This window comes from Myxine glutinosa, chromosome 12, assembly GCF_964187855.1.
Source record: "Myxine glutinosa chromosome 12, kmMyxGlut1.1, whole genome shotgun sequence".
Lineage (NCBI taxonomy): Eukaryota > Metazoa > Chordata > Myxini > Myxiniformes > Myxinidae > Myxine > Myxine glutinosa.
The window spans coordinates 44,805,769-44,877,857 of NC_136272.1; the positions used below are offsets into that span (position 1 = coordinate 44,805,769).

General features: G+C 44.6%; 2 protein-coding genes across 8 annotated transcripts in view; one reads left to right on the forward strand and one right to left on the reverse strand.

Moving 5' to 3' along the window:
* The window catches only part of DUSP11 (dual specificity phosphatase 11), a 56,575-nt gene extending 56,270 nt beyond the window's left edge, over nt 1–305 (reverse strand). The window contains exon 1 of one of the 4 annotated variants that reach the window (XM_078766784.1): nt 161–305. The gene's annotated coding sequence lies outside the window, so the exon portion shown is untranslated. The other 3 variants (XM_068132568.2, XM_068132567.2, XM_068132566.2) reach the window with 3 other exon arrangements.
* A 16,842-nt stretch (nt 306–17,147) lies between these two features.
* Nucleotides 17,148–44,841, forward strand: LOC137437875 (retinol dehydrogenase 12). 4 transcript variants are annotated; one of them, XR_013621088.1, is made up of 8 exons: nt 17,166–17,314; nt 26,969–27,087; nt 28,135–28,290; nt 30,540–30,644; nt 31,308–31,517; nt 42,257–42,306; nt 42,507–42,696; nt 42,960–44,841. XR_013621088.1 is itself a non-coding variant. In XM_068132564.2 (8 exons), the coding sequence occupies exons 1-8, from the start codon at nt 17,241–17,243 to the stop codon at nt 43,060–43,062; spliced, it is 897 nt and encodes a 298-aa protein (XP_067988665.2). In that variant the 5' UTR covers nt 17,166–17,240; the 3' UTR covers nt 43,063–44,841. The 4 variants fall into 4 exon arrangements, 3 of the variants coding, with proteins under 3 accessions (XP_067988663.2, XP_067988665.2, XP_067988662.2); XM_068132564.2 differs by having other exon boundaries at nt 42,617–42,696; XM_068132562.2 differs by lacking the exon at nt 42,507–42,696 and having other exon boundaries at nt 17,148–17,314; nt 42,257–42,446.
* The last annotated feature ends 27,248 nt before the right edge of the window (nt 44,842–72,089 follow it).

Here is a 72,089-nt window from a genome sequence, read left to right on the forward strand (position 1 = left end):
GATAAGCTTGGCTGGGCATTCCTCCTCCTTGTCTCCTTTATTTATCTTCCTTTCCCTCTTCCTCGTACTCTGTAGCAGTTACTAACACAATTAATTAGTTTGGGGAAGTTGTCATAAGAGTATCGAGTAAAACTGAAACCGACGGCTCGGATAGCATTGCCTGTTTACACGGAGACCTCCGCCATGTTGCTAGCCCGAGAGCTCCGTTCCGTTGGAGACTTGGAGTGCTTGCTTGAGCGCTTTGAATCAACGGAACGTACCACCCACTGCTCCACCCACGTATCACCTCATGGCTCCTTCATTGCGAAAGGTTAATGGCCGTCCGTTCAGCTGTATTATCTTATCCGTTTATGATCGAGGAACAACTTCATTATTTTTTTGTTATATTTTGAACACGAATCAGAACATGAATAGAAAAACAAATCTCTCTTTTTACACTTTTACTGTACGTTATCGCTGAATTTGCCCCGATTGCGCATGCGCAGAGAGGAGTCAGCTATGACTAATACTAATACTCATACTCATAGTAATACTAATAATAGTGGTGAGACTGATATTAATGATAATAATAATGTAATGACGAATAATTGTGAGATAATAATAATAATATAATAATCTATATTATAATAGCCGTAGATGATTCTGTCTGTCTGTCTGTCTATCTGTTGGGTGTCTGTCCGGGGTGTGGCTTACTCGGTTTGCAGAGTAGCTCCACCCATAGCTCCACCCATTCTGGGAGTGGCTATAAACAAATATCCACCATTTTATTAACTCGCATAGCTTTGAGTCCTGTTTTGTAGGCCCGTGGTGTCTTGCTCTCCCCCAGTTTTATTTCAAATCAAATTCGATAAATCATTTCATTTTTCACAGTCGCTAACATAGTTTTAGACTCGGTTGAAAAAAAACGGGAAGAAAATCCGATGAAAGTTGCCGTTTATAGAACGAAATGAATTCTCAAAGGCCTGTAACTTCAAGGCCATTGAGTCTCTCTCACGCCTTTATCTCCAATCTAACTCACCATATGATTTCATTTTTATCGATGGTTTTACTTTTAGACTCGGTGTCAGCAATAATTGAGAACAATCCACACACGCGGGAAAATGCAGAGATATATTTTTTAAAATCGCGTCATGGTGTATCATACACCACCCAACATGACACCGCCGGCAATGTGTCGATATATATTAAAAATTCGCTTTTGCTTTTCCGTTATGATATATTACTATTTCGTTTGATGATAGTCGTCACAAAAACGTCAACAATGATGCCGACATATATTTCTTCGTTTTTATTTCATTCAACATATTAGCCGGAAGTAAAATATGTTTCAGGAAATTACCGAGAGATATTTCTTCGTTTTTTTTATTAGTTATGTGCGCATACACTTTAAATAGGTTTATTTGAAATCTTTAATTTTCCACAAACATTCCACACACGCGGGAAAATGCAGAGATATATTTTTTAAAATCGCGTCATGGTGTATCATACACCGCCCAACATGACACCGACGGCAATGTGTCGATATCTATTTTAAATTCGATATATCATTTCATTTTTCACAGTCGCTAACATAGTTTTAGACTCGGTTGAAAAAAAACGAGAAGAAAATCCGATGAAAGTTGCCGTTTATAGAACGAAATGAATTCTCAAATGCCTGTAACTTCAAGGCCATTGAGTCTCTCTCACGCCTTTATCTCCAATCTAACTCACCATATGATTTCATTTTTATCGATGGTTTTAGAGTCGGTGTCAGCAATAATTGAGAACATTCCACACACGCGGGAAAATGCAGATATATTTTTTAAAATCGCGTCATGGTGTATCATACACCGCCTAACATGACACCGACGGCAACGTGTCGATACATATTAAAAATTCGATATATCATTTCATTTTTCACAGTCGCTAACATAGTTTTCGACTCGGTTGAAAAAAAACGGGAAGGAAATCCAATGAAAGTTGCCGTTTATAGAACGAAATGAATTCTCAAACGCCTGTAACTTCAACTTCAAGGCCATTGAGTCTCTCTCACGCCTTTATCTCCAATCTAACTCACCATATGATTTCATTTTTATCGATGGTTTTGGACTCGGTGTCAGCAATAATTGAGAACATTCCACACACGCGGGAAAATGCAGAGATATATTTTTAAAAATCGCGTCATGGTGTATCATACACCGCCCAACATGATTGCTTTTCCGTTAAGATATATTACTTTTTCGTTTGATGACAGTCGTCACAAAAACGTCAACAATGATGCCGACATATATTTCTTAGTTTTTATTTAATTCAACATTATTAGCCGGAAGTAAAATATGTTTCAGGAAATTACCGAGAGATATTTCTTCGTTTTTTAAAATTAGTTATGTGCGAATACACTTTAAATAGGTTTATTTGAAATCTTTAATTTTCCACAATATAATTTACTTGCCATTTATCATTTGATGATTACGAGACAAATTCCTCTTGAGGATCGTGACAATTCATGCGCTGCGTGGAAACTTCTATTTCCAAAATGAATGAGACGATCGATGAAGAACGCAGACTTGAACAGGATGCAGCAAGAAAACGAATGAGACGGGCGAACGAGTCCATCGACGAACGTCAATGCAAACTTGCGGGGTCACCCGTGGGAATCCCACGGGCATGGATGTGTGTGACATTTCGACATATTGAGTTAGATGCTGCACATTCATTTTTACAAAATGGTTACTGGCAAGTCATCAGATCCAGAAATGGTGTAAAAACCACCGTTTAGAGGCCATTTTTCCCCGCAAAGCGGGGGTTGGCCTTTTCGGGGACCGTGGTAGTTGTTGTTTTTTTGTCCCCTTTTTGAAGCAATGTTTTACGGCCGGATGCCCTTCCTGACGCCAACCCTTTTTGCCGCCTTCAACGACAAACAGGGAATTACCAGTGAACTGGTACTCAATTAGCCGACCTCGGAAGGATGACAGGCTGAGTCAACCCCCCTGGCATTAATTCGGCGATCGACCGAGATTCGAACCCAGGATCCTAAGCCGGCACCCTAGCCGCTAGCCCAACACCAGAAATGGTGTCATGAACACAATTTATTTACGCACAAGCACAAAAGCAAGACGGGCCGATTTCCGATTCCGACGGGCCGACGGGCGAGACGGGCCGATTTCCGATTCCGACGGGCCGATTTGGAGCAAGAAAAAGAACGAGACGGGAGAAAAAGGAGAGAAACGAGACGGGGAAAGCCGATTGGAGAGGCGAGTGAGGCGCGATTGGAGAGGAGTGTGAGGCGCGATTGGAGAGGAGTGTGAGGCACGATTGGAGAGGAGTGTGAGGCGTGATTGGAGAGGAGTGTGAGGCACGATTGGAGAGGAGTGATTGGAGGGGAGTGTGAGGCACGATTGGAGAGGAGTGTGAGGCACGATTGGAGAGGAGTGTGAGGCGCGATTGGAGAGGAGTGTGAGGCGCGATTGGAGAGGAGTGTGAGGCGCGATTGGAGAGGCGTGTGAAGGATTGCAGAGGAGAGGAGTGTGAGGGATTGGAGAGGTGAGGGATTGGAAAGGAGAGGGATGTGAGGGTTTGGAGAGGAGAGGAGTGCTAGGTGGAGAGAGGAGAGTGTCAGGTGGAGACAGGAGAGTGTCAGGTGGAGACAGGAGAGTGTCAGGTGGAGAGGAGTGAGGGGTCACATATTATGTGAAATAACTAAATTCACACCATTTCTGGATCTGATGACTTGCCAGTAACCATTTTGTAAAAATGAATGTGCAGCATATAACTCAATATGTCGAAATGTCACACACATCCATGCCCGTGGGATTCCCACGGGTGACCCCGCTAGTAATAATATAATAAGACTAATAATAATAATATAATAATATATAAGACTATAATATAATAATTATTATATAATAACATAGCAAGACTAATAATAATATATTATGAATAATATAATAAGACTAATAATATTATAAGAAGGCTAATATAGTAAGGGCATTTTATGAGATATTTCACAAATCTGTTAACTAAATTGTTACCAAAAAATTTCTTCACCAATATGTTTGTAAAGGTGTGTAATAACATGTGTTAAAATGTTGAAGTTCAACTCCCGTGGGAAACCCAGAAAAAAAGCTGTTGAATTCGGGTACCGAAAAATTATTTTCGCCGGTTGACAAAAAATTATTCGGGTACCTCCTCCATCCGCCGGTTGACATCAGACAGGTGACTGAGGGTGAGCACCCAGCATTTGTGGCCAGAAAAACTGTTTCTCATTCTTCCTCTGCTCAGTCCACCTTGTGACTTGGCTGCCTTCATTAATGTCTGCTCAATGCAAATGTCACACCATGTGCCGGACCACTCATGACTTGAGTAACGGACAACGTGGTTCCCGTGGGCAGTGAGACGTTCTAAGGTGTCTTTGTAAGCAGGCAAAGTTTCTAGTTCCTTCATGAGTTGACAGTACAGCCGTGCGCCCTTGGCATACTGATGATGGCCTGCAGCGGCAAAGATGTGAAGCATCTTGGTAACAATGCAGGACAGATGCCCATTGTGGTCTGCAAGTCGCTCGGTTCTGATAAAGACCTTGATCACATCTACCATGTGGTGGTACTCCACCCAGAGTGCAGGTGTTCTTCCTCCTTTTGCGAGTCGTTTGAAGGTTTCTTCAAACCTTTGCTCAAACACTGGCACTACTGGGTCTGAGTGTCTGGCTCCCATCTTCCCATCAGCCACCTTCTCCATGAAGGTCTTCATGTCACCACGCTTCTCCTCAGTGAAGGCAAGTTTCATGATGTGTTGATAGATGGCTGCATCGATGAGGAGGTGAACACGGATTGCCTTGTCAAAACATCCTCCATCCATGATGTGGTTGGCTGTCGTACTTCCAGGATAGATCAACTGGATCACATCTAGTAGTCCAGAATCTTCCATGATGTTACCCATTGATCCAAGATAAGACTTCAGCAGGTGAAAACCACCCAACCTTGGAATGACGGGTAGATTTGACCTGCTTTATTATATTCACAGGCTTCAGCCAAATCGGAAGATCAAAGGTCACTATAGCGACCCCAGCGCGCCGTATGCACTCTTTCAGAGTGGTGAAGATGGTGTTGAGGTCATTAGGGTCTCCTTCAATAACTGGGAGGAACTCGATCTGTGTGCTCTGCTTTGCATCATTAGCATGGATTCTCTTCATCCAGCCATTCCAGTTGGAGTGTGGGAACTCAGGATCGTTGGCTTTGATCACCCACCCCGCTGCCCAGAGTGTGTCACCTGGAGTGAGGAGTGGCTGATCATGAGCCAGGGAGGAGGAAAGCTCAGCGAGGGGGAGAAACATGATCGCGTTCGTTCCTATCTGTTTCCTGTTCGTAAATGGAATAATCTTTACTTCAGTTCCTCTCAGGATCTTAGCTTTGTCGAGTGCCTTCAACTTCACCTGGGGGAAAGCTGCTGTTGTCTGTGGATCTGGCAAAGGTGGTGCCGGAGAGGTGACTTCGATCCAACCCATTGAGTGAAAGGGAGTGTTTCCGTGAATAGAGACAATGTTTAAATCTATATTGTCTCCAACAAACTGAGTGACTGCATTGTTTGTTTCCCCAACCTCCATAAAGACCACCTGATCATTACTTGACAATTCACTTTCACTGGCTGGCACTTTGGCTGTCATCACTGATTGATCCTCAAGCGCAGCATCAACCGCAACCTCATCATTGATCTGTTCATCGGTTTCCTCCACAATGGTGTCAAGAGTGCCAGAAGTATCTGGAACATCATCTCCACTCCTACTATTAAGGAAGCAGTATTTGTAGTTTTGTGTCTCCGTGTAAGACTCAGTGTATCCCAGCTGGTGGAACTTGTTGAGCATCCATTTTGACCCAAATCTATGATCAAGTTGTATGGCAAGCCCCATTTGGTGTGGCAATACTCCAGACCGAGGTCGACAGGCCTTAATAAAATTCTGCCCCCAAACGGCAACTCTTTCGTCTGTCTTGACAATCGGTCTCAAGAACATTTGAAGGCTTGCAGGAACAAGTGTCAGCTGACTATCGATGTCAGTCATACTGTGTGTGGTGGGGTATGACTTTGGACCTAAATCAATCAAGGCAATATCATTGGATATGAACTTGAGTGCCGTCTTTATGATCTGAGTCTTCTCATCTCCATGGTCAAGATTAGCATGATGCCCTCGCAGAATATTGTCGGTGCCATCTTTGAGACAGAGTACATCTGCCCTTCTTTCCTGTGTTGTGAAATACAAGGTGTCTTCGTATTTCTCTAGAAGTTTTATCTTTAGCCAATGCTTTGAATAAGAAAGGCTCTTCTCTGGTGACTGATCAAACTCCTGCAGCTTTTCATGGACTTGGTCCATGTTCATTACCCCATGCTCTAATTCTGAGTCTAACCATTCGCAGAATTCAATAAAAACTGCCTCTCGCTCCTCATCATTTAACTCCTCTGTCCTCTCTTCCTTTTTCCTTCCTCATCAGTCTTGGATAAACTGTCACCTTTCGCAAACATAAGCTTGCATCGCAAATGGTACAGTGTTTCTTCTGCTACCAAGTCGTTGATCCCTTCCAGGCGTCCAGTGACTTCAGTGCCCCAGTCATCCCCGCGACTCCGTGCTGTCTTCAGCAAGCTTGCCTTCAGTGTATCTGCAGTCAAATTATCTGGCACTCTGTATTTCTTTCTAGCTTGTGCTGGATTATTTTTGTAGAGCTGGGCTGGTTGGTTGCAAAGAATGCATACATCCTTATACAGGAGGTCAACTGACTGTGATCTTCTAGAACTGCAGCCAGTTGATGAACTGAACTCACAAGTAGTGCGTCTTCTCTTCAACTTTGATGACTCTTTCTCTGCCTTTGATGCTTGAGCTGACTTCTTGGTGGTTGCAACAAAGTTGTTGTACAGATCATTTTTACACTTCTGGTGGTACCTCAGTTTTCCTTCCTTTTGAGCCTCCTTCATACGTTCCACAACAGTAACATTTTCGACAGTTTCTGCTTGTTTCAATAAAGTTGAGTATCCCTTTGGAGTTGCCTGTATGAGCCTTTCAGCTGGTGTATCCGAGCGTGCACAGATGAAGCAATTGAGCACAGGTGGAGTAACGTCTTCATCCATATTGCTAGACTCCATGTCCTGCAAAGTAGAAAATGAGATATATTTAGAAATTATTTTTCCACAAAGGAGTGTCTGTGGTGAAATATAAATGTTAACAATCAACTCAGAATCATGAAAAACCCTTATTTGACCCCTCATAAGTTACTTAAGGGCCGATTTAAAAAAATAAAAATTCTCGAAAATAATTTTTCGGTACCCGAATTCAACAGCTTTTTTTCTGGGTTTCCCACGGGAGTTGACCTTCAACATTTTAACACATGTTATTACACACCTTTACAAACATATTGGTGAAGAAATTTTTTGGTAACAATTTAGTTAACAGATTTTCATATGTTTCCCTTACTAAATAGTAGACTAATCTCATTATAGAGCAAACGTATGTGGTGATGTTTGTATGTTTGTTTGTTTGTCCAAAACGTCTTCTTCTTCTTTAAATAAAATTACCACCCAAAACACAGTCAGTGAACTCTTACGTATTGTTGGAATATACCTTTTGACCCTTTAGACTGCTGAGACCCCTCAGACCTTTGACGACCCTTTAAGTCCCCCAAGACCCTTAAGACCACCAAGACCCCTGCATACCCAAAATACCCTTAAAGACCCAAAGGACCCAAAAGACCCTTAATGACCCTGAATACCGAAAATACCCTTAACGACCCAAAGGACCCAGAAGACCCCAAATACCCCGAATACCCCAAATACCCAAAACACCCCAAAGACCCAAAATACCCTTAAAAGTCCAGAGGATCCATGATACCCTGCAGACCCAAATGGCCTCAAAAACCCAAAAGACCCTGAAGACCCAAAAGACTCTGAAGACCCAAAACACCGAGAAGACCCAATTTTGGCCGCTCTTCCCCACCATCCCCCCATCACCATCCAGCCCATTCCCCCTCCACCATTCCCCCACTGTCACCCACAATCCCCAAACCACCATCACCACCACTAACCTCCACCCACCATTCCCGCCATCCCTCACTCCCTGAGAAAGCAGACATGATCAAAGATGCCTATCCCCCTGAAACGACGTGTGGTGAGACGCGCAAAGCGTGCCGAGTCACGCCAGTAGTAATAATAATAATGACGAATAATAGTGAGATAATTATTAATAGTGAGACTGCCTGGCAGTCAAATAAAATGGAAAATAATTCCAAACAGGAGACAAAGTTTATAAGGACGTCATAAAGGACACAAATAACAGACACAAACTAGAACGGCACTCAGTAGAGAGTACACCTCTGCCTGGTTGGCCATGTCACTTAATGCGGAAGAATCACTCAAAAAATTCTACTAGCCGGAACCGGATCCGGATCTTCACCAAAATTGCATCGATTCTTCCTTGTCACACACACAACCGGTCCAACAAGTTTCGTCCAAATCCATCCATAACTTTTTGAGATATCCCGCTATGTATCGTTTTTGGCCCTATCTCCCAATGGTGAAGAATCACTTGAAAATTAAATAATTCTCATATCCGAATTCATATACAGATCTTCACCAAAATCGAATCTAATCGTCCTCTGATGTACCTCGATCATTACTTTGTTCCTCCTTAATATCTGATGGCCACAAGCTTAATATCTGATGCCTAACAAAGATGTATTGACCGCATCAAAATTATGCGCTCAATAAGGGGGTCTACGGGGTCGTAGTGGGTTTCATCCCCAGTACCAAAGTTTGTTCACGGCATTAAAAATATCAAGGTCTGAGGGAGTCTGTGAGGGGTTTGAGTGACTGTTGCTCCTGATCCAGGTGAGCTTCAGGACCCGCAGTCCTATTTTTGCTTAGCTCATAGGCACGATTACCAAAAAGTTGGACATCGAAAATTTCGACTTTGGTATTTACCATATGGCAAACAAAAGAAAAGAAGGGACATTCTTGGGAAAAATGCCATATAGGCATAGAAAATGCCCTTTTATATGATATAAATAATGTCCCATGTGGCAAACTACAGAAAAGAAGGGGCATTCCATAGCTTGTGGAAAATGCCAAACAATAGAAAAGAAGGGACATTCAAAAAATCTTGTGTGCATGCTGGATTACCCTTGTGTTCTTCGGAGGAACCAAGTAATGCTCTAGAAAAGTTTATATAAATGGGTGCGCCACATATGCAGGGTGTTTATAAAGTCCCTATCTATTTAGTTACCCGTTATTTCTCTGAAATAGATCGACACTTTTTAAATATCCTGTATAGGTTAAAACCCATTAGTAAGTAAAGTTTTTTGAACAGTATGAATCAAATTGGCGCATTCAGAGCTCAAGATTAAAAACAGTAACTGGTATAAAGTTGTAAAGACAAAGACATAAATGTACCATTCGTTATCGGAATTATTCGTTGTCGGCAAAGCCCACTTAATAGTTTAAAAACCAATTGGTCACAAAGGATGAGTTTTTGCTTGAGGAATGACGAGTACATTCAAACACAGTGTGTGAGTTCTCAGTCTAACCAACTTTAAACAACAGTGGGTCTCTGTGGCTTTATCTCTGGAATTTTTAATGACTTGCATATGCCAAAAAAAATAATCCATACATGTTTGTTGGAGTTTGTGTGTACGTATATATGTGAGGTCATTTTTAGGTTATTTCTGCAAAATAACCTCATTAGAGTGGATCCCAGTGTCTGTCCGTCTGTCCGTCCGTTAACATTTGACTAAAACATCTTCTCAAAAACTACCCGAACAATATGGACCAGATTTGGTTGACGCATCAGTACAGCAAGGTCTCATGGGTTTGTCCTCCCCATCTGGACCCTATTAAGGGGGTTAAAATGGGTGGTTTTGCCACAAACATTGGTATTTAATTCAAAACTCATCTCAGAAATCGCCTGACAGTTGCAGATAAAAGTCGCCACGAGACATCGGGACCATGCCTTAAGTTGCACTCCTCATGGTCGTATCTCCCCCTGGAGTGGGCACCATGGGCCCCCTCCCCGAATCCCTCATTTTCACGAAACCATATTCTCCACAACTACCTGAGCAATACAGACCAAATTTGGTACGAATCATCAGGTCATACAATGTATCTTTGATTACTGTTTTTACCATTTGTTACTCCGAGGTACTTGTTTCATTGTTTCACTCCTATATTGTTGCTTCATTGTCTAGCTCTATGTATTGTTGCTTCATTGTCTAACTCCATGTAGTTTTGCTTCATTGTCTAGCTCTATGTATTGTTGCTTCATTGTCTAACTCCATGTAGTTTTGCTTCATTGTCTAGCTCTATGTATTGTTGCTTCATTGTCTAACTCCATGTAGTTTTGCTTCATTGTCTAGCTCTGTGTATTGTTGCTTCATTGTCTAACTCCGTTTATTGTTGCCTCATTGACTAACTCCATGTGGTGTTACTTCATTCTCTAACTCCATGTATTGTTGCTTCATTGTCTAACTCCGTATATTGTTGCTTCATTGTCGAACTCCATGTATTGTTGCTTCATTGTCCAACTCCATGTATTGTTGCCTCATTGTCGAGCTCCATGTATTGTTGCTCCATTGTCTAGCTCCATGTATTATATTGCAACCACTGGACTACTACACGCTCAACCTCACCACACCCAATGGATATTCTTACATCAATAAACCATGCTCGGAGGGCCGAGGTGGTGGAATTGCCGTTATTCACCGACAAGACATCAAGACCAACCTCATCTCCATCTCATCTGCTCCATCATTTGAACACCTGGCTTTTAAACTCTCTGGTCACACACAGTCAGTCATGGCTGTTGTCTACCGCCCTCCCAAACCACACCCATCATTCCTGTCTGACTTCTCCTACTTTCTGACCCAGCTATGTTCCCTCTCCCCCTCAATCCTCCTCCTTGGTGATTTCAATATCCACATGGACTCCACTGACTCCACGCTAACCACTGACTTCACTGATTTACTCACCTGCTTTAACCTCACTCAACATGTCAACTTTCCTACCCATAACCGTGGTCACATTTTGGACCTTGTCTGCTCTACTGGACTAATTTTGCACCATCTCTCTGGCTCCGACCTCACTCTCTCTGACCACCTAGCCATCACTCTGACCATCAACATCCCCACCCCAGCACCAAGGCATTATCGCACTATCAACTTCCGTAAGCTAAACGCTCTTTCACCTACCTCATTCTCATCGACCCTCTCTGAAAAAATGTCCACTTCTCCCTTCGTTGACCTCCACACCCCTTCTGACCTCACTGACTACTACAACCACACTCTCTCCTCCTGCCTTGACCAACTTGTGCCTATAAAAACCAAAACAGTTTCTTTCACCCATTCTGCTCCCTGGTTTACCCCTGAACTCCGCCTGATGAAAACTCGTGCTCGCCAACTTGAAAGACTCCGCAATAAAACAGGTCTCACAGTTCACTCCCAGGCCTACAAGGACCACATACAACACTATAAAGATGCCCTCTCCCGCGCCCGCTCCGCCTACTACTCTCAAATTATCCACTCTGGCTCCGGAAACCCAAAAGCACTCTTCTCTACAATAAACAAACTCCTCAGCCCCCTGAACACCACCACCCAGTCATTCACAATAGACAACTGCATCTCCTTCCTTTCATTCTTCCAACGCAAAATTGAAAACATCTACAACAGCTTGACCACCGCCGCACCCGCTCCCCCTCAAACCACCTGCCCCCCCTTATCCTGCCATCCCCTGTCTCAATTCTCCCCAGTCTCCCCTACTGACCTCTCTGAACTCCTCATCGGAATGAAAACTGCCACCTGCACTCTTGACCCCATCCCCTCCAGCTTTGTCAAGGCCTCCCTTCCTGCTCTCTCTCCACTTATCATTGCAACAATAAACTCCTCCCTGTCTACAGGCATCGTCCCACCATCCCTCAAAATTGCTGCTGTTACCCCCATTCTGAAAAAACCTGGACTAAACCCTGACACCCTAAATAACTTCAGACCCATCTCCAACCTACCCTTTCTGTCAAAGGTTTTGGAACGCGCTGTAGCCACTCAACTCAAACATCACCTCTCTGCCAATAACCTGTATGAAACATTCCAATCCGGATTCCGCTCCAACCACAGTACTGAAACTGCTCTCCTCAAAATCACCAACGACCTTCTCCTCTCCTCTGACGCTGGCAACCTCAACATTCTCATCCTCCTCGACCTCAGCGCCGCCTTTGACACCATCGATCACACCATCCTCCTCACCCGACTTGAAACCACCTTTAACATTACCGGCACTGCCCTCTCTTGGATTAAATCATACCTCTCTGACAGACGCCAGTTCATCTCCATCAATAACTGCAAATCCCCCACTGCTCCCCTCCCCCAAGGTGTCCCCCAAGGTTCAGTTCTTGGCCCCCTCCTCTTCATCCTTTACCTGTCCCCCCTCGGTCACTTAATCCGCCGTCATGGTCTACAATTCCACTGCTTCGCCGATGACATCCAGCTTTTCATCTCCACCAAGTCCATCTCCACCGCCACCCACTCTATCCTGACAAACTGCATCACTGAAATAAAATCCTGGCTTCAAATCAACTTCCTCAAACTTAACTGTGATAAATCTGAAATAATCATCATTGGCCCAAAAACGCTCACCAAGTCCACCCATAACTTTGCCCTCAACATCGACGGTTTCCCAGTATCCACCTCCCCTCACATCCGGAATCTTGGCATCATCTTTGACCAAACCCTCTCCTTCGACAAATACACTAAACAGATCACAAAGACAGCCTTCTTTCACCTGAAAAACATCGCCCGTCTCCGTCCATCCCTCTCCTCCGTGGCTGCAGAAACCCTCATCCACGCCTTCATCACTTCCCGTCTGGACTACTGCAATAGCCTCCTTTATGGTTCACCCTCAACAATCACCAATAAACTCCAATACATTCAGAACTCCGCTGCCCGTCTACTCACCCATTCCCGGACCCGTGACCACATCACCCCCGTCCTTTACAAGCTTCACTGGCTCCCCATCTCCCAGAGAATCCAGTACAAAATCCTCCTCTTGACCTACAAAGCCCTCCATAACCTGGCCCCATCCTACCTGGCTGACCTCCTCTCCAGACACACTCCCACCCGCAACCTCCGCTCTGCTGGTACCAACCTCCTGACCCCCCCCCCCCCCCCCATCCGGACCAAATTTAGATCCTGGGGGGACAGGGCCTTCTCCATCGCTGCTCCCACCCTCTGGAACTCGCTACCTCACACCATCAGAGACTCCTCCTCACTCACCACATTCAAAACATCACTCAAGACCCACCTGTTCAACACTGCATTCAACATTTAACCCACAGCATCTAACCCCTGACTATCTCCTCTCCTTCTCCCTCCTTTGTGCTTTGAATATTTCCCTGTTGATTCTTCTTTTTTTGCAATTGTTTTTATGTTTTGCTATGCATTATGTTTTGCACTCTGTCAAAGCGTCTTTGGGCTTCCTGAAAAGCGCTATATAAAATAAATGCATTATTATTATTATTATTGTTGCTTCATTGTCTAGTTCCATGTATTGTTGCTTCATTGTCTAACTGTGTATTGTTTCTTTATGGTCTAACTCCATGTATTGTTGCTTCATGGTCTAACTCCATGTATTGTTGCTTCATGGTCTAACTCCATGCATTGTTGCTTCATTGTCTAGCTCTGTGTATTGTTGCTTCATTGTCTAGCTCCATGTTTTGTTGCTTCATTGTCTAACTCCATGTATTGTTGCTTCATTGTCTAACTCCATGTATTGTTGCTTCATTGTCTAACTCCATGTATTGTTGCTTCATTGTCTAACTCCATGTATTGTTGCTTCATTGTGTAACTCCATATTGTTGCTTCATTGTCTAAATCCATGTATTGTTGCTTCATTCTCTAAACTCCATGTATTGTTGCTTCATTGTCTAACTCCATGTATTGTTGCTTCATTGTGTAACTCCATATTGTTGCTTCATTGTCTAACTCCATGTATTGTTGCTTCAGTGTCTAACTCCATGTATTGTTGCTTCATTGTCGAACTCCGTATATTGTTGCTTCATTGTCTAACTTCATGTATCGTTGCTTCATTGTCTAACTCCATGTATTGTTGCTTCATTGTCTAACACCGTTTAATGTTGCATCTGATCTAGGTCTCTTTTCATGTTGTCTATCTTTGTTGGTCCACCTTCTACAAATGTGCACTTGGCACACTTACTTGGGTGAAATTCCATTTGGATGTCGTCGGAGAACTGTTTCACTAATTTCAGTTGTTCTACCAATATTTCGTCACTCAGTGTGTGCGTGTGTGTGTGTGTGTGTGTGTGTGTGTGTGTGTGTGTGTGTGTGTGTTTGTATGTCTATGCATGTGTACAGTCACATGAAAAAGTAAGTACACCCCATGTAAAGTTTTGACTTTTTCAACATATTTCAACATACAGCTATTTGATCTTCATTTCAACAATATTGATAGATAAAGGTGATATAATATAACAAATATCATGAAACATTTACATTTTGTAGTCCATTGTATAATTTAAATAAACATAAATGCAAGTTTCGCATGTGGAAAAAGTAAGTACACCCCTACATTTATCACTACTTCAAATACCTAAAATTAGAATCAGGTGCACCAGCTCAGGTGCAAATGATTAGAACATCGTTAGAGAGGATCTTGGAGGAACCTGTCTTATTTAAACCTCAGACATTTAGTTTGGTTTGCTCTTTGTTGTTGAAGTGTGCGGCGTCACCATGCTTAGATCAAAAGAGCTCTCTGAGGCCTTCAGAAAGAAGGTTATAGATGCCTACGAGTCTGGGAAGGGATTTAACAAGATCTCCAAACAATTTGAAATCAACCATTCGACTGTCCGGAAGATCATCTACAAGTGGAGAAGATTCCAAACAACTGCCAACTTGTTCAGGCCAGGCCGCCCCAGCAAGTTCAGCCCGAGAGCAGACCGCAAGATGCTGAAAAGCAGTCCCTAAGAACCCCAGAATGTCATCACGGGACCTACAGGTAGCTCTTGTCACTGTTGATGTCAAAGTGCACGAGTCTACCATTTGAAAGAGGCTGCACAAATTTGATCTACATGGGAGGTGTGCCAGGAGGAAACCTTTACTGTCCAGAAAGAACAAAAGGGCAAGACTAAAGTTTGCCAATGAACACCTCGGCAAAGACCAGCACTTCTGGAACAATGTCTTCTGGACAGATGAGTCAAAGGTAGAGCTATTTGGCCACAGTACCAGAAGACATGTTTGGCGAAAACCAAAGACAGCATTTGACCACAAGAACCTGATACCAACTGTAAAGCATGGTGGTGGAAATATTATGGTTTGGGGCAGCTTTGCTGCATCAGGGCCTGGGCAGCTCACCATCATCGAATCCACTATGAATTCTTCATTGTACCAGAGGGTGCTTGAGGATAATGTGAGGCCATCTGTCGGAAAGTTGAAGCTCAACCGAAGGTGGACCTTGCAACATGACAATGACCCTAAACATACCAGTAAATCCACCAAGGAATGGCTGAAAAGAAAGAAATGGAGGGTTCTGGAATGGCCAAGTTAAAGCCCGGATCTAAATCCCATCGAGATGTTGTGGGGGGATTTGAAACGAGCTGTGCATGCAAGAAACCCCTCAAACATCGCACAGCTGAAAGAATTCTGCATGGAGAAGTGGGCAAAAATTTCTCCCAGTCGATGTCAGAGACTGGTAGACAGTTGTAAGAAACGCCTACTTGAGGTTGTTTCTGCCAAAGGGGGCAATACCACCTATAGGAGCCAAGGGTGTACTTACTTTTTCCACGTGCGAAATTTGCATTTATGTTTATTTAAATTATACAATGGACAACAAAATGTAAATGTTTCATGATATTTGTTATATCACCTTTATCTGTCAATATTGTTGAAATGAAGATCAAATAGCTGTATGTTGAAATATGTTGAAAAAGTCAAAACTTTACATGGGGTGTACTTACTTTTTCACGTGACTGTATGTTTGTTTGTGTGTGTATTGTTGGTTGTTATCTCCATATGCGGGTTAAAGAAGGTGGAACGGAGTCCTCCCAAGACCCAAAGTATCCACCTCCTCTGTGTGTGTGTGTGTGTGTGTGTGTGTGTGTGTGTGTGTGTGTGTGTGTGTGTGTGTGTGTGTGTGTTCTGTGCCTGGCTATACTGCTATATACGTGTATGTTTAAAGTGTACTGAGTTCACTGTGCAACAAATGATTTACAGCCCATTGATAAGAATGACAATCGTATGAAGCAATGCTCCTTTGTACTCCAAACTGTTGCAGTGCAGCATGATATATATGGATGATCCTTGTCAAATTCAAATAGTGATTCATTCAGACAGTGGATTATCTATAGCTAATCACTGAGGATAATTAATCAATGCAGGAAAAACAAATTAACCCCAAGCTTGCTGAATGCCAAGACTTGCTGCACAACCCGGTCTGTCTTGCTGCACAACCCGGTCTGTCTTGCTGCATAGCTCGGCCTGTCTTGCTGCACACCCCGGTCTGTCTTGCTGCACAACCCGGTCTGTCTTGCTGCACAACCCGGTCTGTCTTGCTGCACAACCCGGTCTGTCTTGCTGCACAACCCGGTCTGTCTTGCTGCATAGCTCGGCCTGTCTTGCTGCACAACCCGGTCTGTCTTGCTGCACACCCCGGTCTGTCTTGCGGCACACCCCGGTCTGTCTTGCTGCACACCCCGGTCTGTCTTGCTGCACAACCCGGTCTGTCTTGCTGCACAACCCGGTCTGTCTTGCTGCACGGCTGGCACATACAGACAAGACCCACGGTAATCATCCCGACAATTGGGAGCCATATGACGTCTTGAATCATTCACAAACACAACTCTCAGATGAATCTCCGAAAACCTGAGCAGTGCAGTATTTAATTGACATTGGACTTGGAGAACAGATAAAAATGAAATTGAACATTAACAGTGTTCAGAAACAGTGATAAAGTCAGAAAGTAGCAAAATAATAGTTCACGAAGACGTGTGAAACGTTTTACAAACCTCGTGACTTTAACAAAATGTGTAAAATAAAAGTGTTTGAACATACATGGGAAATGGAATGAAAAGAAAGAATGAAGTAAAAATAAAAAACATGCGCTGAGAAATCCTGTCAGGTGAAAAGGAATGAGCTAGAGAACGAATAAAGGAGTTCGTCGTGGTCTGGCCAGTTCACACTGCGCATGCGCGAAGTATTGGGACTCGCGTGCTGCTCCCAGTGCTGAAGGTCCATTTCATGGCGTTCCTGCTGGTTCTGCTCGGCTTCTCGGCGCTCGGAGGACTCGCTTGGCTCCTCCTGCCCGCCTTTAGGTAGGGTTGAAGGGGCAGAAACTCGGCCGGTCTGCGGCTACTGCCTTTCCGGACTCGGCGGACCCCTTCGGGGTAAGTCCGCAAATAGTCCGAATGGACATCGCGGGTCCACTTGCCCCTCCGACTCCGTGTCGCTTTCTAAGACATGGAATGGTCTCTCTGGTCCATCCTCGTTGCTTTGCACTTGTTAATTAACTTTCAGGTGCTTTTGCGACTTGGCAGACCATTGTGTGCCGGTACCCTGGGTACATTTGGATATTCCTCCCCTTGGTAACCGATCAACAATCGATAATGTGTTGGGAACCTTAAATATTGAACTATTTGAATGAGTTTGGGGGCTAAAGGAACATGACAGCCATCACGTCGTGGGATGTTTGTTATGGTCAGAGGCAGAATACGATGGACAGATGTTTTACTATTTATCCGTCACCTGAGGCGTTATGTTTTCGGGTTGTGCGTGTGTCCGTCCGTCCGTCCGTCTGTGCGTGCGTCCGTCCGTCTGTGCGTGCGTCCGTCCGTCCGATAGGTTTTCATTACCACGATAACTTGAGGGATTTAAGGCAAACTTGGTACAAGTTTGTATAATGATACAAAGATGAAGCGATTAGATTTCGGCATCAAAGGTCAGGCGTCATGTCGGGTAAAGATGTGATACTTGACGACAGCTGTAGGGATTTTTTTTAAAATTTTTTTTTTTTTTTTGTGTACAAGATCGAGGCTCGTGAAAGAGCTAACATTCATCACACAAAAAGTCAAACCGACACACAAAACACAAAATAAGGGGAGCGGTAGACGATGGGGAGAGAGGGGAAAGGACGGACACAAGCACAACATTTGAGAGCAGGGACATCGAGAGAACTGTGGGAGGGAGAGGGTTTGGGGGGGGGGGGGGGGGGAGGTGGGAGAGGTATAAAACATATGGACACTGCAAGGACTTCCAGGAAAGAAGTTGGAATTTCAAAAAAGTGTATCTGGGGTGAAAATTATCGGGGGTAGAAAAGATCAAGGTTTTGGATGGGGGAAGATAAGAGATGGTGGTGAACAGCTGTTTTAAAGACCTGGAGGGAGGAGTGGGATTGAAGAGGGTGAGGGAGTTTGTTCCAGAGGCGGGAGAAAAGAGGAATGAAGGAGTGAAGGTGAGCAGAGAGTCTTGATTTTGGCAGTTTGACCATCAGAGGGTTGCTGGCAGATCTTGTGCGACCTGTAGGAATATTTGGGGGACAGAGCACAGAGAGAGCTGGGGGAGCAAGGCCGGAGAGGAGTCGGTAGAAGACGGAAAGACCACCAACCTGCCTGCGGTGAGTAAGTGAAAGGCCCTCGGAGATAGCTTCATCGCAGGAGATTCCAATGATTCTGAAAGCTTTGGTTTCAACAGCGTGAAGCCGGGCTAGGTGTGAGGCAGGAGCAGAGGATTGAAATAAAACTTGGCACAGGTATGTAATAATGTGGGAGGCACAGCAACGAAAAGTGCCGTACGAGTTATAACTTGCAAAATCGAAGATTTGCAGCTATCTTGGTTGGTCTGGTCTGTTATTCTGTCCGTTTGTTTGTCTGTTTGTCAATAGCCACAGGTTGCAATTCTAGACCGATCTTCACAAAACCTGACCACCTGGTAGATTGAGTCAAAATATTGAAGCCTATTGTCTTTGAGGTCAACAGGTGAAGTTTACATAGAATCGTCAATTTTCATCTGATTCCCTTGAAATTTGAACAGAATTTGCATGTTGCATCACCGGTTCACGAATCAAAAACTCGAAGCCCTTTGTTTTTGAGGTCCAAAGGGCGAGGTCACAGCTGCTGATTTGTGATTTCGCAAGTACCGGTCTACGACCGCTTCTTTATTTATTGCTTTTCCAAGTTTTGTATCGGGGAAAACGTTGCTTTTTAAGTTGCCTTCTCGAGTGAACGTCTGACAGAAGCTATCCTGGCTTTGGTTAAGTAGCTCATACGCAGCCACACGGTGGTACACGGGACACTTTAACTGTTGGTTGATATAATTATTTTAAAAAAAAATAAAAATTAAATGAAGTAAAGGATTTTCTCCCCCACCCTTTGGTACTTGATGCACTTCCCATGTTTAGCAAGTTGATAGCACAGTGACTCTTTTTGCACCTGCTGTGCTATGGATTGGTCTCAACTCTAATGGATTTTAGTATTTCAGGAAGAGCCTCAAAAATTGCCTTCTGTAAATGCGATTAGCACAATTGCTTTTTCTAAGTGTTGTACCCACCCACAAGCTCCTGCTCTCATTTTGGACTTGTGCAGCACTTTCCTTCCCTTTAAACACACGGCTCTTATTTTTTTTAATACATGGTCTAGGCTCGTGGAAGAGCTCTGACACGGAACGGATTTATTGACAACTTTGACCTATGAAGAGCTTAAGACCCTTGAGAGGTGTACTTGGGCTGACCAAGGTTAAGCCTGATTTTTCGTGAGATAATTATCTTGAAAAGGGGCATTTAAAATTTACCCAAACACCCAGTTTTCATTTACACACTTTCTTGGTCTACGTGCAAAGTTTTGGGCCGCTAGGTTTCATGGTTTTGAAGTTATTGAGACGACGTAGTGACACACACACACACACACACACACACACACACACACACACACACACACACATACACACACACACACATATATATATATATATATAGACACACACACACACACACACACACACACACACACACATAACTTTACAGGGATCTTTAAAACCATCCCTGGGAATATTGCAACAAACGAACTGCATTTGGAAGCTGTCCTGGGTTCGGTGACGATCCTCAAAAGAGCCATTGGAACAAAACTTTGAGAACAAGAAAACTTCACAAACTGGTCCATGAATCATGATCTCTTACTGAAATGGAGGTGGATACCTCGAGACCTGTGAGGACTCCATTCCACCTTCTGAAACCCGCATATGGGATAACAACCCACAGCACACGTTTATTATTTTATATGCACTACTTAAGCCTAATAGTGATATTAAATTGACTTTCACAGAAATTTAAATAATTATCGACCTATATTGCTTCTAACTTCTAATAGCACTTCTAACTTCCCACAAATGTTTAATAGGGAATAGCACCACAAACGTGAAAATAATCCAAACGTTTGCACATTTTATATATACTATATACAATATACATACATATATGTACATTTACTGTGCATATTTTATATATGCTGTGTACATATGTGTACATTTACTGTGCATATTTTATATATGCTGTGTACATATGTGTACATTTACTGTGCATATTTTATATATACTATATACATACATATATGTACATTTACTGTGCATATTTTATATATACTATATACATACATATATGTACATTTACTGTGCATATTTTATATATACTACATACATACATATATGTACATTTACTGTGCACATTTTATATATGCTGTGTACATATGTGTACATTTACTGTGCATATTTTATATATACTATATACATACATATATGTACATTTACTGCGCACATTTTATATATACTGTGTGCATATATGTACATATACTGTGCACATTTTATATATGCTGTGTACATATGTGTACATTTACTGTGCACATTTTATGTATACTGTGTACATATATGTACATTTACTGTGCACATTTTATATATACTGTGTACATATATGTACATTTACTGTGCATATTTCATATATACTGTGTGCATATATGTACATTTATTGTGCACATTTTATATATACTGTGTACATATATGTACATTTACTGTGCATATTTCATATATACTGTGTACATGTACATTTACTGTGCATATTTCATATATACTATGTGCATATATATACATATACTGTGCACATTTTATATATACTGTGTACATATGTGTACATTTACTGTGCACATTTTATGTATACTGTGTGCATATATGTACATATACTGTGCACATTTTATATATACTGTGTACATATATGTACATTTACTGTGCATATTTCATATATACTATGTGCATATATATATACATATACTGTGCACATTTTATATATACTGTGTACATATGTGTACATTTACTGTGCACATTTTATGTATACTGTGTGCATATATGTACATATACTGTGCACATTTTATATATACTGTGTACATATGTGTACATTTACTGTGCACATTTTATGTATACTGTGTACATATATGTACATTTACTGTGCACATTTTATATATACTGTGTACATATATGTACATTTACTGTGCATATTTCATATATACTGTGTACATGTACATTTACTGTGCATATTTCATATATACTATGTGCATATATATATACATATACTGTGCACATTTTATATATACTGTGTACATATGTGTACATTTACTGTGCACATTTTATGTATACTGTGTGCATATATGTACATATACTGTGCACATTTTATATATACTGTGTACATATGTGTACATTTACTGTGCACATTTTATGTATACTGTGTACATATATGTACATTTATTGTGCACATTTTATATATACTGTGTACATATATGTACATTTACTGTGCATATTTCATATATACTGTGTACATGTACATTTACTGTGCATATTTCATATATACTATGTGCATATATATACATATACTGTGCACATTTTATATATACTGTGTACATATGTGTACATTTACTGTGCACATTTTATGTATACTGTGTGCATATATGTACATATACTGTGCACATTTTATATATACTGTGTACATATATGTACATTTACTGTGCATATTTCATATATACTATGTGCATATATATATACATATACTGTGCACATTTTATATATACTGTGTACATATGTGTACATTTACTGTGCACATTTTATGTATACTGTGTGCATATATGTACATATACTGTGCACATTTTATATATACTGTGTACATATGTGTACATTTACTGTGCACATTTTATGTATACTGTGTACATATATGTACATTTACTGTGCACATTTTATATGTACATTTACTGCCCTCATTAACCCTCCCCAAGCCCATCCCTCCTTTTCCAGTTGATTGTGATTTCCTCCATCTCCCTCATTTTCGTTTTTTGTTCCATTTCTGTTTCATTCTCAGTTTTCCCTTCCTCTTCTTCCTGTGTTTGAGCCTGTGAATCCAGCTTGTTTATCACATGTGTCGTCCTCCATCTCTCTTTGATCTCTTTCCTCACCATGCCCATTCTTATTCTTAGTATCCCTCTATGTTGGTGTGTTTCCCTCCACCCCCCCCCCCCCCGCCCCTTTTCATGATGTTTATCTTCTTTTGTTGTGTTCTAGAATAGCTCTTCCATGAGCCTCGACTTTGTATACAGAACAAAAATCGGGGCAGTCATTTCTCACCTGCAGGGATGTACAAGGGAACTATTTCCAAAGAGGACTAAGTAAACAGTTATATTCGTTGAAGCGAAAACAGCCAAAAGTTTTGCAACTCACTTGTTACATTTTGACTCCACCCAGAGGGCGAGTTGTGACACTGTGTGACTGAGAGGATAGCCTCCGATTGGATGAGCGAGGTGGTGCGGTAGCAGCCATTGGCTGTGAAATTCTGACCACTTGTGGGTCATAAGATGTTTTGGATGAAGGGGGTTGAACATCAAAAGTTCAAAAAAGCCCCTGGCATCGAGTCGTGTGAGGAAAATGTTTTTTATATTCCTTTTAAATTGGCTTAACTTAAAATTTTCATTTAAATAAATACATTTGAAATAACTTTTTAAATTAAATTTGTCATTAGCAATTAATTAAAGGTTAAATTAATTAAATTAAATTAAAGTAATTAATAATTTAATTTTTTAATAATAATTTAAATTTAAATAATTAAATGGTTAAATTAAATTGGTTAATGGTAAATTTTAAAAAATTGGTAAATTAAATTTTAAAATAACTTGGATTAGTTTCAAAGGAAATTGTTTATGATAGATACAAGTTTTCAGACCATTGGTATTGCAAATGTGAGAGGAATATACAAAGTGGACGCTCATGGAGTTGAAGGAGAAAAAGGAAAAAGGAAAAAGCAAAACATTCTGAAGTTAAGGGGTTACAAAAGGTAGCAAAGACCCAATTTTAAACAACTTGTTAAAATCTAACTATGATAAAGGGGTCTAAAGTGTCGAAACAAGGATGCAAATGTCTTTCTAATTAAAAGGTTAAAAGCAATCATTAGGATAATTCAACATTAGTTAGACATAATTTTAGCACCAAATATTATTTTATACCAAATATCTACTATTATTACCCTGTGCTCACGAAGCGAAAATCAGGGTTAGGCATTCGGTTGCGTACGTGTGCCGTATGTGCGTGTCTGCATTTTAAAAATGTATTTTTTCGGCAACCATTGGTCCGATTGACATGAAATTTTACCGTAGGAGTGCCAATGCCTGTGGTTTTTTTTTGCTGATAATTATGACGTCATAGGTCACATGGTACGGACGCCATCTTGGAAACACGTTACACCTCTATATCTCCCAAACCGCTTAATGGAAAAAATTGAAACATGGCTCTCTCCTCCTCACCCCCAGGAGTACCTCTGGCTACGGGTTCCTCTCCGCTCCCACCTTTTGTTCATATGTGTTCTGTACCGTCCCCCAAACAGTGATGACTCAATTTACATTTCACTCTCTGACAACATGGACCAACTTCTATCCACTCATCCCAACTCTCTCTTCCTCATATGTGGTGACTTCAACTGTCATCATGCCACCTGGTTGGGTGTGGGTTCCTCTCTCACCAGTCATGGAACCTCAGCAAAGGACTTCTGTGACTCACTGGGATTGACACAATCTGTCAATTTCCCGACCCGGATCTCAGCCAATGGAGTTTCTTCTCTTCTAGATTTGGTTATGACAAACTTCCCTGCTAATGTCTGCTGCTCTTCTTCTGCTCCAATCGGTTCTTCTGATCATGTGCTTGTCAAAGTGGACATCTCTCTGGCCATTCTCAGAGAGCCTCCTCAGCGTCGAAGAGTCTGGCATTTCACTCAGGCCGACTGGGACGGGCTTCAAGCAGCCATCAATCGTCTGGATTGGTCTCCCATCTCCACTGCCTCTGACATCAATTCTTCCTGGGAATTCTTCCAAAGCAAACTGATCTCTCTCATGCACAGATTTATCCCATCTCGTCTTCAGTTGTCTTACCCTTCCTCCCGTCCACGGTCCAACATCTTGTGGTGAGGCAGTTGCCCTGAAACAACTTGCCTTTGCCTCTTGGAAGGCTAATCCAACTGAAGGCAATCTCAGTTCCTTCCACCAAGCTCGGAACAAGTGTGTGTCTACCCTCAGGAGTGCCAGGAAGCACTATCTCTCCTCACTCAAGAACGAACTCTCAAACCTGTCTCCTTCCTCCAAATCCTGGTGGCGTCTGGTCAAATCCGTTTCTGGTGTTTGTTCCCCCTCCATCCCCTCCCTTACCTCAAATGGCCACACAGTTGACATCGCACGTGACAAAGCCGAATGCCTCAACTCTGTGTTTGCCTCAAAATCTTTAGTCCCAAACCCATCTCTCTCTGTTCCCACCTTTCCCAGTCGAACCCAACTGCTCCTGGACTCTGTGTCCTTCTCTCCTGACAAGGTGGAGGAGTTTTTGTCTAACCTCGACTCTGATTCTGCAACTGGACCAGACGGCATCAGCCCACGGGTCCTAAAATCCTGCTCTGCCGCTCTATCTCACCCTCTCTCTGTTCTTTTCACCCTATCTTTTGCTCAAGGTCATCTGCCAGCATCCTGGAAATCAGCAAACATTACCGCTTTACACAAAAAAGGTGCAAAAACAGATCCTTTTAACTACAGACCAATCAGCCTGCTCCCAATTATCAGCAAAGTCATGGAATCCATCATTGCTTCGGATATGAAATCTTTCCTCTTCTCCAATGGCTTGATCTCTGATCATCAATTTGGTTTCAGACCAGGTCACTCTACTCTGGACATGCTGCTTCTGCTGTCTCAACAATGGATGGAGGTCCTCAATGCCAAACAGGAAATCAGAGCTGTCTCCCTCGACATATCACGTGCCTTCAATACGGTCTGGCACCCAGCTCTGCTCACCAAACTCTACTCCTATGGTATCCATGGAAATCTCCATGCATGGCTTGCGGACTTCCTCTCTGGTCGTAGTCAACGTGTGGCCCTGAATGGATTTCTCTCATCTCCCCTTCCTGTTCAGGCTGGAGTTCCCCAAGGCAGTGTGCTGGGCCCTGTGCTTTTTCTGGTCTTTATCAATGATCTCTCCGACTCTCTGGAAAATCCTCTCTATCTCTTTGCTGATGACTCCACTCTCTGCCGCTCCATTCCTCTTCCCTCAGATCGGCAGTCTGCAGCCTCCTCACTCTCTGAAGACCTGGACAAAATCACAGACTGGTCAAACAAGTGGAACATGTCTTTCAATCCTGACAAATCTCACACTCTTACTATGTCTCTCCGAAAAGATCGACTGGACAACCCTCCCATCTACTTTCTCAACAATCCTCTCCAAGAAGTTCTGTCGCTGAAGCTTTTGGGTCTCACTATCTGCCATGATCTTTCTTGGGAAAACCACATTTCTAAGCTGGCCTGCAAAGCCAGTCGCCGACTGGGCATCCTCCGTCGTGCGAAGTCCTTCCTTGGCACACCTGAGCTCCTCACCACGTACAAGGCTTTCATCCGCAGCTCAATGGAATACTGCTCTCCCCTCTGGGCTGGTGCTCCTGCCTCACACCTAGCTCGTCTTCACGCTGTTGAAAGCAAAGCATTCAGAATCATTGGAATCTCCCGTGATGAAGCTAACTCCAAGGGCCTCTCACTCACTCACCGCAGGCAGGTTGGTGGTCTTTCCGTCTTCTACCGACTCCTCTCCGGCCTTGCTCCCCCAGCTCTCTCTGTGCTCTGTCCCCCAAATATTCCTACAGGTCGCACAAGATCTGCCAGCAAGCCTCTGATGGTTAAACTGCCGAAATCTCGGCTCTCTGCTCACCTTCACTCCTTCATTCCTCTTTTCTCCCGCCTCTGGAACAAACTCCCACACTCCCTTCAATCCCACTCCTCCCTCCAGGTCTTTAAAACAGCTGTTCACCACCATCTCTTATCTTCCCCCATCCAAAACCTTGATCTTTTCTACCCCCACTAATTCACCCCAGATCCACCTTGTTTGTAATTCCAACTTCTTTCCTGGTAGTCCTGGCAGTGTCCATATGTTTTATGCCTCTCCCACCCCCTTTCCCATGCCTCCCCCCCAAAGCCCTCTCCCTCCCACAGATCTCTCGATGTCTCCATGTCTCTCGGTTCCTGCTCTAAAATGTTGTGTTTGTGTCCTTCCCCCTCTCTCCCCATCTTGTCTACCGCTCCCGATGTTATTTGTTCTATGTGTCGGTTTGTCGGTTATGTGTCGGTTTGTCGATTTGTCTTTCTGTGTGATAAATGTTCGAGCCTCGATCTTGTATACAACAACAACAACAACAACAACAACAACAACAACAAAACAAAACAAAAAAACAAAAAAAAAAAAAAAATTGTCAAGTGCACCCCATGGGGAATACGATATGTTAATGATGATGTCATAGGTGCCTCCATTAGGTGCCTCCTCCATTATACAGAAGAGTTGTCTCACACCAAGTTGACTGCGCAGGGTAAGTATTCTACGAATACCATCTAGTTGGATGTGGTGCCACAATTAGCAAGCGTCCCCTGCCGTTACAGGCGATACGTTGCGGGTGGTGTTTGCACATCTCCTGCGCGCTTGGATGGCAAGATTGTCCTCATCACGGGTGCAAACACCGGCATTGGCAAAGAGACTGCGTGGGACCTGGCCAGGCGTGGTCGGTGCTGTTTTACTTGTGATATTTTCTCTTCACTTGTGATTTATGTTCGGCCGTTCATTGGTGTGAGCTAACACCGAGTGAGGAATGCATAATTAGTGTTTGAACAAACTCATGCAGGTGGTTCACTGGAGTATATACATTGTTGTTTAATGTCACTAAAATAAAATGAATAGTCCCAAATGTGACAGACGCTCGTCTCCCGATGAATTTGCGGTCGTATTTCGGGTGCATTAGGTGATAAAGTTGATTTTCAGTTTGATTCAATGGAAAAATTAAGGGCCCACGGGGGCTATAAGGCCTCATACATAGTTTTCCCTATGTGAATACAAGCGACTATTTGCCACTCATGACCGTTAGCTGAGAATTTGTCCCTGGAAGTTTCAATTCCAATGCAGGGTGTTGCCGAGGTTACTCTCAACAAGTGTAGAAATTTGGAATTTTGCTTGGGTACCATTACACAGTTATGCACTCCTTAATGAAAAGCATTGTGGGATATTTAATGTCCACCAGCAAATGAGGGCAGATGAGATTGCTATCTTAACGTGCAATCTGAAAGATTGCGTATTCGATGATGGAAAACCCTCCATGCATTAGTGTGACAATTTATAGTCGGGCCGGGAATCGAACCTGATGGCGATACGTTATTGTGATTTATTTTTTCTAGGTAGCTGAAATTTTCAGCTAGGTAGCTGAAAGGGCAAGTAAGCTTCCTCTGGAATATCCCCTCAGCCCAACAGGTCCTTTAAGGCTATAAAACCATTTCTCTTTCTGAGCATTAGTTAATCGGAACATTTATGTTTATTCGCTGATGTTTTGTCCTTGACGTGTAAGGTTGCAAGAAAGATGCTATCAAGTCATGTATTGCAGCAGCAATCATAAATTTGTGTAAATTTTTCAGAAAACACTAATAGCAACGATGCTGCATTTGCAGTATTTGTATTGTTCAGGGCATCCCTTTGCCAGTGCTTGTACAGAGCCAGTGTGAATGAGGATGCACGATCAGGGTTGAGTAGGAGGAACCCGAGCAGCTGTGCTGCCCCGCAGGTGCTCGAGTCATCCTCGCGTGTCGTGACGTGAACAAGGCAGAGAGTGTTGCAGCCGAGATCATAGCCAACACGGGCAACACTGATGTGGTCGTGCGCAAACTGGACCTGGCCAGCACGGCGTCCATTCGCGATTTGGCTGCTGGAGTCAACAAAGGTATTTTGGATGTGACTGTTCCGGCTTGATTTCTTTATGTGGAAGAGCTGGGAAGAAGTGTTGGATTCGTTTATTTCCAAATATAATGGTTAAATTGTATCCATATTTTTGTCATCGTCAAATCGACAATATGTAGCTTTACATGTTTCTGTGGGAGGTTAGGGCGAATTGATTGACATGAAACTACCTTTTGACTTTGCAATGTTCATTCAATCATGTTACTTAAAACTTGATATTCAACAATTTTTTTCTTTTTCTTTTTTAAAAATTATATATTTTTTCTTTCCATCTTGAGCTTAATCATTTATTTATTCCTATGCAGCTTGTGGCTGCTTGGCTGCATCATTTTCTGGGGGCTGTGCCACTGATGCAATTCCCCCTTACCAGCCAGCTGGTACTCATTTTGCCGACCTCGGAAGGATGACAAGCTGAGTCGACCTGCCTGGTGTTAATTCAACGGAATTGCTGGGACCACAGCCGAGTCCACTTGTGACAAGTCTGAATGCCTCAATTCCGTGTTTGCTTCAAAATCTTGTCCCTACTCCCCCTCTCTTTCTGTACCCACCTGTCCCTGTTGTCCAAGGCCACTCCACTCTTGGATTACTGACTTCCTCCACTCTCATCGCCAATGTGTGACTTTCAAAGGAATCCTTTCTCCTCTCCCAGTCAAGGCTGTAGTACCCCAAGGCAGTGCTCTAGGCCCCATGTTCTTCCTAATCCTCATCAATGATCTCTCTTACTCTCTGGAAAATCCTCTATCTCTTTGCTGATGACTCCACTCTCTGCTGTGACATCCCTTATCCTTCAGACAGACACGTTGTAGCCTCTTCCCTCTCCTCAGACCTTGACAGAATCACAAATTAGTCAAACAATTGGAATACGTCTTTTAACCCTGAGAAATCCCACATCTCTCTCTGTCTCTCTCTCTGTCTCTCTCTCTCTCTCTCTCTCTCTGAAAAGACAATACTGCAAAACCTCCCATCTACTTTCTCAACAAACCTCTTGAAGATATTCAGTCACTCAAACTCTTGGGTCTCGATCTCAGCCCTGATCTCCCTTGGGCAAGCCACATTTCAGAGTTTGCCTTCAAAGCCAGACGCCGACCGGGCATCTTCCATCATGCAAAGTCCGTCCTTGGCACACCTGAGCTCATATCCACCTACCTACAAGGCTTTCATCCACAAATTGATGGAGTGCTACTCAAAAGGTCAAATACCTAAGAATGCAATTACGGGCACATTTTAAAACATATTGTAATGAAACTTTGTATGTGCAATTAACATTGGTGGATGCATGAAATATGTAACATTTTCTTTGGATTTGACCTGTTTCTGGCCCCCAGTGCGTGGGGACTTTGGTTCGCAGGAGTCAAAACGAAAAAAAATTTTAACTGAAAAATTGATATTGGGTCAATCCTGGTGGAACCTTTTGCCATCTTTCAAATTTGCTTTAGGCGGGAAGCGTGGGATTTGCGATGGTGCGCCTTCGACTTCACTCTAGTTTTTATTTTGCTCAGCTCATCGTCTTCTCTCAACTGGCTAACAGCTCAGATGAAAATATCTGACAAAAATGAAGTGTGCTATTGGGCACAAGATGCTGGTGAAAGCATGACTGGGTGGAGTTTTCCAAAGAGATGAACAAAAGAAAAGAGTGGAGTGGAATGGAATGGAGATAGATAGCTGAGACATTTCGGCCTCTAAAGCCAAATTTTGTGGAGGCCTCTAAAGCCTCTAAAGCCATTTCGGCCAAAAATGGCCTCTAAAGGTGGTGGGGAGCACAGTGGGGAAGGAGTGGTTTCTGAGAGTCAATTGTCAGATTAACATGGGCTTACCAGGTGCAGCTGGGACAGGACGGAGGGATAAAGGGAGCAGTGGGATAAGCAAAGTTGGCACAAATGTGAAGGGAGCTTGATAATCTACCAACTGGTATACGGCGAGGAAGTAGGAGGCTTTGCCGTTTCACTTCACTGCGACAGATACCCAATGATGCTCAAGGCCTTAGGTTCCACCATCATGCTGGAAGCCCTGCCCACAGTGGAGGCAAATTCCATGTTGCTTCAGCATAAGGCTTTGTACTTTATGGACAGCTGCTCATTACCAAGCTGAAGGAATTATCTGTCTGCTGCTCAAAGACGGTCTGTGCAAAGCCAGAAATTTGGATTGTGCACTGGGAATTAGGCACGTTGTCTTTCTGGACTTATATTTTCTATATTTAACCAACTTGACAAAGTGATGATATTTTATTTCCAGAGGAGTCGGCACTGCACGTCTTGATTAACAATGCCGGGGTGATGGCTTGTCCTTACTGGAAGACCGAGGACGGCTTTGAGATGCAGATCGGTGTGAACCATTTTGGTAGGTTTAAGTTGGTATTGGAGAAACGTATTTAATAGTTAACTCTGATCATAAGATTATTTAGTTATCCCTTGACGTTTTTTTTTTTCATCAATTTCTTCCTTTTGTTTAAGTATGCCCCTGGTTTTAGTTATTTCACTCTGTGATATCCAAAGCTGAGTAAGTCTTCTTCGTTCGTATGCAGCATAAGGCTGCGGGGTAGCATCATTGGCTGAGGGTGAGGCTGGGCCACTGATGCAACGCCCTCTGCTAGTTATGGCAGGAATTTGAAATTTGTTCATGGTGCTGAGGATGGCTCGACTACTCTTCATGAAGGACACCATGGGATCTTTAACATCCACCAACGAATGCTGGCAGATGGGACGCCCGTTTAACGTCCATCTGAGTGACGGCACACACGTTGATGAATCACCCTGCCTGTAAAACATCGGGATGACAGTTTACAGCTGGGTCGGGATGCAAACGCAGGCCAGACACGTTAGAGTCGAGTGCGCATACTTCTAGGCCATTCTGTCAGCCCACTTAATAAGTGAAAAGCATTGTCTGTGTCTCGACTGTTATTTGTTTCTTTCCTGTTCTTTCTAGGCCTTGTATTGTATTCCAGATCAGCTTTTGAAACAAATAGTTTGTATTGGGTAAAGTGAAAAAGAAAATCCATTGCAGGTCATTTTCTGCTGACGTACCTGCTGCTGGACATCTTGAAACGCTCGTCACCAGCGAGAATTGTCAATGTGTCTTCAGTTGTGCACAAATGGGGCCACATAAACTTTGATGACTTGCAGAGCGAGAAAAGCTACAATGGAAAGAGCGCGTACTGTCAAAGCAAGCTCGCCAATGTGCTGTTTACGCGTGAGCTGGCACGGCGTATCCACGGTAAGGGGCACATCTGTCATTTTAACACATCTGTCATGACGATACGTTTTTCTTCTCCATGGTGTCATGTGGAAATCCTGATAGTCCTGTCAGCTCAGACTACTTGTGCATTATTCTCTTCATCCTGGCCTTTGCATATTTCCTGTACTACCCGTGATTTAAATTAGTTCTTTTTTATAAAGAATGCCAGAGTGAACGCACTACTTCAAGCCCAAAAGAGGTGCCAGTTTTTAAGGGTTACTCTGACATTTTACTAAAGGTCACAAATCTAAATGCATGGGTGTATCAGATTTTGAAATTCCTTGAAGGTCACCAAAAATCAGGCATCAGGCTGTTCTTAAATCATCTGCCTGCAGTGTTGTCACCTTATCCCCATGGTCTTCAATTGTCTGCTCATTTACTAACTCGTGTATTTTTCAACACTGTATCAGCGGTGAGTAGTATGTACGACATCATGACGTTTTCTGTGCCTTTGCTGAAATTTAAAAATTACAATTACATTTAACGAAGCAAAAGCTTATTCTTCATAAATGATCTCTCAAAATCTATGGATAATCCTCTACATTTGGTGATTACTCCATCCTCTGCCATGACATCCTTCTCATCGCTTAGACAGGCATGCTGCAGCCTCTTCCCTTTCGTCAGACCTTAACAAAATCAAAAACTGGTCAAACACTTGGAATATTTCTTTCAAAACTGACAAAGGGCACACTCTCTCTCCAAAAGGGTTGTCTGGTAATCCCCCCCCCCCCCTCCTCCAACCTCCAACCCCTCCATCTCCCCCCCCCCCTTCCACTCACCCCCCAACCAATCTTCTTCCTTGACAATTATCTTGATTAAGTTCATTCCCTCAAGTTCCTGGGACTCACAATCATCCATGATCTTTATTGCACAAAACACATTTCAAAGTTGACCTCCAAAGCCAGTCGGCGACTGGGGTATCCTCCATCGCAAACCTGCAAAGCCCTCCTATCCCACCTACAAGGCCTTCATCTGCAGCTTCATGGGGTACTGCTCTCCCCGCTGGGCTGGCACCCCTGCCTCACACCTTGCTCTGCTTGACATTGTGCAAACCAAGGCTTTTAAGATTATTGGAATCACCCACGATGAAGCTGAGTGTATGGGCCTATCACTTTCCCATCACAGACAGGTTGGTGGTCTTCTGTCTTTTACCACCTCCTTTCTGGTCTTGCACCCTCTGCTCTATGCTTTGTTCTCCACCATGTTCTGCAGGGAACCCATGGTCCACCGTTTGGGAGGGTGTGGGGGTTGGGAGGGGGGAGGGGGAGGGTGGGGTGGGATCGAGATTACTTTAAAACAGATAGAACCGTATAGAGTAGTATGGTTTGTGTACAAGTAGTTAGCCAATCTCAATGTAATAAGCAGGGACACGTCGGCTTAAGGATTGTCTTGTTTGAATGTGTACCATACGGAGGGTGGTGCATTGTGGTAGATACTAGATAGCGAGGGATTAAGTTAATGGAATGTGTATGCAGGCTTTCCTGTATATATCCACTGGGTGGCAAGAGAAGAGCCAGGCATGGGAGAGAGCGGGGATGGAGTTATGATCGTCTCCTGAAGGGTGTGGAGCCCAACGCCTGGAGTGGCGGAGGGTTGTCAAGAGAGTAAGGGGTGGGGAGCTGAGAGGCTCGCAGGAGGGGAGGGAAAGGCAGTTCTGAGGGAAATTAGCAATGTGCCAAGGGGGAGGAGCTTGTGAGGCATGACAGAATTGTGCTGATTCGGGGAGTTCTGAAGAGATCTGGAAAGTCTGAGCAGAATTCGGAGTGAGGAGAGTGGTTTTCTGCCTTCTGGAGTGCGTGCTGAGAGAGCTTTTCAGAGAAGATGTGATCTTTGCTTGTCTGCTTACCTGTTTGTGTTCCTACCTTCACCCTGTGCCTGTTCTATCGGCCTGCTGCCTGCTCACCTACCTCATCACCTCCTTGTCCCCTCTCCGTCACCTCTTCATGGCCTGTTTGTCCCGCCCATCTGCTTCAGCGCCACCACCCCCCTCCTTTGAAATTGACGCATAAACCACCAGAGATAAGTCCCCCGGTTTTTGTTCCCTTCCCCGTCTGTGTTTGAGTCTGGAATGAGGCACCCTAGTTTTCATAGGATTTATGTGACCTCGTTCATTTAACCCATTGTGCAGTACATTGTTTGTTGTTCCTTGCATTCCCAATATTTTCTCCTTTCATTCCGCTGTTGAATTCCTCCGTCGGGTCAATCCTCCCTGTTTTTGTTATTGGGGAAATAATCCCGTTTGGTTTTAAAAGAAATAAGGAGCCTTGTGATTCTCCTCTGTTTCGCATGTACATAAGACCATCCATCATAAATTGAACAGAGTCTGAGGGAGATGAAGCCAGTTTGATCCATTCGCCCAGCGTCTATGTTAATAGGCCTGGACACGACATTTATAGCTTCCTTATTACCAACATCACGACACGTGGACACGTGTGGACACGTGGACACGTGAACACGACATCTTCCTTATTAACAAAGGTAATTATATGGGTTTGTGGTTTGTTATCTATCTATAATTCCATTAATCTCTGTGTGTATGTGTGTTTGTATGTGTGTATGTGTGTATGTGTGTATGTGTGTATGTGTGTATGTTTGTCTGTGACCGCTGTTTCTCGACAACTACCGGTCCGATATACTTTAAACTTGCCAGGTATATTGCTGGGGACCCGAGGATGTGCCTTTTCAAGGTTTGAAATTAATCGGACAAGTACTTACCGAGCTATGGCGATTTCTTTACCAAACACCGCAAGCCGTTCGCTTTGGACCAAACCATTTCATGTAAATAGAGGGGGGGGTTCTGTGGTCGTTGCGAATGGACCAAACCATTCATGTAAATAGAGGGGGGGGGGGTTCTGTGGTCGTTACTGCCACGTGGTTTCAAAGTTTTTTTTTGTTGTTGTTGTTTGCACGCATGTTTTTTTGCACCCACGTACGGGCACGCCCTAGGATGTTTACACACACACACCCCTACACAAATTATTTTTTTTTTTTTTTTTTTGGCAAGGAACGGGCACCCACGTACGGGCACGTCCTAGCTTATATATAGTACGGGCATGCCCTAGTCTATCTATAATTCCAGTAATCTCTGTGTGTTTGTTTGTTTGTACGTTTGTCTGTGACCGCTGTTTCTCGACAACCACGGGTCCGATATACTTTAAACTTGCCAGGTATATTGCTGGGGACCCGAGGATGTGCCTTTTCAAGGTTTCATATTAATCGGACAATTACTTACCGAGCTATGTCCAAAAAACGATTCAACCAATCAGAGAGCAGCAAGCTATCGCGTGTGCCGAACGTGGCGGACACACTCTGCCTCGGATGGCACATTTGAGAGCGTATTCATTTATTTCACGTTTGCAAACTATGTTGCCGCTATGTTGGCGTTAAACTATGTTTTAAAACTAATAAAAACCATTTCATCTAAATAGAGGGGGGGGGGGGATTGTCACTGTACTCGCAAGCCGTTCGCCGTTCGCTTTGGCGTTGCGAATGGACCAACACATTTCATGGACCAAACCATTTCATGTAAAGCGTTCGCCGTTCGCTTTGGCGTTGCGAATGGACCAAAACATTTCATGGACCAAACCATTTCATGTAAATAGAGGGGGGGATATAATTTTAGATATAGATATAGTACGGGCATGCCCTAGTATTTTTAAAATTCTGATAGGGGTGCCTCCACAAAACTCACCATAAGCTATTTATACACTGTTACGTGTTCCTCCCCGACCTCCTGGTCTCGGTATACCTCCGAACCCCGGGAGGAGCCACGGCAGAAAAATATATGTTATTCCGTGTCGAAATCAATATGGAAACCACACCAAGAGTTATCCAAAACCAAAGAATATATTAAAGAGCACACAGGAATCACGATACAACAATAATAGCAATGAACCATGCAATGAATATCTTAAGATGGTACCATCTCATCTAGTAACTTAATTCAAACTCACGGCACTCCCAGGGAATGGAACCGAGCACTCCGCAATGTCTCTATAACTCTCCAAGGCGAAGTTGATTCGCTCCAGCGATCGTTGGAACAATGTCCGATCAAGATCAATCGAGGCGTAGGTGGTCGAAGCGACACAGAAGTCACGTGGTCCAACACCCAGCAAACTCACGGTAGAATGGAAAATCCCCAAAGACGCGCGACGACGTACACGTTCGCCGTTCAATCAGCGAACCACCGTGTAATCTTCAAACGCCGCTTGAGTGCACAGCCCTCCCCGGCAGACCACCGGAGGGTAAGACCAGCCGACGCGACAAAAACCTTTTCTGATGAACGCAGCGCGCGGGGAAAAATGGCGGACGGCTCTCACTCGAGCCGGAGCCTATAGGCAAGGATTCTCCGGAACCTCAATGCCGATACCTGACTACGCAGGTTCCTCAATACTCCGGCGATAACACCTATCGCACGAACTTCCTTTCAAGGTCTCAAAGTTCACTCGCGAGGTTCGCTCGACCACGCCCGTTACGGAGCTTCGACACGTGTCTTCCCCGACCTTTGCCTCACGACCTCTTCCTCTTCTTCGCTCGACGTCTTCTGGTGCACGATCCGATTTCCTTTTTCATTTTTACCATGCGCGCTTTCAACCTTTTAATCACAATAACCATTTCCTTTAAACAACAATAATCGCCGTTTCCTTCCAACCCCGATAAGAATAATAATACCTAACCAGAAATGTTTCACGTGGATGAAAACCACCACCACGGAAGGGCCGAATGCGTAACACTTCCCCCCCCCTCAAGAAAGAAAGTTTGAACACCGCGAAAACTTTCTTTGCAGGCAAACTCTTGAAACCAACAAACATAAACTCACAACCCAAAACATCAATTCCCGTGAACAACAATAATCAAGATTTCCCAAAAATAAAGCACCAAACTTCGAACAACCCACAGAGATTTCCAAAGTTAATTGACTCTGGACAAAGCGTCAGCCACGACATTGTCCCTGCCCTTTACATGTTCAATTTCCCAGGTGGACTCCTGCAAAGCCAAACTCAATCTCATCCCCCTTTGATTTTACTTTTCGTTTCTTTTGAATGAAGGTTTAGGGGTAGTAATCAAAATCCAAAGTCAAGCAAAACTACAACACTTTTCCCGGGAGGCCGAGCTGAAAGCCAGGTTCCATGGTGGTTGGGGTGGTGAGGCCTGGAAGTATTCACTACATGAACGCCTTTAGGAACGTAGAGTTCACGGTTAATCCATGTGGGAAAGTTCACTACATATACGCCTTTAGGAACGTGGCGTTCACGGTTAATCTGTGTCGGAATTTTTTTTGCTCGGCTGCCCCGCAGCATTCAGTGCTTCAACTCTTTCTAACTTTTGTAATAATCACGGGTGGACTGCTTGTCACTTTAGTCACGTAAATAGCGGTCTCCCTCTCGGCCACTACCCTGATTATCATTCCTGCGGGAGCTGCCGTAGCCCTGGGAGCCTCCGTAGTAATATCGACTGCGGCCACCACCAAAACTACCACCACGTTTTCCTCTTCTGTAGCCCCCTCGACGCCTACGGCCTGCCTTCTCTACGGCTATGGTCCGACCCTCCAAATCCTTACCATTCCAATCCGTCTCTGCCTCTTTGGCGTCCTTTGTGTTTTCAAACGTGACAAAGCCAAACCCTCTTGACTTTTGCTTTTCCCTGTCTTTTACCAGCCGCACTTCCAGAAGCGGTCCATATTTGCTGAAAACAGAGGTCAGAACTTCTTCCTTTGTTTTGAAGTTCATTCCACCTACAAATAACTTGTCAAATTTGTCACCATCCCTAACTGGTGTGGTGTTATTTTCCCTGTCCTTTTTACCAACCATCGGGTTACCATAAACTTGACCACCGGCCAAATCATTCCTGATAACCAAAGATACTCCCTCTACAGGAAGAGTGGCTTGTAAACCTACGGTGACCGGTCCTGACACCAAATCGGACTCCAAATGGATGACATGAAGTGGAGCTCTAACACAGCCACCAATCCCCTGTAAACGAACACTGTCACCAGTTGCCGTCTCCTCTGACAATGGCAAGATGCCTTCAAGCATTAAAGATTGATGTGCTCCTGTGTGTCTCAATACCCTAACAGGTCTCCGGGTAGTCGGGTCTCCGTCCAGTGACACCAACCCCTCTGAAATAAATGGTTGGTAACCCTTTTGAGGGCGATTACTCACATTTGCCATTGCATTCGGAGTTGTACTAGTCGAACTCCGCTCCTGATTTTCCTTTCCCAGAGCATAACAGTGGGACATCAAGTGTCCAGGTTTATGGCAAAAAGCGCAAGTAGGCCCGGAGGAGAACCTCGTGGTTTGTCTCGAGCCCCCCGGAGGATAAGTCTGCCTTGGAACTGCTGTCTTCGGATTTCTAGAAGTCGTGATATCAGAGTGGTCCTCATATTTATCTCGAGGCCGCCCCCATGAATTTTCGTTCTCCGCCCCTGATGTACCATAGCTCCCCTGGCTAGGTCTAGGCGAGAGGTTAGGTTTGTGGAACCCCATCCTGTGGGTTAAGGCATAGTCATCAGCCATGGCTGCTGCCTCATACAACTTTGGTACTTTCCTTTCCTCCAGATGTATTTGAATGTCCTTGTGGACACACTGTTGGAATTCCTCCACCAGGATCAATTGTCGCAATAGTTCGAAGTCTTCCCCAACCCCTTTTGAATCACACCACTATCAAACATGGTTTCTTTCATTCTGGCAAACTCCACATGGGTCTCACTCTCCCTCTTCCTGGCATTCCGGAATTTTTGCCGGTAAGCTTCAGGGACCAGTTCATAGGCTTTGAGAATGTTTTTCTTCACTATCCCATAATCTACACATTGGTCAATCGGTAAAGCCGAATAAATATCTTGAGCTTTACCCACCAGAACACTTTGCACTAACATGGTCCAGGACTCCTCAGGCTATTTTAGCAGTTGAGCCACTTTTTCAAAGTGTGAAAAAAAATTGGCTACCTCCTTTTCATTGAAGGGTGGAACCAGCCTCACATGTCTGCCAACATCCCAGGTGTTCTGACTAGGTGTCGAACCAGTCAGCATGGATGGTACCTCTCCCCGTTCTTTCATTACATCCAGCTCCTTGAGTCTAATTTCCTGCTGAAGCGCCATTTCACGGTCCTTTAACTCCCTTTCGGCTTTTCTCTCCTCTGCTTTTTTCTCCTCTAACCTTTCCTGGAGTTCTCGTTCAACTCCCCTTTCTTCTGTTTTTCTTTCCTCGAGTTGTCTTTCAGCTCTCCTTTCCTCTGCTTTTAACCTTTCCTGGAGTTCTCGTTCCTGTGCTGCTCTTCTTTCCTCAAATTCTCTTTCAACTCTCCTTTCCTCTGCTTTTTTGTCTTCTAACCTTTCCTGGAGTTCTCTTTCTTCTGCTTTTAACCTTTCCTGGCTCTGCAATTGCATCTCCAATATCCGGAGCTCCACATTTTCTTGTTCCTTCGGTAACCAATCCAAGGCTCCCTCTTCCCATGTTCCTTGTCCCACCAGAGATTCTATCACCAATCTCTGCATCTCTGCTTTCCTCATATTCGTTCGAACCTCCAATCTAAAATGTCTGGCCAATACCAAGAGGTCCGATTTTAATAACGCTCTGAACTGTGCCTCACTAGGGGTCACTGCAAACTTCTCTGCATCAAACTCCATGGTGACTATTGTTAACACCTGTTAACCTTCACACAAGAAATTAAAAAAGAACCTTTTTGGGGGGGGAAATTGGGAATGTTGGAAAAGTTCCAAATTTGGGAATTCTGGGAATGTTAGGGAATTCTTTCCCAGACTAAATTTAGGGAATTTTAGATCCCGGACGCAGACCCAATTTCGAGCCCACGAGTCAACTGGACGAGCCCCCAATTTCTGTTATGTGTTCCTCCCCGACCTCCTGGTCTCGGTATACCTCCGAACCCCGGGAGGAGCCATGGCAGAAAAATATATGTTATTCCGTGTCGAAATCAATATGGAAACCACACCAAGAGTTATCCAAAACCAAAGAATATATTAAAGAGCACACAGGAATCATGATACAACAATAATAGCAATCCAACCATACAATGAATATCTTAAGATGGTACCATCTTATCTAGTAACTTAACTCAAACTCACGGCACTCCCAGGGAATGGAACCGAGCACTCCACAATGTCTCTATAACTCTCCAAGGCGAAGTTGATTCGCTCCAGCGATCGTTGGAACAATGTCCGATCAAGATCAATCGAGGCGTAGGCGGTCGACGCGACACAGAAGTCACGTGGTCCATCACCCAGAAAACTCGCGGTAGAATGGAAAATCCCCAAAGACGCGCGCCGACATACACGTTCGCCGTTCAATCAGCGAACCGCCATGTAATCTTCAAACACCGCTTGAGTGCACAGCCCTCCCCGGCAGACCACCGGAGGGTAAGACCAGCCGATGCGACAAAAACCTTTTCCGATGAACGCAGCGCGCGGGGAAAAATGGCGGTCGGCTCTCACTCAAGCCGGAGCCTATAGGCAAGGATTCTCCGGAACCTCAATGCCGATACCTGACTACGCAGGTTCCTCAATACTCCGGCGATAACACCTATCGCACAAACTTCCTTTCAAGGTCTCAAAGTTCACTCGCGAGGTTCGCTCGACCACGCCCGTTACGGAGCTTCGACACGTGTCTTCCCCGACCTTTGCCTCACGACCTCTTCCTCTTCTTCGATCGACGTCTTCCGGTGCACGATCCGATTTCCTGTTTCATTTTTACCAAGAGCGCTTTTAACCTTTTAATCACAATAACCATTTTCTTTAAACAACAATAGTCGCCGTTTCCTTCCAACCCCGATAAGAATAATAATACCGATCCAGAAATGTTTCACGTGGATGAAAACCACCACTATGGAAGGGCCGAATCCGTAACAACATGTTTACTCGGAGTTTGCCCAATGCAGAAAACCCCCTTGGAGAGGGGGGGGGGGGTGGGGTGGATATTATTAGTATTAATATTGTTTTGTATTTATTATTGTTATTACTTTTGTTATTAGACGTAGTCTTGGAAAATGGCATAAGCTATTTATACACGTTAACACGGACTTTGTCCAAGGAGGAAAACCCCCTTGGTGTGGGGGCAAATGAAGTCGCTACAACCTCTGTCATGTGACATTTGACCCCCCTGGCAAGTTTGGTTGAGATTGTGTTCATAACAACAGAATGTATCACTGTCAGACAAACAGCCAGACAGACACAAAATGGCATATTTTTGTATGATGACAGTTTTTTTTAATGGTATATGACATTTTATAGTTGGATGTTGATGCACACAGCCATGTGCTGTGTGCAGGAAGGGTGTCGGAGTGAACTCCATTCAATGTATAATGTGCGCTGACTGGATTCATCAAAAATGTAGTGGTTTGAGAGGGTCATAAACCAGTGTGGCAGCTACATTCAAGTGTAAGGTGTGCACAGAGGGAGCTGCAGATGGAGGAAATGTTGAGTTGGATCTTGGAGACGGCATGAAGCTGGAAGGTGTGAAAACATTTTGCTACCGAGGAGACATCTTGAATGGAAAAGGTGGATCAGACTCTGCAACGGTTGCTGGAGTGAGATGTGCATGGAAGAAGCTTCGGGAACTGAGTGGCTTGCTGACGAGGAGGGGAGTGTCATTGAAGCTGAAGGGAAAGGTGTATGCTGCATGTGTGAGAAGTGTTATGATTCATAGGAGCGAGACATGGGTAATGAACATAGAGCAGCAACGAAGGCTGGAAAGGGTGGAAATGCGAATGGTTCGGTGGATGTGTGGAGTATCGTTGAGAGAAAGGAAGACAAATGATGAATTGCGAAAGATGATGGGAATAGAGCCTGTAATTGATGCTGTGAAGAGAAACAGGTTGAGATGGTTTGGTCATGTGTTGAGGAAGGATGAAGGTGACTGGTTGAGAAGAGTGATGGAATTGAATTTTGAAGGGAGTAGAGGACGGGGAAGACCGAGAAAGACTTGGCTAAAGATGGTGGAAGAAGAAATGCAGGCAAGGGGGTTAACAAGGGGAGATGCAGAAAATAGGGCAAAATGGAGAAGATTGTCATGGGGACCGCTAGGCTAACCCCCGCTCTTGCAGGGAAAATGGCCTTAAAATGCCTGTTGTTGTTGTTGCTGTTGATGTTTTTAATGTCGCCACCTAGTATTTCTTTCTTTATTGGAATGTCGTATATGGATGCTCTTGGAAATGGTCTTGGAAAATATCCAGACAAAACTAATACATCAATCAAAAGCCCTTCCTGACGCGTTTTGTCATTCAATTGATTATTTTACGTGGTCGAGAGTTCAAGTATATTTGGTGTTGAACAATCTTCATAAATTGGGTTGTAGAATTGTGAAATTTGGAGAACAAGGTTTTATAATTCATTGGCCGCAGTGATGAAACATGTTGGTATAAATAAAAAAGTGCTTCACAGAACCAATTCACGGTTATTGTTTTCAAAGTGGTAAAAGTCAACTCCAGGTAGAGATGAACTAGCATAAAGGTTGTGAGTAGCTGTCACTTTCATTTACGTGCATGCAATTACCTATAAGGATACAATATTTAAGTTTCATGGTTGCTTGCGGGGAAAGATGAGGCACCTGTCATTTGAATATGGTGACATTCATTCGGCCAGTCAAAAAAATCCTTTTTGTTAGTTTTGGTATGTCCGCGGGTGGCCGTGTACAGTTCAGAAAATTTTGTATTTGGCTCCCACATGATTGGTATGCATGTTTGTGTGTGTACCACCTTCCCTCTGGCAGGTTCTGATGTGACGGCAAATTGTCTGCACCCTGGCGTTGTACAAACGGAGGTGATTCGACATATTCCCATTTGCCAAACTCTCATGCATTTCGTAGCTTTTTGGTTTAAGACCCCCGCCGAGGGCGCCCAGACGACCATCTTCTGCGCCGTTGCACCGGAACTCGCCACCGTCTCGGGAATTTATTTCAGGTGTTTGGCTCGATAAATTCGCGGGCGAGTTTGCTCCGTGTATGTGTGTATCCTTGGCAGGTTGTGGAGTTACAGCCAACTCGCTGCATCCTGGCGTGGTGCGAACCGAGCTGACGCGCCACAACAGTGCATCCAGGATTTTAATGTACTTCCTGTCTTTCATTTTTAAGACCAACAAACAGGGAGCCCAGACGAGCATCCACTGTGCCGTGGCAGAGGAGCTGAACACTGTTTCAGGCCTGTATTTCAGGTGCTGCATGGGTTTTGGGACTGCTTGCTAAGTGATGGATGTGGGATTTAGTTTGTAGGACAGAATACAAGAATTGTTACCAAACCGTTCTTTTGTCTCAGCTGAGCTTGCAATATCTGCTTAGACCATGTTATGTATCCAGATGTTTAGTTACCATTTTAGACACTCAAGTGATTTACTATGAGGACGACTTGTTCGGAAAGTCGAATCTCTACTCCACGGTGGTTTCACTTTGAGCTGACATCCTCCATTTTGTGTTTCAGCGATTGCGTTCCAGCTGCGATGGGAAGCTCTGCCAACGACAAACAAGCTGCTTCTCATCTCTGGGACATTAGCTGTCGTCAGCTGGACATTCAGTGGGACTAAGCTAAACATTTCCAGGCAACCATTGGAAGGTGTCCTGAGGGTCCAGGTGAAAATGTGCTTTGGAGTTTCAAATAAGTTTTGCAATGATTTCCGTGTGCTGTAATCGTTATTTGATTTGTGTATATATATATATGCATATCAATATTATATTTTACCTAGATTGTTTAAAATATTAAACCATTGCTCTCGGATGTTCCGAACACAATCAGTTGATTTGTTTTGCAAGCAGCTCGTTTACCCTTTTAGATGGCCGATTTATATCTGGGTCACATATCACTCAATTGTGATCATGAAACAAACTTTTAAAAATCCAAGTTCGCTGCTTTTCTATCTTTGATAAGTGCAACATCCATTGGCACAACAGAGCATTTAACACTGCTGAGCCTGGTCATGGTATTTGTCTTCGCAGCCCTTTCATACTGGATGGGGCAGAAGAGGTGGGAGTGAGGGGGGGGAGAGGGTGTGGGGGAGGCCCAAGAGGGAGGGGACTATAACTATTAAAGTTTACTTGCGTGTGGACCCAATGACACATGTATACACTTCACAAACTGGTCCATGAATCATGATGACTTACAGAAAACCTCTCCGACTTCGAGACCTCTCCGTCCACCTTCTGAAGCCGGCATATGGAGATAACCAAACACACACACACACACACACACACACACACACACACACACACAATAGCTTCTTCCCTCAAAGCGAGACTAATGAGTCGAGTTTTATTTTGACTGGTGGGGGCTTCGGATGAGGGGTGAGTCGGTATCAATAACAATTAGTCCTCTAGTACAAAGTATAGTTAATGGATGTAATAAGTAGACTCGTGTGCCCAGCTCTACGAATATAGTATTGTAGAAGGAAACTCTTTTGGAACCTGCCCTGCTTTACTTTGTTCTGGGCTGGCAAGATAGCTTAGATGTGTGCACGTTTGCCTTTGAGGTGTCGATCCTGGGTTTCAATCTCTACGCAGCTAGAATCTTTCATTGTGATATTTAGCAGGTGGTATGAGGCATCAATGTGTGCGTTTCGTATGCAGCTTGTGGCTGCTGGTTTACATCATTTTTCTGGAAGCGCGTTTGTGCTGCTGATGCAGTGCCGCAATTACCAGTGAGCTGGTACTCAATTTGCCGAGCTCAGAAGGATGACAGGATGAGTCAACCCCCCTGGCGTTTATTCAACGATTTACCGGGATTCAAACTCAGGATCCTAGGATCCCGAGCCGGCATCCTGACCGTTCAGCCAACACCAGGCTACATTGGTGGATGTTAAAGGTCCCTCTATGTCTTTGGTGGAGAGTAGGTGAGTTATCATTGGCACCCTAAATGCAAACGATGAAGTCTCGTCCTCCACACAAAACACCAGAATGGCATATTATAGCTGGGTCGAGATTTGATCCCACGAGAGACAGATTAAAGGTGTGTGCATACCTCTCGTCTATCCTGCCAGCCCATCAGTTGTAATACGAGGTCTAAATTAGACTTTAAAATCTTCTAATGCAGATGATAATGAATTTTATGTTTGCTTGCGAAATAGAGAAGTATTCCTTGAGAAAATGATTTTTTTCATTGTACTGGTTATATTAAAGTTTTTATTCCTCTGGAGGCCAGAGGGAAGGCATGATGTTTTTGAGTTACCCGTCGGTGTATAGTGTATACATTATCATTTTTGTTGTTGTTGCTATGGTAACTTCAGGACCATGAAAGGATTTCAACCACCTCAGCACAAGTATGTATCGTATTACAAAGATGAACTGATTAAATTTTGGGTTCAACAGGTGAACTGCCATGTGCCTTATTATTTTATTTTTTTGTATACAGAATCGAGGCTCGTGTAAGAGCGACCACATTGAACATGAAAACATGCACAGACACATAAAACATACAATGAAGGGAGGGGGAGAGAGAGGGAAGCATACAAGCACAACAGAAGAGAACAGGGACGGTAGATCTGTGGAAGGGGGAGGGCTGGGGGAGGAGGGAGGGGTGCACGGTATAAAACAAATGAACACTTCTAAGAATTTCAAGAAAGAAGTTGGGGATTGAAGGAGGCGGATTTGGGGTGTTTTAGCGGGGGTAGAAAAGATCAAGGTTTTGGATGGGGGAAGATAAGAGATGGTGGTGTACAGCTGTTTTAAAGATCTGGAGGGAGGAGAGGGATTGAAAAGAGTGTGGGAGTTTGTTCCAGAGGTGGGAGAAAAGAGTAATGAAGGAGAGAAGGTGAGCAGAGAGTCTTGATTTTGGCAGTTTCACCAGAAGAGGGTTGCTGACAGATCTTGTGCATCCTGCAGGAATATTTGGGGGACAGAGCACAGACAGAGCAGAGGGAGGGAGCAAGGCCGGAGAGGAGTCGGCAGAAGACAGAAAGACCACCTACCTGCCTGCGGTGAGAGAGAGAAAGGCCCTCCGAATCAGCTTCATCGTGGGAGATTCCAATGATTATGAAAGCTTTGGTTTCAAACGCGTGAAGCCGAGCTAGGTGTGAGGCAGGAGCACCAGCCCAGAGGGGAGAGCAGTATTCCATTGAGCTGCGGATAAAAGCTTTGTTTGTGGTGAGGAGCTGAGAAGTGCCCAGAAAGGACTTCACACGACGGAGGATGCTCAGTCGGCGACTGGCTTTGGAGGCCAGCTTGGAAATGTGGTTTTCCCAGGAAGGTTCATGGCAGATAGTGAGACCCAAAAGCTTGAGTGACAGAACTTCTTCAAGATAATTGTTCTGAAAGTATATGGGAGGGTTGTCCAGACGGTCTTTTCGGAGACAAAGTGAGAGTGTGAGATTTGTCAGTGTTGAAAGACATGTGCCACTTGTTTGATCAGTTTGTGATATTGTCCAGGTCTGCAGAGAGTGAAGAGGCTGCTGCCTGCCAATCTTAGGGTTGAGATATGGAGCGGCAGAGAGTGGAGTCATCAGCAAAGGGTTAGAGAGGATTTTGAAGAGAGTCAGGGAGATCATTAATGAAGACCAGAAAAAGCACAGGGCCCAGAACACTGCCTTGAGGAACTCCAGCCTAAACAGGAAGAGGAGATGAGAGAATTACATTCAGGGCCACACGTTGACTGTGACCAGAAACGAAGTCTGCAAGCCATGCGCAGAGGTTTCCATGGATACCATACGGGGAGAGTTTGGTGGGCAGGGCGGGGTGCCAGACCATATCGAAGGCATGAGATATATCAAGGGAGACGGCTCTGATTTCCTTTTTGGCATTGAGGACCTCCATTCATCATGTTGAGACAGCAGAAGCAGCATGTCAAGAGTAGAATGACCTGGTATGAATCCAAATTGATGATATGAGATCAAACCATTGGAGAAGAGGAAGGATTTGATGTCAGAAGCGTTGATCGATTCCATGACCTTGCTGATTATTGGGAGCAGGCTGATTGGTCTGTAGTTGCAAGGATATGTTTTTGCACCTTTCTTGTGTAAAGCGGTAATGTTGGCTGATTTCCAAGCAGATGGCAGATGACCCTGAGCAAAAGGGAGGGTGAAGAGAATTGAGAGAGGGTGTGAAAGAGCGGCACAGCAGGATTTTAGGACCAATGGGCTGATGCCGTCAGGTCCAGTTGCAGAATCAGAGTCGAGGGTTGACACAAACCTCTCCACTTTTTGACAGAAACTTTGGAGGAGGGAAGCAGGTTTGAGAGTTCAGTCTTGAGAGTGGAGAGATCGTGCTTCCTGGCACTCCTGATGGTAGACACACACTTGTTCCGAGCTTTATGAAAGTGTCAGGGAATATGTAGTGGGGGACTCAGGACTCCAATGACCGGACACAGGTTTACAAAAGGTCTAGTTTATTAACTGTATTCACTTCATCCAATTACCAAAATGATACCGCATAATATAATGGATCAGGTTAACTCTTTTCGCTGGTCCTTCTCGTTCATCCGACACTCCCGTTCGGTCAGCGCTTCACGTAGCAAGTACTGTCGACTCCACGTTTGCTCTAGTTTATATGGACGAACTGGACTTAATCCTCTGTCCGCTGAAACGTTAATCCTTTCTCCGCTGATGCCCCGAGGTCATGCATTGCACCAAGTCCTGGCATCAACTCGCTCCCCTCCTGCTGTGATTTCCATTAACACAGTAGGAGGGTGCTCTAGCCTGGGGCCTTGACCAGGTGTTTCAAGAGATTATCATGTTCATGCACATTCTGCTTCGTTACCAGATTTAATCAATGAGTTACCAGGGCCAATCAATACGTTACACTGAGTTACACTTCCACAAAAGGAACTGAGATTGCTTTCAGTTGGATTAGCCTTCCAAGATGCAAAGGCAAGTTGTTTTAGGGCAACTGCCTCACCACAAGATTCAGTGTACAGTGGACAGGAGGAAGGGTAAGACAACTGAAGACGAGATGGGATACATCTGTGCATGAGAGAGAGCAGTTTACTTTTGAAGAATTCCCAGGAAGAGTTGATGTCAGAGGCAGTAGAGATGACAGACCAGTCCAGATGATTGATGGCTGCTGGAAGACCATGCCAGTCGGCCTGAGTTAAATGTCAGACTCATCTGTGCTGAGGAGGCTCTCTGAGAATGGCCAGAGAGATATCCACTTCAACAAGCAAATGATCAGAAGAACTGATTGGAGCAGAAGAAGAGCAGCAGACATTTGCAGGGAAGTTTGTCATCACAAAGTCTAGAAGAGAAGAAGCTCCGTTGACTGAGATCCAGGTCGGGAAATTGACAGATTGTGTCAGTCCCAGTGAGTCGCAGAAGTCCTTTGCTGAGATGCCATGGCTGGTGAGAGAGGTACCCACACCCAGCCGGCTGGCATGATGACAGTTGAAGTCACCACATGTGAGGAAGAGAGAGTTGGGATGAGTGGATAGAAGTTGGTCCATGTTGTCAGACAGCGAGATGTAAATGGAGTCATCACTGTTTGGAGGATGGTACAGAACACCTATGAACAAAAGGAGGGAGCGGAGAGGAAGCCGTAGCCAGAGGTACTCCTGGGGGGTGGGGTGGAGAGAGGGCAATGCAAGGAGAGTGAGGAAGAGATGTTTTGATAAAGATAGCAACCCCACCACCAGGACAAGGCTCAGGTCTATCCTACCGGAGGAGGGAGTCACCAGGAAGAGATATTAAGGAATCAGAGACATCTTGAAGGAGGAAAGTTTCTGGTAAGCAGATGACGTCTGGTTTGTCAGAGGCAACCTCTATGGAGAGATCAAACAGGTTTGAGTGAAGGCCCCGAATGTTTGAGGTCCATACCGTTAAGGAAGAGGGAGGGGGAGCATCGGGTGCAGGACAGGGGAGTGGTAGCGTAAGATGAGGGGTGAGAGGGGAGGTAGGGAGAGCTGTTGATAGTGTGTCAGAGATTGCAGAAGAGCTCTGAGAAAGGGAAGGATGAGGACAAAAGGTTTGATGGTGATGGGATGAGGCACAGTGAGGGGTTGTTTGAGGGTGGGGCAGAGCAAAGTGGAAGGTTGGAGGAGGTGGAGGTATGAGATGGAAGGGAGAGGAAGTGGGCAGGAGGCAGCTTTGAGGGGGAGGGGGAGAATTGGAGAAAGATGGTATTGGGTGGAGATTTGAAGGGGAGGGGTGAGGGGAGTTTTCAAGGGGAGGGGCAAGGGTGGAGATTTGGAGCGGAGGGGGAGTTTAGGAGGGGAGGGGTGAGGGAGGAGAATTGAAAGGGAGGGGTGAGGAGGGAGTTTTGAAGGGGAGCGGGGAGTTTAGGAGGGGAGTGGGGAGAATTGAAAAGGAGGAGTGAGGGGCAGTTTACGAGGGGAGGGGTTAGTTTAGGAGGGGAGGGGTGAGGGGGGGGGAGTTTAGAAAGTGGATGATTAATGACAAACGAACATTTATTACAAACTGGGTTTATTGTGATTTTCAAGTTAGAGATCCATTTGAAAACGATAGAGGAGGGGTGGAATGAAGGTGAGTTTCAAGAATGTAGAGAGGAAGAACTGTAAGAGATTGAATTATTTTTTTTGGAAGTGGAAATATTTGATGAGGAAATTGAAAAAAGCCTTTTAAATAGGAAGAAAAACAGGGTGTTGTAATAAACCACTGAATAAAACACCGCAGGGGAAAGTTTAAACATATTTTAAATAATATTCAAACAAAACCGTAAAAAGCAATCTGGGAAAAGTCCCTGAAGTGAGGGTGTGGATCTGAGAAAGAAGGAGAAAAGGTTGAATGAGTATGGTGGAAACTAGTTAGAAAGGTGAGTATCGACTGGAGAGGTAGAAGAAAAAGGAGATAACGGGGGCAGGGCGAGACAACAAGCACATGGTCGTGGGTGGGGACCGCGGACAGATTCCTGGGGGGTGGGGCGAGGGAGACAAATATCATGTTATTTACCTGTGACTTACAACTGTATAAAGTTGCATTACATGTGAAGTGGGCTTACCCAGAAAAGTTTTCAGATGTCATCCCGCGCTTGGGTGGCATGCACTTTTTGATGAGTTTCATAGGCTGCATCGGGACTCTGATGGAAAACAGTGGACTGGAGGAAGTTCTGAGTGATGTGTTTGGAGGAGTCGCAAAAATGTTGACTGGAAAGAAATTTCCGCAGAACGTTCGAGCATTGAGAATGCTGGCTGAGAAGGAGAGAAGGAAATAAGAAAGTAATTTTATTTTATTTCTTTTTTTTGTATTAAAACTTTAGACAAAGGGTAAGATGTTCGGGGGAGGTAGGAGGAGAAAAGAAAATCAAAGAAAAAAGCAATACAGCGAAGGAAAGAACTTGAATTTACAAAATACTGATGGGGGAGGGAGTCTAGAGGGACCAGGCCGCACACGCAGTATGACACAGAAAACTATTAATTACACACAAGTTTGCACCAATTACAAACCTAAACTAACTAGAAACACACAGTAACACATACACAGTAAAATAACCAGTGGAAATTTGACAAAGACACGAATGGGAAAATACTTAAACTTTGAAGACGTGGAGAGCTTGAAGGAGGCTTCCTCGCCGGAGGAACCGGAAGCGGAATTTGAGATTAATTTTGCAGACCATAGCTTGAATCGGAAGCATCTGTTGATGTTTCTCCTTCATGTATCTCTTTCCTCTCTCGCTCATGTGACCTTTCATTTTTAATGTGACCGTGATTATTATATTTTTTTTTTTTTTTTTTTTTTTTTTTTGTATGTTTATATCGTTTTTGGGCCCATATTGTGGGTTAAATATTGTGGTCAAGAATCATTCAAAAAAAATCCTCATATCCAGATATTCACTAAAATCGAATCAAATTGTCGATGTCACACATCCGACCTGTCCACCAAGTTTCTTCCGAATCCGGCCATAACTTTTTAAGATATCGTGCTATATTTCGTTTTTGGGCCCATCTCTCAATGGCGAAGAATCACTTTTGATTTTGCTGAAGATCCAGATACAAGAAGTTTAAAAAAAACATTGCGCTTGTCACATTGTCCACCAAATTTGATCTGTGATTTGTCCACCATCCACATCTTTTGGACATATCCTGCTCACAGACAAACAGACACAGGAGTGAAAACATAACCTCATAAGACAAACCTTATGTATATGAAATGCACATAATAAATAAATATATAATATGTACCTAAAATATGCACATAGAGTCACGTGAAAAAGTAAGTACACCCCATGTAAAGTTTTGACTTTTTCAACATATTTCAACATACAGCTATTTGATCTTCATTTCAACAATATTGATAGATAAAGGTGATATAATATAACAAATATCATGAAACATTTACATTTTGTAGTCCATGGTATAATTTAAATAAACATAAATGCAAATTTCGCATGTGGAAAAAGTAAGTACACCCTTGGCTCTTATAGGTGGTATTGCCCCCTTTGGCAGAAACAACCTCAAGTAGGCGTTACTTATAACTGTCTACCAGTCTCTGATATCGACTGGGAGAAATTTTTGCCCACTCCTCCATGCAGAATTATTTCAGCTGTGCGATGTTTGAGGGTTTCTTGCATGCACAGCTCGTTTCAAATCCCCCACAACATCTCGATGGGATTTAGATCCGGGCTTTGGCTTGGCCATTCCAGAACCCTCCATTTCTTTCTTTTCAGCCATTCTTTGGTGGATTTACTGGCATGTTTCGGGACATTGTCATGTTGCAAGGTCCACCTTCAGTTGAGCTTCAACTTTCCGACAGGTGGCCTCACATTATCCTCAAGCACCCTCTGGTACAATGAATAATTCATAATGGATTCTATGATGGTGAGCTGCCCAGGCCCTTATGCAGCAAAGCTGCCCCAAACTATAATATTTCCACCACCATGCTTTGCAGCTGGTATCAGGTTCTTGTGGTCAAATGCTGTCTTTGGTTTTCACCAAACATGTCTTCTGGTACTGTGGCCAAATAGCTCTACCTTTGACTCATCTGTCCAGAGCACATTGTTCCAGAAGTGCTGGTCTTTGCCTAGGTGTTCATTGGCAAACTTTAGTCTTGCCCTGATGTTCTTTCTGGACAGCAAAGGTTTCCTCCTGGCACACCTCCCATGTAGATCAAATTTGTGCAGCCTCTTTCTAATGGTAGACTCGTGCACTTTGACATCAACAGTGGCAAGAGCTACCTGTAGGTCCTGTGATGACATTCTGGGGTTCTTAGAGACATCTTTCAGCATCTTGCGGTCTGCTCTCGAGCTGAACTTGCTGGGGTGGCCTGGCCTGAACAAGTTGGCAGTTGTTTGGAATCTTCTCCACTTGTAGATGATCTTCCGGACAGTCGAATGATTGATTTCAAATTGTTTGGAGATCTTTTAAAATCCCTTCCCAGACTCATAGGCATCTATAACCTTCTTTCTGAAGGCCTCAGAGAGCTCTTTTGATCTAGGCATGGTGATGCCGCACACTTCAACAACAAAGAGCAAACCAAACTAAATGTCTGGGGTTTAAAGAAGACAGGTTTCTCCAAGATCCTCTCTGACGATGTTCTAATCATTTGCACCTGAGCTGGTGCACCTGATTCTAATTTTAGGTATTTGAAGTAGTGATAAATGTAGGGGTGTACTTACTTTTTCCACATGCGAAATTTGCATTTATGTTTATTTAAATTATACAATGGACTACAAAATGTAAATGTTTCATGATATTTGTTGTATTATATCACCTTTATCTGTCAATTTTGTTGAAATGAAGATCAAATAGCTGTATGTTGAAATATGTTGAAAAAGTCAAAACTTTACATGGGGTGTACTTACTTTTTCACGTGACTGTACCCATGAACCCCTTACCCCTTGCCTCCATGTCCACTCCCATAGGACAGTGATCACCGTAGCCGGTGATTTGTTGTAGGTTTGAACTGGCATTAGGTATCCAGAAACATTTGAGATAGAGGGCCATGGTGGTGAGATGGTCAACATCTTGGGTATGGATGGGTTATTGCATACGTACATGATTGTGAGAAGGTCTTGTGAAAAATTTAATCTGCTGTCAATGTTTGTTCATGCCTAATTTTACTCCCGTCTTAACCCCCCCCCCCCTCCCCCCCAGACACACACACCACCCATCCCCGACCAATAAATGACACACTTGTGATGTTCTTGCACTACCCCCTCCCCCGTTTCTCCCATTAAATTGAGCAAATAAATCTATATTGACTTAATATGGTCGCATGGGCATGATGGGCCAAATGCCCTCCCTCTTGTGTCTGTTATTTGGAAAGTTGTTTTCCTGTCCTTGCATTTCATTGGCATAATGGGTGGACTAACCATTCACAACAAAGATTTTTTTTGATTCGGGAAAAATTTATCCAGGAGACGATCTCGATCCACAGTGTATTATCATAATTATGATGCACCACCACCCAAAAGGTGTAATGGACTAATGGTCACACAGACACATAGCAGGGAAGAAACTCATGCAAGAATGGTTGCATGGAATCGGAATGAATTCAGTGTGGATGAGTGCCCACCATGACCGATAGAGGGCATTCGTTGCACGGTGTTCGATGTGTTCGGAGTCAGGTTTTTCTGTCTCTTCTGTCGTGGTGTTTTCACAAGCACGTGGCCTAAGGGAACTGGGTAACATTTCATAGGTTTGAGGTTTATTGGAGCAAACCTTGATTTGAAATTTTACAAGCCAATAGTGGCTCAAAGCTGTGAGTTGTTTTGAGACTGGCAGAGAATTGCTTCAGAAGTGACCATTTTTCATCTTTGGAGAGTCGTCAGCAAGACTTTCAGGTGGACAGGTAACCATCCATGTATGTGTACCATTTTGTCTCCTCCTTTGCTCAGTCAGTGTGCTGAAAAGAAAGGAACCACCAGAATCACGGTTGGCTCAAAACGACCTTCCAAAGGTCCCTTTTCTTGCTCCCATGATCTTCCAACCAGTACCAACCAGCTCCAGCACACAGACACCACATTACTCACCCACCTGACTACGCATTTCAGGGCTGAGATCACTTCCTCTGCCACTGCAGGTGGAAGGAAGTTATGTTTTCATCCCTGTTTGTCTGTGAGCAGGATATCTCAAAGTTGCAGATGGATTTGGATGAAATTTGGTGGAGAGGCTGGGTGTGCAACAAGGACGAATTGCTTAGATTTTGGTGAAGATTCGAATCTGGATACAAGATTTTTTTCACTATTCAAAGTGATTCTTCACCATTAAGAGAGAGGGCCAAAAACGATATACGTATAACATGATTTAGAAAACTTCAGATAAAAAGTTGCTGATGGATTTATGATTCAGATCCGGCCTATCAGTGGGATACAAAATGTAAACTGTTGAGCTTGTCGGAGGTATATACAGTTTTTTTTTTTTTTTGTTTGTTTTTTGTGTATACAAGATTGAGGCTCGTGAAAGAGCTAACATTAATCACATAAACAGTCAAACCGACACATAAAACGTACAAGGGGAGCAGTAGACAAGATGGGGAGAGAGGGGGAAGGACACAAACACAACATTTGAGAGCAGGGACATCGAGAGATCTGTGGTAGGGAGAGGGCTTGGGGGGAGGAGGCATGGGAATAGGGGAGCATGGGGGAAGATAAGAGATGGTGGTGACCAGCTGTTTAAAAGACCTGGAGGGAGGAGTGGGGGAGTTTGTTCCAGAGGTGGGAGAAAAGAGGAATGAAAGAGTGAAGGTGAGCAGAGAGCCTAGATGTTGGCAGTTTCGTGTTCTGATATACCACTGAATAAAACACTGCAGGGGAAAGTTTAAACATACTTAAATAATATTTAAACAGAACCGCGAAGAACAATCTTATATTCACAAAATAGCAACGGGGGGGGGGGGGGGAGGGCCCAGAGGGACAACCACGAGTCACGTGAACAGGGCAAAAGGTGTAAGGCAAGAGATAATGGGGGCGGGGCGAGACAGCGCACGTGGACAGAAGCACCCAAAACAGCACACATGGAGAAAAGGAAATAAATGTTGTTGTTTTTTTTGGGGGGGGGGGGCGTGGGGTGGGATTTAAAACGTTAGACAAAGAGTAGATGTTCGGGGGAGAAGGGAAAAATCTAAGAACCAAGCGAAACACGAATTAAAGAACTTAAGTTAACCACCGATTGCGGTAACCTCAGGGAACAAGGCCACACATGCGGAGCAAACTGAACATGATTAATTAATTACAAGTTACAGGAAATTCAAACCAAAACTAACTAGAAACAAACAATAACGCATTGACAATGAAATAACGAGTGGAAATTTGACAAACACACGAATGGAAAAATAACTTCTTCACTTTTGATGCCCGGAGAGAACAAAAATCGCCACCTCGATCGGGAAACCGGAAGGTTTAGATTTTGTATCCAACTGATGTATCAGATCTGCATCCAGATCTGAACCAAAATCTAATCGGCTTATTCTTGTCACTTACCCAACTCGTCAACCAGGTTTTGTCATAATTAGTGCACAACTTTTTGTGATATCATGTGACATATCGTTTTTAGCCCTTTCACTACTCACAATGGTGAAAAATCATTTTTAATTAATTAAAAATTCTTGTACCTGGATGTGGATTTGGATCTTCACCAAAATTGAATCGATCCGTCCTTGTCCACCACGTTTCGCCCGAATCCATCCACAATTTTTTGGGAGATATCGTGCTGTACGTCGTTTTTTTTTTGATTTTTTTTTTTAGCTCACCAGGACTTTAGTCCGATGAGCTTGTGCGATCGCGCAGTGTCCATAGGCAAGGCAGTGAGTGAGTGAGTCTGTAAACAATTCAGTCAATGTAAATTCAGTCAAGTCTGTAAACAATGTAAACAATTATCGCTTGAACCAAACGCACAATTTTGATGAAACCTGGCCACAAGCTTCACATCTGATGCCTAACGAAGGTGTGTTGACCGCATCAAAATCTGCGCTCATTAAGGGGTTCTATGGGGGTGTTTTTGACCCCCCAAAATAACTATGTGCTCTCTTCTCTGAAACTACACACACACGATTTTGATGAAACTTGGCCACAAGCTTCATATTTGATGTCTAATGAAGATGTACTATAATAATAATAACCACCTTTAGAGGCCATTTTTCCCCGCAAGCGGGGGTTGGCCTTTTTCGGGAACCGTGGTTGTTGTTTTTTGGTCCCCTTTTTGAAGCAATGTTATATGGCCGGATGCCCTTCCTGACGCCAACCCTTTTTGCCGCCTTTAACGACAAACAGGGAATTACCAGTGAACTGGTACTCAATTAGCCGACCTCGGAAGGATGACAGGCTGAGTCAACCCCCCTGGCGTTAATTCAGCGATCGACCGGGATTCGAACCCAGGATCCTAGGATCCTAAGCCGGCACCCTAGCCGCTAGCCCAACACGACTAATGAAGATGTACTGACCGCATCAAAATCTGCGCACATCAAGGGGAATTACGGGGGTGTTTTTGAACCTCGCCCCCCCCCCCTCCTCCCAAAATAGGTATTTGCTCTCTTCTCCAAAACTACACACTATTTCAATGAAACTTGATCGCATATGATGTACCAACGTTTAGTCACGACATTAAAAATATCAGGCGGGGTCTGTGGGGGTTTGAGTGACTGTTGCTCCTGATCCAGGTGAGCTTTGAGATCTGCGGTTCTATTTTTGCCCTATTTCTCAATGGTGAAGAATCACTTTAAAAAATTCTCAGATCCATATCTGGATCATGATCTTCACCAAAATTTAATCATTTCCTCCTTGTCGCACACCGAACCTCTCCACCAAATTTCGCCCGAATACGTCCACAACTCTTTGAGATGGCATGTTTTTTTGAGAAAACAAACGCAAGGGTGAAAACCTAACCTTCATCCACGTTCACTGGCGGAGGTAGTAATCATACTTTTCATTATGAAGCAAAAGTAAAACCACAATCCTATGAGTTATATTCTCTAACAACTGTGCTGTGATGGGAGGGGGTGGGGGCGTGGGAGGGTTTCCAAGTATTTGTGGCTTATTTTAAAAGATTTGTGAGACATTTTAGGTAACGATCCTTATTTGCGCATATGATATATGTTCGACTGCCCCGCTGAACCCAGCAGCAGGGGATTCTGCACATGCGCACTGAGCATTCTGTGGCAGATTACGTCATTAAGAAAGTCTCGTATACAGTGTCCGAAAAGTCTGGAATCGTAGGAAACAAATATTTTCAAAGAATATGCTCAACATGCTTCCCATTGGCCTCCAGGCACCTTTGCAGACGAAGTGACATGTTTCTCTGTATTCCAAGGAGCATAAGAGGATCAACATCTTGACAGGTGACAGAATTCACTGTTGAAGATGCTTCAGGGTTTGGATTGTGTCAGAATAAACTTTTTCCTTGAGGTAGCCCAGAAAGAAAAATCCAGAGGATTCAGGTCAGGAGATCTTGGAGCCCATTCAATTGATCCTCTCCTTCCTATCCATTGGTTAGGAGACATGTTGTTCAACCGGTGGAGTTGCAACAGATTTCCCCTATGATTCCAGACTTTTCGGACACCCTGTAGTTCAGGGATCAAAGGTTCTGATTAAAATTTCATATTTCCATTTCACGCTCTCTCGCCATGTGAAAAGTGTAAAATTATATATACGAGTGCTTTTCATTTATTATTATTTTTATGCATCCGTCGTGTCGCTAGGCCCGTTAATTGGCTTCAATTTGGTCCACAATTTCAGTTTAAGATGTTTCTTTGCTGATTTCATCGAAGGCTCCACTCGCAAATGATTAGCACGAGAAACACACGCGTCCTCTTTGCTTTGTCCGATCCGTCTTTCATTCCCTTTTATAATTGCCCAAATGAAAGCTCGTCGGGACAACGTGACGCGTTTCAGGGTGAAGAAAGAAAGAGGTATAATGCGGCAGCTTAAACCCTCCCTTCGCCCACCCCCCTCCCTCCGCCCCCCCCCCCCCCCCATGTCATGTGCATCCCCCACGAGTGGCATAATTATGATACACCAATCAGATGAAATTACCTTGGTGCACACATTTTCATGCTAACAATATGGTCTTCAAGGTTTCCCCACACCAACCCCTCCCACCCACCTACTCACCTCAACCCCAACCTACCGCCCCCCCTCCACCCCCTCTCCCCATCATGGGCTTTATTTGCAGACAACAGCCTTTTAAAATGCTTTTATAACAGATTCTAAGCCATCTCCTATGATCGATATGCCTACGTCTTTCTGCATTTGGAATTATTTAACAATTCTCTCACCGTCCCTTCCTGGGCTATTATATATTACAAGGAATAAAAAACATTTTGAACAAATGTAAAAGGATGGTATCCCAAAATGTATGTAAACAAGGTAGGGATGGTCACAAGAACTATTCATGTGAAACCAACCTGACATCTTTCTTTGAATAATGGAGCAGGCAGGTATATGTGTGTATATATATATGTATATGTATATATGTATATGTATATATATATGTATGTATATATATATGTATGTATATATATATGTATGTATATATGTATATATATATATGTACGTATATATATATATGTACGTGTATATATATATATGTATATGTATATATATATATGTATATGTATGTATATATGTATATATATATATGTACGTATATATATATATGTACGTGTATATATATATGTATATGTATGTATATATATATGTATATATATATATGTATATATATATGTATATATATGTATATGTATATGTATATATATATGTATATAAATATGTATATGTATATATATATATGTATATGTATATATATATATATATATGTATATATATATGTATATTGTTACATATTTATGTGAATGTATGTGAATTACTATTCAGGTCTTTGCTTATCAATGTGTAGTCAATTAAAGGTTGTTGTGATTAAAGGGTCAGGAGCCCTTCTGGGGAAAAGGAGACCGGAAACGGAAGAAGAAAAGACACGAGGTCCGGGAGAAGCGACGATTCTTCTTCTTCCTCGCCGAGCTCGGACGCGAGCGGTATCGCTATTGAGCAACGTAACAGAATCGGCGTTTGAAAGCCCGACGGGCAAAAGTAATTACCCCTTGACACGTCAAAGTGCCGTGGGTTCGTGCACGGAACCAAGCGTCCGGCACAGTTCGCTTCACCGTCTACCAGGACGCGTACGGGTCGCACTTTGGGCCTCGCGCGTGGTGCAAGCCGCGCTTGGTTTTGCCCCGTCTACAAGGACGCGTACGGGTCGCACTTTGGGCCTCGCGCGCGTTGCAAGCCGCGTTTGGTTTTGCCCCGTTGCTTGGCAAGGAGGTGTGCGCTGCAGCAGCTGTCCCCGGTACGAGACGGGCACGTTTGGAGCACGTCCGCCCGGGGTTCGTTCAACCGCCCGTGTGCGGAGAAGAGAGACATTGTGAGAGACATTGACCACGGAGGGAGTCGGGAGTGGGGCTCACGTGAGGAATGTATAAGATGGCCATCTTAGAGTTAGTGTAGATGAGTTTACATCTTTGTAGTATTGATTGTTGATGGTTGATTGCTCGGGGAATATATCATTGATTATTCCGGATCCTTGGTGTGGGGTTTCTTATTGATTGGAATTCATCTTGATTGCGTTACGAAAGCGCATACATAATAGATCTTTCTGGCGGAGTTCCTCTCACGGTCCGGGGGTCACCGAGACCAGGGTCTCACCGGGAGGACCACGTAACAATATGTATATATATATGTATATATATATATGTATATGTATATATATATATATGTATCTATATTATAATAGCCGTAGATGATTCTGTCTGTCTGTCTATCTGTTGGGTGTCTGTCCGGGGTGTGGCTTACTCGGTTTGCAGAGTAGCTCCACCCATTCTGGGAGAGGCTTCATATAATTATAAACAAATATCCACCATTTTATTAACTCGCATAGCTTGGAGGCCTGTTTTGTAGGCCCGTGGTGTCTTGCTCTCTCTCCCAGTTTTATTTCAAATCAAATTCGATATATCATTTCATTTTTCACATTCGCTAACATAGTTTTAGACTCAGTTGAAAAAAAACGGGAAGAAAATCCGATGAAAGTTGCCCTTTATAGAACGAAATGAATACTGAAACGCCTGTAACTTCAAGGCCATTGAGTCTCTCTCACGCCTTTATCTCCAATCTAACTCACCATATGATTTCATTTTTATCGATGGTTTTAGACTCGGTGTCAGCAATAATTGAGAACATTCCACACACGCGGGAAAATGCAGAGATATATTTTTTAAAATCGCGTCATGCTGTATCATACACCGCCCAACATGACACCGACGGCAACGTGTCGACACATATTAAAAATTCGCTTTTGCTTTTCCGTTAAGATATATTACTTTTTCGTTTGATGACAGTCGTCACAAAAACGTCAACAATGATGCCGATGTAGGAGCTGGGCTCCAACGTAAATCGGAAGAATGGACGCGACAAAAAGCTGGAATTTGTCCGAGTTTCTTTATTGTGTCAAATCAACTCGGGTACTCTGAAAAGCCCGTTTATCGGGCAGCAATATATATACACATTATCCCGGAGCGTTTGCCCGGGAAAGGCGAGACCGGGCGTGCCCGGGCGTTCTGGGCGAAACCTGGAAAGGCGAGTCTGGACATGCCCGGGCGTCCTGGACGAGGCCTGGCAAGTCGAGAGCGGGCATGCCCGGGCGTCCTGGGCGAGCCCTGGAAAGGCGAGACCGGGCGTGCCCGGGCGTCCTGGGCGAGCCCGGCATGGTGATCGCTCCGCGTCCTCGGTAGGTGCAAGGCGATTGTGTATACCCAGCGGTAGCCGCTACACCGACATATATTTCTTCGTTTTTATTTCATTCAACATTATTATCCGGAAGTAAAATATGTTTCAGGAAATTACCGAGAGATATTTCTTCGTTTTTTAAAATTAGTTATGTGCGCATACACTTTAAATAGGTTTATTTGAAATCTTTAATTTTCCACAATATAATTTACTTGCCATTTATCATTTGATGATTACGAGACAAATTCCTCTTGAGGATCGTGACAATTCATGCGCTGCGTGGAAACTTCTATTTCCAAAATGAATGAGACGATCGATGAAGAACGCAGACTTGAACAGGATGCAGCAAGAAAACGAATGAGACGGGCGAACGAGTCCATCGACGAACGTCAATGCAAACTTGCGGGGTCACCCGTGGGAATCCCACAGGCATGGATGTGTGTGACATTTCGATATATTGAGTTAGATGCTGCACATTCATTTTTACAAAATGCTTACTGGCAAGTCATCAGATCCAGAAATGGTGTAATTAACACAATTTATTTACGCGCAAGCAAGAACGCAAGACGGCCCGATTTCCGATTCCGACGGGCCGACGGGCGAGACGGGCCGATTCGGAGCAAGAAAAAGAACGAGATGGGAGAAAAACGAGAGAAACGAGACGGGGAAAGCCGATTGGAGAGGCGAGTGAGGAACGATTGGAGAGGCGAGTGAGGAGCGATTGGAGAGGCGAGTGAGGAGCGATTGGAGAGGCGAGTGAGGAGCGATTGGAGAGGCGAGTGAGGAGCGTTTGGAGAGGCGAGTGAGGAGTGATTGGAGAGGCGAGTGAGGAGCGATTGGAGAGGCGAGTGAGGAGCATTTGGAGAGGCGAGTGAGGAGCGATTGGAGAGGCGAGTGAGGAGCGATTGGAGAGGCGAGTGAGGAGCGATTGGAGAGGCGAGTGAGGAGCGACTGGAGAGGGGAGTGAGGAGCGATTGGAGAGGAGAGTGAGGAGCGATTGGAGGGGAGTGTAAGGCACGATTGGAGAGGAGTGTGAGGCGCGATTGGAGAGGAGTGTGAGGCACGATTGGAGAGGCATGTGAGGCGCGAATGGAGAGGCGAGAGGCACGATTGGAGAGGAGTGTGAGGCGCGATTGGAGAGGAGTGTGAGGCACGATTGGAGAGGAGTGTGAGGCGCGATTGGAGAGGAGTGTGAGGCGCGATTGGACAGGAGTGTGAGGCGCGATTGGAGAGGAGTGATTGGAGGGGAGTGTGAGGTGCGATTGGAGAGGAGTGTGAGGCGCGATTGGAGAGGAGTGTGAGGCGCGATTGGAGAGGCATGTGAGGGAGAGGAGAGGAGTGTGAGGGATTGGAGAGGTGAGGGATTGGAAAGGAGAGGAATGTGAGGGATTGGAGAGGAGAGGAGTGCTAGGTGGAGAGAGGAGAGTGTCAGGTGGAGACAGGAGAGTGTCAGGTGGAGAGGAGTGAGGGGTCACATATTATGTGAAATAAATAAATTGTGTTCATTACACCATTTCTGGATCTGATGACTTGCCAGTAACCATTTTGTAAAAATGAATGTGCAGCATCTAACTCAATATGTCGAAATGTCACACACATCCATGCCCGTGGGATTCCCACGGGTGACCCCGCTAGTATATATATATATATGTATATGTATATGTATATGTATAGATATATATATATATATATATATATACATATACATATATATATTGTAACGAATGTGGAAACGTTACAATGTGAACGTTACAAAAGTACGGTAACACCCTGTTAATGTAAATAATGGTCGCAGTCGGCGTCCTAGTTAATTGCATGAAACTTACACGCAGGTCACGATATATCTTTTAAATAGTGTATTTCCTTATTCCATGTAGGCTAAATATGTGTTTTCCCACTAGATTGACTTTGCATTGTATCAAACAAAATAAGCGTAGGCCCTTCCAATTTCCCCAAAACCTCCCTTCCAATTGCCTTCCGCATTTTGGCCGGTTTTCTTCAAACCACCATTGGCCACGAGGTAGGGTTGGGGAAGAAAGGCGTGTCTCCACCTCGTCATAAGAGGGAAGGAGTGAACCAGCCCTAACAGCCAATCAACACCGCGGTGAGTGACCCGGTAGGCGTGCCCTCGGAGTCGGCGGCTTGATTTCGCTCGAGGTGATAAAAGCGACTGTAAGGGACTGCTTTGAGAGGCCTTGAGAGATGACCCTGGGAGAGGAGCAAAGAGGCTGCACCAAAAGGAGCGGTGAGATGCGAAACGCTCCAAGCCAAAGAGGAGAGGTACACGGCAAGGAAACCAGCTTTAGAGAGACGCGCTGAAAGGAGGGAGACGGCCCCACCCCAAGAAAAGGAGCAGGTGTGCCGAACCAGCGCGTGACGTCTACCGCAGTGGAGACACGACGGAGGGTTTCCCGCCAAAACCGCGAGGAATTGCGAACTGCGGCCTCCCGACTTTGCCTCCCTCTCAAGCAATCCACCTCAAGCCTTACCTGCCTGCATTATCCCCTGTGTAAGTGTGAACGTCCTGTCCTACTCGTTGTCTTGGGGCTAAGTAAAATGAATAGTGTAAGTTAACGATTCGCTGTGTTACTGCTTCTTCCATCCATTGCTTGTGTGTGTATAATAAAATCTGTTCTTCCTCCGTATTCTTCTTCTTCTTCTTTTCCTTCTCTTTCGGTCGCTTTAGAGATTTCCCGATTGAATATCTGTGGGGCGATCTGGTCAACGTCGGGTGGAATCGGGTTTTAATCGGGGAGTAACTGTTCGGACGCGGTTAAATACACCACCGCTCGGTCAATATAACATCTAAAAGCCGCGTCTGTAACATTTGGTTGTCAGGAGTTGGATTCGAACCTGGGACTAAATTTATTTAGCCCAAATTTTGGACACCAATTGTGTTAGTCTGTAACATTTGGTTGTCAGGAGTTGGATTCGAACCTGGGACTAAATTTATTTAGCCCAAATTTTGGACACCAATTGTGTTAGTCTGTAACATCTGGTGTCGAGGAGTTGGATTCGGACCTGGGACTAAAATTGTTAGGCCCAAATTTTGGAACACCAATTGTACCATTAGGGTAACAATTGGTGTTGGGAAGTAGAATTCGATCCGGAGCGCGTTTCACGCGCTCGAAATTATAACGGCGAAATTTGATTTTGTTTTACGAAAATATAAAACCCGAATTTTGAGATCGCGCCATGGACAATCAAGGCGATCGGATGTCGGTGGGGGAAATAGACGGGTTAGGGGTAACCCAGGACTTAGGGAAAGAAAGGGAGGAGGAGAGCAATGAGGAGGCGGTTGAGGGGGTATCAGACGCACAAAATGGCGCCTCGCACATGGCCACGGCGTCCACGCCCGCGACCGTAGTAGCGCCGCTGGTAGATTTGGACCTTTTTTTCATACAAATGAAGGCCCTTATGGCCCAGAATAGCGAGAAAATGAGGGAGGAAATGAGGGCTCAGAGTGAGCAAATGAGGGCTGATAGTGAGCGAATGGGAAACCAAATGAGGGACGAAGCGAGGGGTACCGGTGAGGAGTTAGACAAGAAATTTGGGAAGTTCGACAATAATTTTGAGGAGTTAGACAAGAAATTTGGGAAGTTCGACAATAATTTTGAGGAGTTAGACAAGAAATTTGGGAAGTTAGACAATAATTTTGAGGGGTTAGACAACGGGATAAAAGAGGTAAAGAATGGGTTAACGGGGGTGGAAAACAGAATGGCTGCCCAGGAGAATCAGTTAGAGGGGGTGAAAAATGGGTTAATGGGGTTAGAAAATAGGATGGAGGACAAATTGCGGGAAATAGGGGAACAATCTGCCAGGGAAATCAAACAAATGGGAGAGCAGATAGAGGAGGTGAAAATCGGGGTAGAAACCAAACTGGATGCTCAGAGGGATGAATTGGGACAGATGAGGGTGGCATCTACAAAAGAGATGGAGGAAATACGACGAGGGGTAAGTGAGGAGGTTTCGGGGCTGCGCGAGGAGGTAAAGCGAGGTGAGAAGCGTATGGAGAAAGAAGTGAGGAATAATACGGCTAAGTTACAAGGGGGAATAGAAGATCTGACGGAGGAGGTGGAACAGCTGACAGAGGGACAAACGAAGTTAGTGGAGCAGGTTCAAAGGAACACTGCAGTACTCGGAGGGTTAAAGGCGACACAAAAAGAAATTAAAAACGAATTAATAGCGACGCAGAGGCAATGTCAGATGGTACGTGAGGAACTGACAATGAGGGTGGAGGAGGTGACAGAGATAATGGAGACAAAGGACCGGCAGGTGAGGATGCACATAGAGACGGTCACGGTAGCCTTAGAGGACGAACTTGAGGAGACGCACCGAGAAATAAAAGAGGTTAAACAAAAATTAGAGGAAGTGGAAGAAGCGGTGAGTGAAATTAAGAAGGGACGGACAGAAACTAAGAGAGAAATCCAGTAGGAGGTAATGGAATATGTACAAGGTCTGTGTTCAAATCATGATGAGGTGCTCACTAACCAAATAAAAAGTTTGCAGGTGGCAAAGGAGGTGCGGAGACGAAGTACGGAGGTGAGTGGCAATGTATATGATGTGAGGAAAGCTTCAGTCGGCTTGGGGATTGGTTTGGATCCGGGTGTTCGTGAAAGGCCGTTGGTGAAGTGTGTGACAGGTCAGGTGTACGAAAAAAGAGGTGTGCGAGAATGTCCGACCATGGGGTGTGTGAGGAAAAAGTGCACGCCGAGGAGTGAGTGTGCCGTCAAGAGTGAGTTGGTCGAAGCGCGTGTGCGAGGGGGTACATGGAAGCGCGGTGTGGTGAGTGTTACGGAGGAAGTAACGAGAGAGTGTACACCTGTGGTGAGTGTTACAGAGGATGTAACGAGGAAGTGTACGCCTGTGGTGAGTGTTACAGAGGATGTAACGGGAGGGTGTGCATGAGAAAGGTGTGTAACGGACGGGTGCATGAGGAAAGAGTGTGCCGTCGAGAGTAAGGGTGAGTGCGCTGTCAAGAGTGGAGGTGAGAGTAGTGAGAGTGAAACGGAGCGTGAGTTGGTTATGACAGGTGAGCGAGGATGTACACCTGGAATGGAAGGATGCACACCTGGAATGGTAGAGCGTGTGTGGGAAGGCACATTTGAGTTGGTGGTGAGGCACGTGGTTGGGTGTGCGAATGAGAGCACACCTGTGATTGTCACAGAGGAAGTGACCGAGGAGGGGGCGCGAAGAGGTGTGTTGGTGAGGTGTGCGACCAACGAATGTGTGCCAAAGTGTTCGGTGGTCGGGTGTGTGACCAAGTCGGCAAGCGGAATGAGTGTACCGAAGTGTGTAAGGAAAGGTACGAGGAGAATGGGAACAGCTGCATGTATGAGCAAGAAAGGGGTAGCGTATGCATGTAAGCGTCCAGGTGAAGCGTCGACGGTAACCGGTTTAGCGGTTAGGGCGACTTATAGCCGAATCGGGCCCTCGGTGCGCGTCGGGCAGCTTCGCGTGCCGCGAGGACCAGCGGGGATCCCAACCACGGCGGTTTCGAAAGAACCGCCGTACGCGATCCACGCTGTTCCTCGCTTGGAACGTCCGCGTCCGGGCTCCACTAGGCGGAGCGGGCAGCTGGATAGGAAGGGTCGTTATGGCGACCACGTTTTGTTGAGACGTGCCGGCAGGTCGAGATCGGGACATTGGATGGCTCCACGCCGAGGTGGTGCGTGGGATCTCGGCCCGGGTAAGCCCCCGCCCCTGCCCCGAATGCGGGACGCATCCAGCCGCCGGCACAAAAGAATCCGCGTTCATTGCTCGGCTGTACGAAGCCGGGCTGTAGACGTGAATTGGCGCACCGAGAGGATATAATAAGTAGACGGGTGATGGTGATAGTGATAGTGAATTGATACGAAATTTCGAAAGGTGGGTAGAATTGGCAGTAAATGGAAAATTTTTGAATTGGTTGGAATCTGGACGAACAAAATTGATAGTGAGAGACCCCCGATGTGGTGGGATGGCAAATCCACCATCCCTCACAGACGTGGGGCAAAGGAGCTATAGTCTATGGGGTGTATGGCAGTGAAAACTAGCCCGGGTGGGTTAGGATATTGATAGGGCCCTAGCGAAGATGACATTAGGTAACGTTAAGTGTAGTTAGTGACTGATACCTGTAGTGGGGACGCAGGTAGATTAGTGTGGATTATAATGACGTGGGAGCGCAATAGTTTAAAGGGACGACTGGGAAGCGCAAGTTTCAGAGGGGAGTAGTTAGCTGAGATGATGCCGTGTGTGTGAGGATTGAACAGGTGAGAATGGAACAGGTGTGATTGCACAGGTGTGCAACTGAACAGGTGTGTGGAGCAGTGTATGAGGGAGTAGTGGTGATTGCGTGTTGTGTTGACCAAATGGTCCAGGAAGAAAGGAGGGTGCAGGTGGCACCAGGTGTGAGGGCACAGGTGTGCAACAACAGGTGTATGTGGCTGTGTGGAATAAATGGTAGTGTGGAATATCTGGAGTAGTGGAATGGATGGTCGTGGAGTGAGAATGGTGGAAATTGTGGAGTGGAGTGGATGGTGCGAAGGTGTGAATGGGGGAAGAGTGGACCCCCATCACGGATACCCGGGGCGGGTAGTGTAAGTGTTAGGTAGAGGGTACAGGTAAATTGTGGTTGGATATTGGCATCTGTGGTGCGGGTGGCAGAATGGTATGTGGATGGGTGCATTAGTGTTGTGGAAATGGCTGGGCGTGTAGCCTGTTAGTGTGTGTAGTTGGTTTGGGCACTCCACCACTGTGAGGATGTCGGCCAGGTGAGGCCGCAGGTGGGCTCTGGGAGCCGGTAGTAGTTGTTGTGGATGGGGCCCGAGGATCCGGAGGACGGACCCGGGTAGCCCAGTGCCAGAGGGCACCATGGGGTGACAGAGCCAGGAGAGGGGCTGTCCCCAGTTAGTTAGGTTAGGGTGAGGAGCTAGGTAAGCTCGGGTGGCAACTACAGTGGTGGAGGTGTGCAGGTGGGTAGACCTGTTGGGAGAGCTAGACGTCGCAGCCCAGAAATTGTGCGAGGGCACCGGGAGATGAATCGGGGGAGTGAGACCCCAAATTGAGAGGCACCACAGTTTGGTCAATGGGAATTGGTTTTTTAGAACCCATAGTGTAAGTTGGCCAATGGATTGGCAGGGAGAGACCCCGGGTAGTGTAAAGTGTGTTAAAGTCATTTAGAGGATAGTTAGGATGAAGGATCTCCTCGCACCATCTGCATCCACTCACCTGAGGTGACAGGTACTCCACACCATGCCATGTTTTGATTATTTTTTATGATGCAAATGTTTGGATTGTGAGACGCATCATGACGTGGGTGTGACATTGTGCGTAATTCCATCTCTCCCTCCTTATGAGGATTGATGATGAATTGGTGATGGCAAATTTTGAAGTAAAGGGATTGTGGAGACGAATTTGGTATAGGGGAAATATGGGGAAGACGTGACAGTAGTGACGAATTTGTAAATGGGTAGATTTTTGTACATATGGGGTAAGGGTAGGGTAGGTGACAGGGGGGTGACGTACGGTAGGGACGAGCTTTCTCACTTCGCCCTCCGTACGCATTTCGCCTTCCATTGCCTTATTGACGTGTACCTTTGTGACCTTACCCCTCGCTCAATTGTCTTTCTTTTGTCTCCCACATGACCTGTGCGCCATTGGGTGCCGATGGGAGCGTGCGTGAGGTGGCCATTGTGCGCCCGAGATTCCCAGAACCAGCATGCATTGCGTTGATGTACCACTGTATGGACCGCTGTTCTGCGGCCAAGTACCACTTGATGGACCCCAGGTTCTGGGGCAGGGCACCTCTGTTGGAGACCGGCCATAGTGGCCAGGGAATCTTGCTTGCGGACCTCGGTAAGGTGGCACCTATGCCAAACAGGTGGACCACCCTTAGTTGGCCCCTGAGGCCCTAAATAAAAATGGACACAAGTTGTGCTTTTTATTATTTCCAACTAGGCCGCATGAAGCCAGAAGACGTCGGGAAGAACATCGGCCCAGCAGAGAAAGAGAAGACCACCACCAGTTGTTTTGTTGTGTTTATTATGAACCATGGTGACTGCGCACCGGATGGTGCTTTTGGGTGCTTTGTGGTGTTTGGTGCTTTTGGGTGCTTTGGTGGTATTGGTACTGGTGCATCGATGCAATGCGTGCTGTCTCCTCCCTCCCAACAGGAATTTCTTTCTCTTGTTCCCTTAAAAAAAAAAAAAAAAAAAAAAACACAGGTCCTGGGTTGCGTTGTAAATAAGAAATCACGTCATTGTAAATAATGCTCCCCACCGTAAATGTATAGTTTGAGAATAATTCCGTAATTCGGTTAGCTGTGGGCTTGAGTCTGTTAGACAGGATGCAATGCAATAGGGGGACATACTTATTTGTGTTTTAAGATTGTCACACTCAGGGTCAGGTTAATTGTAGAGGGAATTACACCTACGTGTCACACTAAGTTAAAGTTTAATAGGCCCGAGGACGGGCCTGAAGAAAGGAGGGTGCCGTGTAACGAATGTGGAAACGTTACAATGTGAACGTTACAAAAGTACGGTAACACCCTGTTAATGTAAATAATGGTCGCAGTCGGCGTCCTAGTTAATTGCATGAAACTTACACGCAGGTCACGATATATCTTTTAAATAGTGTATTTCCTTATTCCATGTAGGCTAAATATGTGTTTTCCCACTAGATTGACTTTGCATTGTATCAAACAAAATAAGCGTAGGCCCTTCCAATTTCCCCAAAACCTCCCTTCCAATTGCCTTCCGCATTTTGGCCGGTTTTCTTCAAACCACCATTGGCCACGAGGTAGGGTTGGGGAAGAAAGGCGTGTCTCCACCTCGTCATAAGAGGGAAGGAGTGAACCAGCCCTAACAGCCAATCAACACCGCGGTGAGTGACCCGGTAGGCGTGCCCTCGGAGTCGGCGGCTTGATTTCGCTCGAGGTGATAAAAGCGACTGTAAGGGACTGCTTTGAGAGGCCTTGAGAGATGACCCTGGGAGAGGAGCAAAGAGGCTGCACCAAAAGGAGCGGTGAGATGCGAAACGCTCCAAGCCAAAGAGGAGAGGTACTCGGCAAGGAAACCAGCTTTGGAGAGACGCGCTGAAAGGAGGGAGACGGCCCCACCCCAAGAAAAGGAGCAGGTGTGCCGAACCAGCGCGTGACGTCTACCGCAGTGGAGACACGACGGAGGGTTTCCCGCCAAAACCGCGAGGAATTGCGAACTGCGGCCTCCCAACTTTGCCTCCCTCTCAAGCAATCCACCTCAAGCCTTACCTGCCTGCATTATCCCCTGTGTAAGTGTGAACGTCCTGTCTTACTCGTTGTCTTGGGGCTAAGTAAAAATGAATAGTGTAAGTTAACGATTCGCTGTGTTACTGCTTCTTCCATCCATTGCTTGTGTGTGTATAATAAAATCTGTTCTTCCTCCGTATTCTTCTTCTTCTTCTTTTCCTTCTCTTTCGGTCGCTTTAGAGATTTCCCGATTGAATATCTGTGGGGCGATCTGGTCAACGTCGGGTGGAATCGGGTTTTAATCGGGGAGTAACTGTTCGGACGCGGTTAAATACACCACCGCTCGGTCAATATAACATCTAAAAGCCGCGTCTGTAACAATATATATATATATATATATATATATATATATATATATATATATATATATATATATATATATATATATATATATATATATATACATATATTAGGGTGGTGCTCAAAATAATTTTTTTTAAATATTTACTGGGACATGGCTTTATGTTGTTCCTTTTGTTCCAAAATGAAAAGACACCAAATATGAAAGCAATCTGATTTTATTTAGGGGTGCCACATCAGCCTTCAAACTAAAGGTGTCTACAAAACTTTTCTATATATGGATCGAAAGCAAAACCAGAAGTTTGTTTTATGAAAATCCACCCTCCACTCACTTTCTTTGTATTCTAGCAAACACAAGTTACAATAGCTGCACAAATAGCACTATATTGCTATGAAAACTCAAATTCAATGATAACAATCCAAATGTTCAGTTCATAAAATGAAGAGACACCATATCACATAATATTAAAAAACCCAAATATAATGAGAAATGTAACTCCTATTTCTGGGCCTGTTTCACCACTGTTGCCTTCCTGGCATCGGGGTACATCTTCCTGTGAGCAGCAACAACTTGGAGCAGAGCTTGCTTTTGCTCTTCATCCTTTGTAAGGAGCTTATTGTAGTCTTGTATCAATGCGACACCCCTTTCTGCCCTGTCGTTCACCACGACTAAGCCACTGGTGGCTTTCTTTGCTTCCTGAAAGCTGGTTTCTTGCTCCCATGAACCAGGATCCTTATCCATCCAATCAGTTGGGGTCCCTAGGATGCTGAAGAAATGCTTGGTGTGTTTTGTTATGAGGCCAGCGATTGACAGGACGGTTCCTCGTTTGATAGCTGGTCTCTTTGGAGAGGGGTTTTCACCGTCATTTTTCAATGCTTCAATCATATTGATCTTGCTTTCTTTGTCAATTCTGGTGTCAAAGAATGCAAATGCCACTAGTACTGGGCTCATGTACCACGTGTGGTGGCCAAGTGCCTTCAAGGCTGCCTGAGCCATCTTCTGATTGATTTGTTCAAACTTTTCCAACTTCTTGAAGAGGTTAATGTCATTCAGGGGAGCCTCAATAGCTTGTGGAGCCCGAAACCAAGCCTGTACATACACAAGGCAGACAAAAATGTTTAAGGCCTCGGAGTTCTCTCGCCTCTCGAAGTGTCAAGTGGAACTCTGATCGAAACATGAACACCTGTAGTGAATATAGTGCTTTTGCCATCCATCTGGCTCTGTGCATTGCTCCTGGAGCCATGATCCGGATTCCACGAGGTGGGATTCCTCCCATGTAGATGACAGTCAGTTCTAGGAGTTCACGATAATCATCTCGTGGCTGCTGATCTTTCAAACACACAAGAGCAAATTCCAGAGCTTCATCCATCATGTCATTGTTCTGTGCAAACTCAGCTGCCGTATCAGGATCTGTGAATCCATTTTTTGGTTGGTGATGGGCAATGGACGGCCACTCCGCCTGAAACCGCTTAAAAAGCTGGATGTCAGGGCCTGATGAAGGACCGAAAAGAGTGGTGAAAACATCTCCCAGAATGATTTCGTGCGCATGATGGCGGCAAGTCAAATGAATTAGTTCAGTCTGTAGCTTCTTTTCAATGAGGACAGCAGCTCCACGAACACCTGAATTGCTGGCCGTTGTGTCAAAAGACAAAGCCTTCACCTTGCCCACAAGGTTCCAGCTCTTCAGTGTGTCCACTACAGCAGTTGCCATAGCTTCTCCTCCCCCGTCAGGTAACTTGGGAACATTCAACAGCTGCTCCATTCCATGGTACTGGTTGGACACAAGGATTGGAAGACGATCCACCTTCACATGCACAAAATCTCCAGTGACATCGGGAAGAAGCTTTCCATCCCAATGGACCACTAAAGGACCCTGCACATTATGATGAAATGCTTCTTTTATTTCGTCCATGGTTTTGCATCGATGCATCATGCGATTCCGCCGCACTGTCCATCGGTTCAGTGCCAGCTCTGCAGGATCCCATCCTACTGCTCTACAAATGGATGCCAAGTTGTGGACAGCCATTCGGTCACTTGTTTTCGTACGATCCAAAGAAGCTGTGACTTCAGGAGTGACAATGTTGATAGGCCTTCTTTTCTTGGGACGAGATATCCCACCATCAGATGATGAAGAACCAGCCTGTGCTGTGGTCTCAGAGTCAGAGTCTGAGTCTGTGACTTCCATAGCAGTAGCACCCTTCATGACCATTTCCTGTCTCTTATTTTCCTTCTCTGCCTTAGTCTTCTCCTTTTCTTCCCTTTCTTTCTTTCGCTTCGTTTTTGCTTCCAACACAGTGTCTACAGATCCCATTGAAGCCTTCCTCTCTGAGAATTGATCGTGAAGAAACTTCCTGTCCTCGGGGTTGGTGATTATGGCCTCAGAATCTGCATGCTTAAGATCAAACGTC

What these genes read in the sequence shown, in the direction of transcription:
- LOC137437875 (XM_068132562.2), top strand. Translation starts at nt 17,241, where the DNA reads ATGGCGTTCCTGCTGGTTCTGCTCGGCTTCTCGGCGCTCGGAGGACTC. An exon ending in GTGGGACCTGGCCAGGCGTG is followed by an intron (nt 27,088 to 28,134) that starts GTCGGTGCTGTT and finishes GCTGCCCCGCAG; the next exon opens with GTGCTCGAGTCATCCTCGCG. An exon ending in GATCGGTGTGAACCATTTTG is followed by an intron (nt 30,645 to 31,307) that starts GTAGGTTTAAGT and finishes AATCCATTGCAG; the next exon opens with GTCATTTTCTGCTGACGTAC.